Source organism: Spinacia oleracea, chromosome 5, assembly GCF_020520425.1.
Source record: "Spinacia oleracea cultivar Varoflay chromosome 5, BTI_SOV_V1, whole genome shotgun sequence".
NCBI lineage: Eukaryota > Viridiplantae > Streptophyta > Magnoliopsida > Caryophyllales > Amaranthaceae > Spinacia > Spinacia oleracea.
This window is the reverse complement of record NC_079491.1, coordinates 6716340-6786089: the sequence shown is the minus strand read 5'-3', so window position 1 is coordinate 6786089 and position 69750 is coordinate 6716340. Positions and strand designations below refer to the sequence as shown.

At 37.9% G+C, this 69750-nt stretch overlaps 7 protein-coding genes and 1 long non-coding RNA gene across 10 annotated transcripts in view; 4 read left to right on the top strand and 4 right to left on the bottom strand.

Moving 5' to 3' along the window:
• LOC110797034 (uncharacterized) overlaps positions 1-8663 on the top strand; it is a 10961-nt gene extending 2298 nt beyond the window's left edge. Inside the window, exons 1-9 of one of the 2 annotated variants that reach the window (XM_056828199.1) lie at positions 1-375; positions 5081-5411; positions 6043-6076; positions 6176-6400; positions 6539-6628; positions 7058-7123; positions 7259-7350; positions 7513-7560; positions 8178-8663. The exon at positions 1-375 is cut by the window's left edge and continues 1103 nt beyond it. In XM_056828199.1, coding sequence (XP_056684177.1) covers positions 318-375; positions 5081-5411; positions 6043-6076; positions 6176-6400; positions 6539-6628; positions 7058-7123; positions 7259-7350; positions 7513-7560; positions 8178-8295 — 1062 coding nt within the window. In that variant the 5' untranslated portion in view covers positions 1-317 and the 3' untranslated portion in view covers positions 8296-8663. The remainder of the gene's footprint in view (positions 376-5080; positions 5412-6042; positions 6077-6175; positions 6401-6538; positions 6629-7057; positions 7124-7258; positions 7351-7512; positions 7561-8177) is intronic. The other variant, XM_056828200.1, reaches the window with a different exon arrangement.
• Positions 8664-22612: 13949 nt separating this feature from the next.
• On the bottom strand, positions 22613-27156 carry LOC110797035 (uncharacterized). Its single transcript, XM_022002122.2, has 7 exons — positions 26990-27156; positions 26101-26363; positions 24457-24539; positions 24150-24236; positions 23683-23831; positions 23455-23586; positions 22613-22909 (listed from the first exon to the last, which is right to left on the bottom strand). Exons 2-7 carry the CDS (start codon positions 26345-26347, stop codon positions 22720-22722), a joined length of 888 nt encoding a protein of 295 aa, XP_021857814.1. The 5' UTR covers positions 26348-26363; positions 26990-27156; the 3' UTR covers positions 22613-22719.
• A 1942-nt stretch (positions 27157-29098) lies between these two features.
• On the bottom strand, positions 29099-38170 carry LOC110797036 (uncharacterized). Its single transcript, XM_022002123.2, has 5 exons — positions 36273-38170; positions 33189-34169; positions 32134-32359; positions 30470-30612; positions 29099-29670 (listed from the first exon to the last, which is right to left on the bottom strand). Exons 1-5 carry the CDS (start codon positions 37821-37823, stop codon positions 29395-29397), a joined length of 3177 nt encoding a protein of 1058 aa, XP_021857815.2. The 5' UTR covers positions 37824-38170; the 3' UTR covers positions 29099-29394.
• A 3676-nt stretch (positions 38171-41846) lies between these two features.
• On the top strand, positions 41847-51621 carry LOC110797037 (UDP-N-acetylglucosamine diphosphorylase 1). Of its 2 annotated transcripts, none has more exons than XM_022002124.2 (15): positions 41847-42168; positions 42344-42398; positions 42513-42664; positions 44630-44669; positions 45227-45319; positions 45394-45506; positions 45612-45686; positions 47542-47581; positions 47694-47776; positions 47866-47943; positions 48667-48810; positions 49459-49526; positions 50355-50469; positions 50544-50700; positions 51242-51621. In XM_022002124.2, exons 1-15 carry the CDS (start codon positions 41989-41991, stop codon positions 51337-51339), a joined length of 1491 nt encoding a protein of 496 aa, XP_021857816.1. In that variant the 5' UTR covers positions 41847-41988; the 3' UTR covers positions 51340-51621. The 2 variants fall into 2 exon arrangements, with proteins under 2 accessions (XP_021857816.1, XP_021857817.1); XM_022002125.2 differs by having other exon boundaries at positions 41861-42168; positions 42509-42664.
• Positions 51622-52418: 797 nt separating this feature from the next.
• Positions 52419-54183, top strand: LOC110797031 (uncharacterized). Its single transcript, XM_056828445.1, has 3 exons — positions 52419-53328; positions 53434-53499; positions 53893-54183. The coding sequence occupies exons 1-3, from the start codon at positions 52482-52484 to the stop codon at positions 53928-53930; spliced, it is 951 nt and encodes a 316-aa protein (XP_056684423.1). The 5' UTR covers positions 52419-52481; the 3' UTR covers positions 53931-54183.
• Positions 54184-61585: 7402 nt separating this feature from the next.
• LOC130460947 (uncharacterized) lies at positions 61586-62984 on the bottom strand. The gene is made up of 2 exons (XR_008921185.1): positions 62846-62984; positions 61586-62188 (listed from the first exon to the last, which is right to left on the bottom strand). It is a non-coding gene; the product is annotated as an uncharacterized lncRNA (long non-coding RNA).
• Positions 61945-65535, top strand: LOC110797038 (anthranilate phosphoribosyltransferase, chloroplastic). Its single transcript, XM_022002127.2, has 10 exons — positions 61945-62175; positions 62256-62399; positions 62885-63046; positions 63211-63294; positions 63724-63912; positions 64000-64090; positions 64198-64257; positions 64373-64491; positions 64986-65120; positions 65212-65535. Exons 1-10 carry the CDS (start codon positions 61945-61947, stop codon positions 65242-65244), a joined length of 1248 nt encoding a protein of 415 aa, XP_021857819.1. The 3' UTR covers positions 65245-65535.
• Positions 65536-66265: 730 nt separating this feature from the next.
• LOC110797026 (glutaredoxin) lies at positions 66266-69150 on the bottom strand. The gene is made up of 4 exons (XM_022002117.2): positions 68839-69150; positions 67312-67400; positions 66700-66798; positions 66266-66600 (listed from the first exon to the last, which is right to left on the bottom strand). Exons 1-4 carry the CDS (start codon positions 68946-68948, stop codon positions 66518-66520), a joined length of 381 nt encoding a protein of 126 aa, XP_021857809.1. The 5' UTR covers positions 68949-69150; the 3' UTR covers positions 66266-66517.
• Between the last annotated feature and the right edge of the window lie 600 nt (positions 69151-69750).

The window sequence follows — 69750 nt, the reverse complement described above, 5'->3', positions numbered from 1 at the left end:
AAGTCAAAGTGGCGTAAGTATTTATAGACGAATTTATAAGGAATTATGCAGCGTGCGGCGGATGTCCTATACGGCTCGGATGGGCCCGACCCCTCCATGCGAAAAATTTATAGTGTATTTTTAGTTACGGCCCTCCTATAATTTTTGTATGATAATTGTATAAATTATCATACTACTCCTATAGTCCTATATTGTTTAATTATTCTACTAATCCTCGTAAAAGTGTTCAAGATCCGTCACGGGAAGTATGTACTTAGGTACATTGGAATAAGAACATACGAAACAGTGTGGAGCCAGCAATAGCATGCAAATGTTCAATGTGGCAGTATTCGTTATTAGTAGCATTGCATGGGTTCACAATCTCTGTTATTCCAGGTAAGATTCCAGTTAAGCAACGCCAAAAATGGGTAATTAACTAATTATATATACATATATATAGTTCATTTTCGTTGTTAGTTAGAATTTGGTTCGATTTGAATAATTAGAAGTAGTAGCTTGTTAAGTAAGTTATGGGTCCTACTTATGGCGTGTAAGAGAAGCCTTACCAACCAATTAACAACTTAACATACATTACGAAAGTGACTATCTCCAAATGTACCGATAGAATAAAAGAGGTCGATTTCAAGTCAATAATCACCGACTTTATTGTGCCACATTATACATTACGTATTTCTTGCATGGGGATTAGTGGATTACACATTTAGCTAGTTTTAAGTGTAAACACCCCATGATGAGTTTCCTTGCTCCACACGCTTTTCCACTTTCTTCTAAAATGTTCATCTAGCTAGTTAACTATTAGGAGATCTCCTATTTCTAACAAATTATAGAGTAATGGAATGGTAGTTCGGTTTGACATGCTCCTATACTCTCTCCGTCCTATTTTAAGTGTCACAACTCATTAGTGGATTTTGACACGGATTTTATAAACAAAAAAGAAGATAAGAAAAATATCACTTTTTGATTTAGTTTATTTTATATTTATTGTTAGCTTAGGGAGCTCTAATTTTGTATGGGGTCTAAATGAGATTTGAGACAACTATAAATGGAAAATGAAACACTTAAAACGGGACGGAGGGAGTACTAAGTACTCCTTATTATGGAGTATCAATTAACGGAACTTGGATACTCCATATAAAAACACATTTCGACAATATGTTCAATACTTCTTGTAACTAATTAACTCAAAAATATTATTCGAGTATATATAATTGTAAAAATCCCATACTCCATATACTCCTTTTGTATTTTATTAAGAGTCATATTTACCATTTTCGACCGTATTTTATTAACAGCTACACTTCAATTTTTAGTACGGAGTACTTCGTAACTTTTTTACCCTCACATTCTAATTATTTAATATATTTAATTTTCTGTAGGGATCACCACTACAATAAACTTCATATCTACTTTTATTAAAATATTTTTCACTATCATCTTTTTCTATTTGTTTATTATTCACTCCCCAACTTGCTTTATTATTTTTATTAGATTCAACTATCCTTTATTAATACGCATGTCAGTCAACATATATAATATCTAATAAAATACAGAGAGAATTAATTAAATTTTTCAAGATTCATCACCGCTAAGCTACTCCCTCAGTCCCATAATTATCTTTCTGTTTGACAAAAAACACGGATTTTAAGAAAAGTGGAATAAAGTACAAATGATGATTGAGTTGTATGGAAAAGTGGAATAAAGTACATGTGAAATAGAATATAGTACATGGGAAAAGTGGAATATAGTACATGTGTGGGGTTTTCAATTCAATTTTAATTAATATAGTACATGAGAAAGTGGAGACCTTAATAGCCAAAATTAGAAACAGTAAGATAATTTTGGGACGCTCGTTTAGAAAATCATGAAGATAATTTTGGGACGGAGGGAGTCTTAGGCACAAAGGAAAGAACCAAAAAAAATGTAAAATTGGTAATTGGTCTGAAGACTATAGTACACAAGGCATAGGGTGTATGCCTTGTGTGAACCAGTAGGATGGCAGCTATACTTATGGTACCATTTCTTACAGTTGTCCCCTCGCAAGCCTGCCTGAACTTGCTCACATGCTATTTTCATAAAGTAAATATGCTGTCACCTTTTCTACATCACAGCCCAATCCCCACCTTTGGATCCATTTATTTACAAGAATCTCATGCATGTATTATCCAGAATCTCAATAAAATGTACTCCCCCTCATTTTTCTTTCTTGGTAGTTGTGGCATGCATGATTTGTTTATTATTATTATTGCTTTAAAAGTTGCACTCATTACACATTTATTATCAATTATTATTAATTGGCTCATTTTGATTGATGTATTTCAAGTTTTCAACCTATTTCTGCATTACATTGGGCTTTGACCATAAAATATTTATGGCCATTTGCCCAATTTTGTGAAATTTATCAATTTTGACTTAAAATTTTACTCTTATTTTGTGGTCTATAATGGTCAATAATACATAAATACTCTTATTTAAGAAAATTCTCAATCTATCAGTCGGATTAGTAGGTGCTTTTAATGATATTGCATAAAAATTGTATTCATTATACTACACATCTGACATCTTACAACAAGTACTCCGTATTACTTTGTTCGTCTCATTTTACTTGTTCCATTTGATCAATTTTTATTAGTGTTTTTGGTCAAAATAGAACAAGAAAATGAGATGAAATGAGTAATTTGATTATTTTGATTGATGTATTAACAATATTTGAATTACATTTGACCAAAAATATTTATAACAATGCCTAATATTGTTAAATCAAACAATTTTATCACGTCAAAATTCCCTAGTTACATTTTTTTTAAACTAAATTTTCAATTTACCGCCCAAATAAGCAGATATTTGCATAAAGTTTCACTCATTAGTACATATTACGCATTTTTCAACAATTATTAAATTGGGTTATTTTGATTGATGGTATTTAAAGCAATTTCTGTATGACATTTGACCAATATTTTTGTGTGAAATTTGCCCAAATTTATGAAAAATGGCAGGCTTTAACTAATTTACTTTATTGTGATGTGTGGCAAACTATATTTTTTAGGGTTATTTTAGTAATTTAAATGGTGACTGGTGAGTCAAGCATCTTCAAAGCTCTTCTTACCCACAAAATCCAAATTGAAAACAGAATTTTTGTCCCCTCCATTAGGGGCCCACACCATAACTTTCTCTCTCTAGGTAGTTTCTCTCTCTAAATTCCTCTGTTTTATCAAAGGCTGGTCATCTTAAGAAAGAAAAAGGTGACAAGACAGACGTTTATTTTTTTATTTATTTTATTTTATTTTTATTTGCATGGACTTATGAAGATTGCGACCACAGACTGTTAAATTTTTAATGCCTTTTGTTTTTAAAAATAAAAATAAGAAATAGAAATAGGAAGAAGCTTGTGGTCCAAGCATATAGCCATATAGCCATTTAGGTACCCTCTACATTAATTGTTCGAGTTTACAAATCTTAATTAGAGTAGATATTAATGTAATATTGTGTCACTAATCTGAATAGTTCATTATGGTATAAAGTTTGGATAATAGAAAGTGTATCATTTGATAACATTACGTTTTGGTTATAAGCTAGATTGAACGAGTATACACGTAATTAAAACGACTGAATATTCCGAGTAAGAAGAAAATAACTATGTTGACATTATAAAATAACTTCATATTTCATTTAAGACACTACTCGTATCACTGTATGGATTGGATTGATGGTTTAACGTCAAGAATAATGCACTTACATTGACTATAGTCTTTCCACTAGAGTAAACTTTGTATATGTTTAGATGTTCAAGAATTATAAGGGATGCAAAAGTATGGAGTATAATTTGCAAATGTAATAAACTCTGATAAGTTCAGTAAATTTTAGACAAAATACGTTTAGGAAAAAATAAGTGAATAAGCCAACAATATAGAATAACTTGGTATTATCATTTATACCAAAGTGGCTTGAGATAATAATCGTACAAATTAGATTGATGATTTTAAAGTCAACAAATAATGCACTTATTTATTGATTATATTGTCTTTTCACTAGAAATGGAGCAACCACAAGAAAGGAAAAAGCTTGTTCAATAAGCATAATACTAGCATTTTAGCACATCATCCTCCAATTCTCCTATATAAGTATTCCCTCCTTTTTATTCCCCTCTTTCACATAATCTTGTCTTCATTTTTTGTAATTTAACTCAAATTAAAAACAAAGAAGAATAAGAAGAAAGAACTCCAAGCAAAGCATCTTTGTTCCACACATAACACATGACCACCTTTGCCTCCTTGCTTTCCATCCCATGCAAGTATCTAGCCTTTCCTTTACTTACAATTTAGAACTTTTTTCATTCTCATACTATTCTTTCTTATTCATTATACACACAAATAATAATAATTTCCCAACCAAAAATCTCCCATTTTTTGTAAATCCTTGAACTTTTTGTACCCTGAAAAAATAAAAAAATAATTTCCATCTTAAAGTTTGGAATATTTGCTTTAATTTGTTTCACAATTAAACCATTGTGGGTTTTGGTTTATTGAGTCACATATATAATTAACCCACAAAAATTTTCTTGCTACCCCAAAAAAACACCAACTTTCTAGTCAAGTTTCATGATTGTTCTAGATTTCCCAATTTGAGCTTTTTTCTCTAGATTTTGTGTTTTGTTTTTTGTTTTTTTTTAATTTTTTTGTTGTTGTGGGTTTTTCAAGAGCTTTGTTATCTTCATCCTTGGTTAAGTGTGGGGGGAGTTGAATGTTTGTCTCTAATTACATGTTTCCAATTTCATGGCATTGAAAATCCCCCCATTTTCAATCCCCTGCTTTTTGTAGTCTTCTTCTCTGTTCTTGGATTTTGTTTCAAAAATTTTCCTAAAAAACTCCATTTTTTCATTTTTCCGATAGTGAATCTTTTCTGGGTTTTGCCAATTTCCCCATTACCAACACCAAAAACCCACTATAAAACCCCCAAAAATCCCCCATTTTCCCATCAAATTTCCTCCAAAAAATCATAAAAAAAGACAAAAACTTTGGATTAAATCCAGACTTCTGAAAAATGGGTGATTTAGCAAGAACACTAAGAGTAACTTGGCAACCAGTTGTGACAGGTGATACATCAAATTCACACTACTGGCTAAATTGGAGGGTGTTGCTCTGTGTAATCTGGGTATTAGTCTCCATGATTTTTGCCGCATTTCTAATATCAAAACACGAAGGCCCGAGAAAATCTTCAAAAACAAGATTGGATGCTGAAATTTCAGAAGAAAAACCAGGAATTTTGTATGCAGATGAAGTTTGGATGCCTTGTCTTAAAGGAGTTCATCCTGGTTGGCTATTAGCTTTTCGAGTTTGCGCCTTTTTTGTGCTATTGATTCTCCTCATTGTCAATGCTATTGTTGATGGTGGCTCCATTTTCTACTATTACACTCAGTAAGTTTTTTTTTTTTACTTTTAATTTTAGTTTTTGTTACATTTGCGATTTCAATTTATGACTTGGGTGTATAATGGACATTCTAATTACTTTGAGCATATGGTTAATTGGTTTTTAGTTAAATTGTGATGATGATCATGATGCTAATGGGTTTTTTTTAATTTAGTTTCATTATATGTTCGGGTGTAGCTTGTACATACATTATAATTTATACACATAAATAAGCACCAAATAATTTAATGAACAAAAAAAATGATCGCATTTGTGGGCATACTATTACTCGGGTGTATAATGGACATTATCATAAAATCGAGCATATGATTAATGGTTTTTTTTTTGTTGTTTTCGTTATATTGGCGAGTGCCATTATACATCTGGGTGTGGCGTATTGTGACTCGGGTATATAATGGACATTCTAATAACTTTGAGCATATGATAAATGGGTTTTTAGTTAAATTGTGATGATAATGATGATGATGCTAATGGGGTTATTTTGGTGTTTTTTGTTTGATTGATATGGACATTCTAATAACTTTGAGCATATGATTAATGAGTTTTTAGTTAAATTGTGATGATAATGATGATGCTAATGGGGTTATTTTGGTGTTTTTTTTTTTTTATGATCAATAGGTGGACATTTACTCTTGTTACAATATACTTTGGGGTAAATCATTATCTAAACTTACATTCAAATTTCTAATTTGATAACCCCAAATTGGAAAGTTTCCCTAATTGGTTTTTTAATTTGGATTGCTAATTGTAGTTAGGATCGGTGTTATCCATGTATGGGTGTTATGATTACCACCAAAAAATAAGTGGTGATAGAGTTCATAGTGAAGGAATAGATGCAGAAAGAGGTGGTTATTTTGCATCAATCAATGATGGAGCTCCAAATGCAATCAAAACCAGTTTTAGCCCTCAACAAGTTCTTGACCGGCAACGGGCTACTGCCGGTTTCTGGGGTTATGTTTTACAGATTATTTTTCAGGTAAACAGACTTAAATATACAAGTATTAGAAATTTGAAGTTTCTGTTTTTTTTTTGTATGTTCAATGTTAAAAAGAGCTGTTTTTGTATGAGTGAAAACTAACAAATGTTGCTTATAATATGTGTGCATTTTGAACAGATGAATGCAGGAGCTGTGATGCTTACAGATTGTGTATTTTGGTTCATCATTGTTCCGTTTCTAGCTACCAAAAACTACGATCTCAATTTCGTGAGTACCAAATTCTCTAGTTGATCAATATATTGCTTTGTTTAATCTATAATTAGACCTGTTTATCTTGAGCCTGTCCACAGGCCCGGCCCGACCCTAAAAATAACGGGTCTGGGCATATTTAGGCATGTTTGTCCGGTCCGGTCCTGTTTTTGTTTTTTGAGTGGTTTTGGGCGAATTAAAATTACAAGTTTAGTTATAAAATCGGTCCTGCCCGTAAATGGCCTGAAAGCCCGATATTGTTATGCTTGAAATGACAGGGTTTGGGCACAAAAATCCCCCTGAAATCTCACCCGATTCGACATGATGGGCTGATTTTTGGTTGTGGCCCGACCTGAACCCGTCTAGCCCGTCTTTTGTTCAAGTGTAATCCATATGCTATGAACTCATGATCATATTAACTTATTTTCTTAACCTAATTTTGGACAGTTCATTATCAACATGCACACAATCAACCTTGTATTCCTGCTTGGTGATACCGCGCTGAATAGCTTGGTAAGTTACTGGACTTTTACCAAACTGACTACTTTGACAAATTTATTTACCAAAACGACTATTCAAAAAATCTCAAGTTACTCCTCGGATCTACATTTCCGATCACTAATACGTGTGATTTTCGGGTTTTCTCAGAGATTTCCATGGTTCCGGATAGCGTATTTCATCCTTTGGACATCGTTCTACGTCGTTTTCCAATGGGTCCTTCATGCTTGTATTTCAATTTGGTAAGTTAGCTAGCTACATTTAATCTCTTTTGTAGTACTCGTATAGTCGTATCGTATGATAATAATAATAATGCTTCTTCATGAAGCAATAATGTTTCCCGGTTTCCCCCATTTGTGTCTTACTCTCTCTAATGTGTCTTTTACACAAAATATGTAAAACAGGTGGCCATATCCGTTTTTGGACTTGTCTTCTTCATTCTCCCCTTTATGGTAAGAATTTCCTATTCCTTTTACCTCCTTAGATATTTTATTTTTTAAGAAGAATGCAATTGTAAATTTGTAATTAGACAGGGGTGAGCATGGGTCGGGTATCTGAACCATTAGTATAATCGGATCGGGTAATCGATAGACTTTATAAACATTAATGTGTTATTAATCATTCAAAACTAAATACCAACATTAGCACATGATTTTGATTACATTACTACTTTTCTAGACCGAATCATCTCGAGTTTGGCCCCAAAATGACGTTCCATGCCCGTTTTCGGGCCCGACCTGATTTTAATTTTTTTGGGCGGGTTTGGGACAATTCAAAGCTTGAATTTTAGTTATAAATTGACCCGACACGAAAATTGCCTAAAAAGCCCGGAAATTTGACCCGAAATAATGGGTTTGGGCACGAAAATACCCAAAGTTTGGCCCGGCCCGAGATGATGGGCTGACCTGAACCCGTCATGGCCCGTCATATGATCATGTCCACATTTTTCTAATGTGAACGAAATTAGATTTTTTTGTTGAATTTTTGACCTAAGAGAGTGTAAAGAGGAAGCTATATTACATTTTGGACGAAATTATACGAATCTAATTAGCTCAATTTGTACGTGCAGGTATTCTTCGGTTGCAGTAATGCATCTCCCATGTTACGGCATCTTCTACTATATAATGAAACTCAAACATAATCTCTTATCAAGATATTTCCCTTTGTCGTACCAAATCTCCAAATGATAGAAACCAGAAAGTTTATTTGTCAACGATTAATCGAAGCCCGAAACCCGAAAAGATTTCATGATTTTGAACAGATTATTACAATGATTTTTTCGATCGTTTTCGAAGGTTGAAAGAGAGGTAGAAGAAATTCAGAAGCTAACTATACAGGTCAGAGGATTTATACATATACGAATTGAAGTAGTTAAAAAATGTTGGCAAGTTTTGTTTTCAGAAATGTGGTGAATTTGTCATCTTTGTAATGTTTGTAAAACCCATTCTTTTAAAAGAGGATGGAACAATTGTAATTTACCATATGTAGCTTTTGTATAAAGAAGATTGCATATACAAAAATGATGATTTTTTTACAAGTATATATACTTTTGTTCCGGTGTTGTAAAGATGGAAACAATGGGCTTCGAATGAAGGCCCTTTTGTATGTGTTGAAGATCTTGCTTGTTTGAATGAGTGGAGTCCGAATTCACCTGCACAAGAGCAAAGTCACTAGCCTCGGGGGTGTTTCCGAGGAAAGCCCCTCCGATGCCTAAGTAAGAATGATGCTCGGATTCTAGAGAGAAGTTCTCTAGAAGAGTAGTCTTAAGGCGATAAATTGGACGTACCTTGAGGTGTGAGCCTTGGCGGCCTATTTATAGTGTTTGCATAATAAATGCCCATAGGTCATTTATTGTTATTGGGCCTTGGGCCTTAATGGATGGCTGAATAGCCATTGGTAGGTTTGATGTTGTCGTTTAGAGCCATTGGGCTTTGGACTTAGTGGCCCAATTGAGAATCAATTGGGAGCCCAAACAACATGCCCCCCAGACCCGGTCCATTTAGAATTAAATGGGTGGGTTTCCAGCTGTCAGAAGTCCGAAGGTTCCCTCTCTTTTTTGAAAAGGGATGATTTGCATTGATGACAAGTGTTGGGAATTGTAATGTGTCATGGAGATCGTGGGTTTGAGGAAGTTGATGCGCCCTTTCTCTTTTCTATAAATACTGGGTGCTTTGCTTTTTTTGAACTTTTTACTCCTTATTTCAAACCCATTCTCTCTCTAAATTCCGGCGATCGCAGTGCAATTTGCTTCTTCAGATCTACGAAATTCGGCCAACTTTAGACTTCGGGAACTTGTGTTGTTCGCTTTATCGGCGAATTCCGCTTCGGAAAAAGGTAATTTGCTTCTGAGTTCTCCTTTTTTCTTCGCTCTTCCTTCTACCCCTCAATCTAAACCCTAGATCGAGATTTCGCGACCATGGCAAAGAATAGGGGCAAAAGCAAGTTCGTTGTTGGTTCCTCTAGTGAGAGAGAGAACGTGCCTTCGGGGAGGTTACCGAAATCTTCGAGGGGTCGACCTTCGGAGAGGCCGTTGGTGAAGAGTTCGATTGGTTGGGATGCTTCCGAAGATGAACGCGCAACCTCTGGTGAGAGAGCTGGCTTTTCGGGTGCTCGTCGTCGTTACTCCGAGTTTCCAGTTCATTGGACGGAAGCTGATCCGAAGGGCAAGTATGCCTCAATTTTGCATGAGACCACGCAGATCGACGGTCCGTTGGAGAAATCGGTCAGCGGTGACTGGTTGGTGGAAGCGAAGTTAGGGAATTATCATCGGAAGGCCGAGGAGCTATACGGAATTCAGCATGCCTTGGGGTACTGGTGCGAGCTTCCTGAACAAGAGCGTCCTCGGGTGACTCATCCACCGAGGGGGTTCATTTCCGTGTATACTCACCATTTGGAGAATGGTCTCCGCTTTCCTTTGGATCCGTTCGTATCCGAGCTTTTGGTGTCGTACAACATTAGTTTGGCCCAGCTCACACCCAAATCTATGAGGCACATAATCGGATTTAGATGGGTGTGTGACTTCGTCAATTTCCCTTGCTCTGTCGCTATTTTTCGGGATCTTCACGATCTGGTTCTCAACCATGCTTCCAAGGGTGATGGGTATGGTTGGTGGACCATTGTCAACAAGAAGTCCCGAAAGAGGGGGGATCCGAACTACATCACGGCGTACCCCTACCTTAGCTCTGACCACAATTGGAAGACGGAGTGGTTGCTCGTCCGTGTGCCGACGGATCCGAAGCATCCCAACTTTTATCGTCCTCCGCAGTGGTTCGTGGCTCCTGATCCTGATATGAGGGGTGTGGCAGCTCCAGATCGGAACCATCGCCACTATGTGGACCTCCTCCAGTGGTTCTTGGCTCAAGAGGATAACCATCGACTGCCGTCTAGCTGGCTCCCGAATCTCAATTACATTTTGAGGGAGGACATTCTTGCTGTTGCCGGTCTCAGCAGGATTTTTGACAGGGGTAGGTGTCTTTCGGCTGAGACCGTTTTTTCAGTGAGTTTGTCCTCTTTCCTGTTTCGTTTTGCTGACATGTTTTGTGCTTTGTTTTTGCAGAGTACGGCTTTAGCTGCATTGATCCTAAGAAGTTGGGCATTTCTTTGGATTTGAAGACTATTCACGACCCGGCTCCCGAGTACAAGTTCGGAAAAGATAACCCTCGTAATCCTCGTCTGAAGGATTACGTGTTGTCTCCTTCGGGGGTTGCTCGGATATCCGAAGTTCGAGCTGATCCGTGGGATTCCGCCTCTTCTGTTGAAGCTGTTCCTGTGAAGGTTGTGCTTCCTGAGTTGAAGACAACTTCGGACCCGGTGAGTGTTCATTTATAAGCTCGATTTTCTGTTTATCTTTTTCTTTTCGGTTGGCCGTCGGCTAACGTCTTGGTCCTGGACCATCTTTTTAGGGTCCTGGGACTGACGCTGTGCCGCGTGCCGTTCCTTCGGTTTCATCTCCGGCTCGGATAGATATCACTTTATCTAGGAACCGGGTATTTCCCGCTTTTTTCTCTATTTCTTCCTTTTTCTTCTTTTATATTCGTTGACCCTTGGTCTCCCCTTTTTAGGATCAACGCAAAAGGAAGGGTAGCACTCTTTTGAGGCCGTCCACGCATCCGAAGAAAGCGAAGGCTTCTCGGCCCTCGGAGAAGGTATTTGTTCTGACTTGGATTTTTTGTAGTTCGTTTCTCCCTTTTTCGGAAACTAATCTTTGAACGCTTGCTATGTAGGAAGCGGTTTCGGAAGTCATGCCTCCTCCTAAGAATCTTCTTCACTTCATGCCCTTGCCAGGGCAGAAGTTAAAGAGTGTGGTGGTTGCTGAACCGCCGCCCGTGGATCAGCCGCTGGTCGAGGAAGATATCATCCCTTCTCCCCTTAAACCATCTGCTGCTTTGGGGATCGAAATCCAGGATATCACCGAGGTGATGGAGGCGATTGAAGCCGATTTTGTTCCTGGTTCGGATGTCCCTGAGGTAGCTGGGGAGAAGAAGGAGTCTGCTGATCTTCCCTTCGAGAGGGAGAAGAGTCCAGACAAGGAGATGATAGATCTCTCGGGCCCCGAAGCTGCGGTCCCCGAGGTTCAGAAGGAGGTTCCCTCTGCTGGAGAGGAGGAGCAGCCCGAGCAAGGTTTGACGAGGAAGAGGCGCCACTCAACTTTGGGTTCTACTTCTACCTCGGCCCTGGATAGGCTGATCCATGCTGATCCCTGTTCGGATGTTCCGCTAAAACGGATCCCCGAAGAAGTAAGGGAGGCGATGGCTCGATATGCCAGGGCTCCGATTTTGGGAGAGGACCCCTTGGCTCACGTGGGATCCTTGGTGGGCCCCGAGGCTGCTCGGGAGAATCTGCTTCGTGCTAACCCGCAGTGGAGGGTTCCTGGGGCCGAAGAGAGGAATCCGGCTATGATGGCCCAGTACTATCTGAACGAGGTAATTTGCTAGATTTTTCTCTTTGAGTTGTGTTTTTGTTTTATGTTTTTCCTATTTTGCTCATCTTTCTCTCGTTCCCAGGCTGTTTTCTGGTCTTCGTTCGCTTTCGAGTGTAGCTCGGTTGAGGAGAAACAACTGAGGAAATATCGTGAGGCTTATGCTCGTGATATTCCCATTTTGGACCAGAAGGCTGGGCAACTCCTCTCCGAGCTTACGGAACTCAAGCAGCTGTACCTTCACTATAGTCGCGAGGCTAGAGAGTCTGCTGAGAAGATCGGGACCGAGGTTGGCCAGCTCATCTTCCGAGTTGAAGAGGATGCTGAGAAGATCGCTTCCTTTGCTGAGGAAAAGAAGGATATGGCCGCTAAGTTCGCTAGCGAACTTGAGGAAAAAGATAGACTCTTCCAGGAGATGAAGTCTAAATTTGAAGCGGCCGACAAGGAGCATAAAGAGGCGGAGTTAAGGCTCCACCATTTTGTCCAGCATCGGGAGCTGATCCAGCAGCAAGCTGATAAGGTGCCTGTCCTTCGGCTGAAGCTTCGGGAAAAGGATGACTATATTCGGAAGCTGGAGCAGGAGCGAGTCAACCTCTACACTGCTGATCAGTGTAGAGAGCAGTATTGGAACGGCATCCTGGGTGCTCGGCGCATGTTTGCGAAGCACATGCCTCACTTCCCTTGGAACGAGAAAGTTCCTCTATGGATGCAGGCCGAGGACCACTTGGTGGAATGCCAAGCTGATCGAGATGAAGCTGAAGCTGAACGCCAAGCTGCTCTTGCAGAGGCTCGGGCCCAGAAGGCAACTTCCGAAGGTGATACCACTGCTGGGGGTTCTTCGAAGGATGCTCCCCTAGGGGCCGCTCCTGAGACTCCCAAGAGTTAGGGATTCGGGCAGTCGTCTTCTTCAGAGTCGGTCGGTTCCAGTTGAGGACTTCCGAATATGTGCTTGCTTTTCCCCCTTTTGCCTCGGCGCTGCGTTGTACTCATTTCTTTTTGCTTTCTTTAGTACTTCGGTAGGCCGGTATTGTCTGTTGATGGCTGCCGATTTTAACTGTTTCATTTTGTTTTCAATTTTTGAGGTTTTCAGTGTATTTGTACTCCCCCCAAATATTGAATAAAAAATGAATGTTTGTTACTTGGCTGCTTCTTTTCAATTTGTACTTTCGCAATTTTAGGTCTTTAGATCCGTAGATTTCTCGAGCTCCTCTTTCTGTAGACTTGCTAAAAACCTTTTGATCTTGCGAGCTCTTTAAATCCGTAGATCTGTTAAGAGACTTTTTAACTTTTGCGAGTTCTTCAAATCCGTAGATCTGCTAAGAGACTCTTTGACTTTGCGAGTTCTTCAAATCCGTAGATCTGCTAAGAGACTCTTTAGTTTTGCGAGTTCTTCAAATCCGTAGATCTGCTAAGAGACTCTTTAGTTTTGCGAGTTCTTCAAATCCGTAGATCTGCTAAGAGACTCTTTAGTTTTGCGAGTTCTTCAAATCCGTAGATCTGCTAAGAGACTCTTTAGTTTCCAGACTCTTCAAATCCGTCGATCTGCTCAGAGGTTTGGATTGTTCTTCCGATCTCTTGTGGTTCGGAAACCTGGGCAAGAGATCGCTAGTCTGCCTCTTTAGTTATGCCTTCGGCGATCCGTGGATCTGAGCCGGAGTTTTATAACTTGATTCGAGCGACTGTTTGTTGCGAACAAATTTTATTAGGGTACCGCGAATCCGAGGATTCTGGACGATTCCCTGAAGTGTATGATTTGGTCATTTCTTGCATTTTATCAAGGAATGGGCAAAGTCAACCTGTTTTTAGTCTCGGATTGATCAGATCCGAGGCTGCATATATATATAAAGGGACAATAATTATAGAGATAAGTTTAATGAAACACATGGTGCCAATGGCTTTCCTCTTCTCATTAAACAACTTACTTGGTTTACAGACAGAGATCATACAAAATATTTCTTGAGAACATCGGTATTCCAATGGTTCTTCAGGATTGTTCCATCTAACTGTTTCAGCATATACGTGCCTGGCCTTTTTTCGGAATGGATGATGTATGGTCCTTCCCAAGTGGCTGAGAGTTTGCCATGGATCCGTCCTTTCTGAACCGAGGCGGCGTTTCTGAGTACTAGATCACCGACTTTTAGAGGTCTGGCGTTGACTCTTCGGTTGTAATGCTTATTGACCCTCTGCAAATAGGCTGCGTTGAGTGTCCTTGCATCGTTCCGAGCTTCGTCCAGTAGATCGAGAGCTTCGGATAGAAGTTGATTGTTGCTTTCTCCTTGGAGCCCATCATATCTGTTGTATGCCTGGATCCTCAGGCTTTCTGTTCCGATTTCCACAGGAATTACAGCTTCGGATCCGTATACAAGGTGGAACGGTGTTTGTCCGGTAGCTTCTTTTTCAGTGGTCCGAAGGGACCATAGCGTTCCGGGTAGCTCTTCTAACCATTTGTTTTTGTCATCCTCGACTCTTTTCTTGAGTGCGTTGAGGATGAGTTTGTTAGCAGCTTCGGCTTGCCCGTTGCTTTGTGGGTGACAGACTGCCGAGTACGCTAGGTGTATGCCGAACTGTTTGCACCACTTTTGCAACGGGGTGTTGTCGAACTGTTTCCCGTGGTCGAAGACCATCAGTCTTGGTATGCCGAACCTTGTGATGATGTTCTGCCATATGAACTTGCGGACCTGGGGTTCGGTGATGGAGGAGACAGCTTCGGCTTCGATCCATTTGCTAAAATAGTCGACTCCTACAATCAACCACTTCTTCTGGTTCGTCGCTGAGGGAAAGGGACCAATGATGTCTAACCCCCACTGTGCGAATGGTAAGGGATACAGTGTTGATTGTAGGGTTTGAGCTGGTTGATGGATGGCTGGTGCGAACTTTTGGCATTTCTCGCATTTCCTTGCCATCTGCTTTGCCACGGAAACCATAGTGGGCCACCAGTACCCAGCCCGAAGGGCTTTATGTGCTAATGTCCTACCTCCAATGTGGTTTCCGCATATCCCGAGGTGGATTTCCCTTAGGATGTAGTCAGCGTCTGTTGGACCCACACATTTTAGCAGCGGAGCAGAGAATGATTTCCTCATGAGCTCTCCTTCGGCGCTGATGATGAACCATCTGTTGAATCTTCTCAGTTTTCTCGCTTGCAGCTTATCTTCGGGAAGTTCTCCCCTTTCTTTGTATGCAACTACTGCGTCCATCCAGCTAGGTTCGGTACGTAAGCTGCATACTGTGGTGGGTAGCAAGTCGATGCTTCTCTTTTGGTGAACTTCCACGTGGACCGACCTGTTTAGGTCGATGAGTGTTGAGCTTGCGAGTTTGGACAGTGCGTCTGCTTGCGTGTTCTGTCCTCGGGGAATGAGGATGACTTCAAAGGATCTTAACTTTGACGTTAAGGATTTAATTTTTGCTAAATAGGCTGTCATGCTGGGCCATTTGGCCTCATACTCCCCTCGGATCTGGTTGGCTACAAGCTGGGAATCAGTTTTGAGGCGAACATGTTCGGCCTCCAGGGATAAACAAAGCTCTATCCCTGCGATTGCGGCCTCGTATTCGGCCTCGTTGTTGGTTGCTTTGAAGCCGAACTTCAATGCATACTCTATGCTTTTCCCCGTCGGGGGGATTAGTACAACTCCTGCCCCTGAGCCGTTTACTGTGGAAGATCCGTCAGTGAAGACCTCCCAAGTGCTTTTCGTATCATCCAACATTTCCTGGTATGAGCACTCGGCCAAGAAGTCTGCCAATGCTTGTGCTTTGATTGCTGTCCTCGGCTGATATTTGATGCCGAACTCTGATAGTTCGAAGGCCCAGGCAGCCAATCTTCCTGACCTCTCTATTTTGTCGAGTACTTTTTCGAGCGGTTGGTCAGTTAGCACTGTGATCTGGTGGGAGTCGAAGTATGGCCTCAGTTTTCGTGCAGCTACCACTACTGCATATGCGACTTTCTCGATGAGTGGGTACCGGGTTTCGGCTCCTGTGAGTGTTCGGCTGGTGAATTAGATTGGCTGTTGCTTCTTTTCTTCTTCCCGAAGAAGCACTGCGCTGACGGTTCCAGGGCTAACTGCGACATATAGGTACAGGGTTTCCCCCTCCTTTGGTCTGGCCAGTGTCGGCAGTTGAGCTAGGTGGGCTCTGAGTTGCTGAAAAGCTTCTTTTTGCTCCTGTTCCCATATCAGTTCGGGATCCACTTTCCTCGGGACCCCCTTTTTCTTGACTGGTTCTGCTTCTCCTCCGGGGAGGTTCTTTGGTTTCAGTGCCTTGAAGAAGGGGGCTCCCTTGTCCGAGGCTTTTGATATGAACCTTGTTAGTGCGGCTAACCTGCCGGTTAGCCTCTGCACATCTCTCTTGGTCTTCGGCTCGGGTAAATCCAATGCCGCTTGGACTTTGTCTGGGTTCGCATCAATTCCTCTTTCGCTCACCATGAATCCGAGGAACTTCCCTGACTTCACCCCGAAGACGCATTTTTTTGGGTTCAGCTTCATGCTGTATTTCCTCAGATTTCCGAAGGTCTCTGCCAAGTCTTTGACATGGTCTTCCTCCTTGATGCTTTTTACGATGGAGTCATCCACGTAGACCTCCACATTCCTCCCTTTCTGGTCGGCGAAGACGTGGTCAACTAACCTCTGGTAGGTGGCTCCGGCATTTTTCAAGCCGAAAGGCATCATTTTGTAGTTGAACACTCCTGCGCTTGTGATGAACGCTGTCTTTGCCCTGTCATCGGGGTGCATGAATACTTGGTGGTAGCCTGAAAAGGCATCCATGAAGCTGAGCAGTGCATGGCCGCTGGTGGAGTCAACCAGTTGATCTATCCTTGGCAGGGGATAGCAGTCTTTGGGGCAGGCTCGGTTCAGATCTGTGAAATCTACGCACATTCGCCATGAGCCGTTCGCTTTCTTGACCATCACCACGTTGGCCAGCCACTTCGGATACATGCATGGTTCGATGAATCCGGCCTCTTGCAACTTTTTAACCTCCTCGGCGATGGCTTTGTTTTTCTCCGAGGAGTAATTTCTCTTTTTTTGCTTGATTGGCCGAGCTTCAGCGTTGACATCCAGCTTGTGACAAATCAGCTTCGGATTTATCCCTGGCATATCTGCTGCTGACCATGCAAAGATGTCTTTGTGATCCTTGAGTAGTCGGATCAAATCGATTCGGAGCCCCGAGCTTAGGCCCTTGCCTATTCGGACGCTCCTGTCTGAATTATCTTCGAGGAAGATATCCTCCATTTCTTGATCTGGTTCGGGAGATGGGGTTTCGGGGCGGGCATCAACTTCTGCGGGAGACAAGCTGCTCGTGCTTGCTCTTCTCCTTTTTGCCTCGCTTTCCTCTCCCTTAGCTCCCTTTCCTTCCTCGGGGCCGTCCTCCAATTTGGGTTTTCGGACAGCAGTGTGGCAGGTTCTTCTCGCCACTTCTTGATCACCTCTGATTCGTTCGGCGAATCCTGCATCCGAGACGTATATCATCAGCTGGTGGTATGTGGAGGGGACTGCTTGCATCTTGTGAATCATGGTTCTCCCCATGATTACGTTGTATACGGAGTCGCAGTCCATCACCAAAAATTCGTCCCGAAGGGTTTTTGCTGCCTGGCCTTCGCCCACTGTGACTGGCAGGGTGATCTTTCCTCGAGGGATAGCTGCGGATCCGTTGAATCCGATCAGAGGATAACTGACTTTCGTCAGTGCTTCCTCTGGTTCTTCGAGGATCAGCTGCTCGAAGCAGTTTCTGAAGATGATGTTGACGGCACTTCCTCCGTCGACTAACACTCGATGTACGTTGTGGTTGTTGAGGTCCATGGAAATGACCAGAGGATCGTCATGTTTGTACTGGACTCCGAAGCAATCATCAGCAGTGAAGGTCATGTTCGGGGGGTGTGGTTGGTTGTCTCCCACCGCGCTGAAGTTGACCCGATGGGAGAGGGCTCTTAGGTGTTTTTTGCTGGCCTGGCCAGACTTCTGTCCCCCGAACACCACTAGGATGTCATTTTTCTTGTGCCCTGTTGCTTCGTAGACCCTTTTCTGGGGTTGCTCGTGTTGTTTGCCGCTTGCGGCCTTTTCTTTTTCCTCCCTTCGGTCTAACAAGTATTGTTTCAGGTAGCCTCGGCGAACGAGGTCCTCAATGTTGTCTTTCAGCGAGTTGCATTCTTCGGTATGGTGACCGAAGTCATCATGGAACTCGCACCATTTGTTCTTGTTTCTCCGAGCTGGGTTGGACTTGAGCTTCCCAGGTAGTTTCCACTTTTCGTCATTTCTATTGAGGCTGAATATCTCCTTTCGGGGCAGAGCTAGTGGAGTGTAGTTGGTGTACTTGGGTTGAAGTTCACCCCTTCTCCCGTCTTTCTTCGGGCTCATCTCTCTAGCTCCTACTTTCTCTTTCCCCTTCCTTGAGCCGCCCTCGGGCTTGCTCTGAGTATTCTTTGTGTCTCTCGGATCCGACGATCCTTTCAATCTTGCAGCGGCCTTGTTGAACTCTTCGGTTCTGATGAACGCATCAGCCATTTGGAGCACGTCAGCTATTCTGGAGGGGTTCTTCATTGAGAGTTCGTCACGGAACTTCCCTTCCTGGAGCGCGTGCTTCAAGGCGAAGATGGCCACGTCTGGCTGCAAGTTTGGTATGTTTGTTGATTCCTTCATGAATCTGGCCATGAATTCTCTCAGACTTTCGTCTCTTTCTTGTTGGATTGAGGTCAGTTCTGCTGTGGTTCGCTCGGGGCGATTGTTGCTCACGAACTGTGTGCAGAATCTCTTTTTCAGCTTTTTCCAACTCTTGATCGATCCCTTCGGCAGCGATCTAAACCACTCTCCCGCCACTCCGGTTAGCGTGGTTGGGAAGTATTTACACCAGCATGCTTCGGAGTAGGGACTCAAGAACATCTGCTGCTCGTAGGAGATGACATGATCCCTCGGATCTGTGATTCCGCTGTAGGTTAGGTGAGCTGGCAGCCTTACCTTCGGTATTTCTTCCATGATCAGCTCGTCCGAGAAAGGGGATGACGTAGGAGTCATGATTCTTTTCCCGAGTCTAGCCCTGATGCCTTCGTTTGCCGAGGCTCTGTGATTAGAACGTTCGGGCGTACGATGGGGGCTAGGGGTTCGATCATGCCTCCCGTCTCTTCTTCTTTCTCGGCTACTGACCTCGGGTCGCTCGCCAGATCTACTCGACTCACCTACCCCGAGTCTCGTATGGATCGAAGGTCTTAACCTTGAGTGGACCGAGGGCCTCAACCTGCTGAGTACCGAGCTTCGGATCCGAGGATTACGAGTAGTTGATTCGCTTTGGAGAGCTGTTGGAGTAGGCGATGGTCTCGCAAACCAATCTGGTTGCTGTTGTGCCCTTTTTTGGGTGTCCCACGTGCTTTCCATCCACCTCGACGTCAAGTGTGTACCTGTCAAGGGAAGGAGTTCTCGTTCGGGTCTGGACACTTCCACACTGGGTGGCTCGTTCAGCCTTCGCCTGGTCCTCCTCTCTTCTCTGCGGTCATTTGCCAGTCCTTGCTGCTTCTCATTGAAGAGGAAGTTTTGCATGATGGTCATGGCCGCAGTGAGCTCTTCCCTAGTTGGAATCGGAGGTCCTGCATTTGTGGCGGTCGTAGCTCTGCTTGGCTGTGACCTCGCCATCGATTGAGGGTGCCCCTCTTGGTCAGATTCTGAATCTGACCGCACCATCATATCGTCGTCATTGTTGTTAACAACATCGTTCACCATTTTCGCGGAAAGAGGTGATTGATGTCTTTCAAAGGCTTTGAAGTGTTCTTCCCCACAGACGGCGCCAAATTGTTCCGGTGTTGTAAAGATGGAAACAATGGGCTTCGAATGAAGGCCCTTTTGTATGTGTTGAAGATCTTGCTTGTTTGAATGAGTGGAGTCCGAATTCACCTGCACAAGAGCAAAGTCACTAGCCTCGGGGGTGTTTCCGAGGAAAGCCCCTCCGATGCCTAAGTAAGAATGATGCTCGGATTCTAGAGAGAAGTTCTCTAGAAGAGTAGTCTTAAGGCGATAAATTGGACGTACCTTGAGGTGTGAGCCTTGGCGGCCTATTTATAGTGTTTGCATAATAAATGCCCATAGGTCATTTATTGTTATTGGGCCTTGGGCCTTAATGGATGGCTGAATAGCCATTGGTAGGTTTGATGTTGTCGTTTAGAGCCATTGGGCTTTGGACTTAGTGGCCCAATTGAGAATCAATTGGGAGCCCAAACAACTTTTATTCTCAATTTGGATACACATTTTATTAAAAGTTCTTGCATTTGAGTAGTGAGAAGTGTTTTTGACAGAGTTTTTCGTACTCTACTTACATGGAGGTGTGTTAAAACCTGGTTATAGACCTTATTAACTATAGCCCGATCCCCGTTCGATCTGAAAAGCCTACACCAAAATTTTGGGTTTGGCAGGAAGCCCGGCCCGGCCCGGCCCGGCCCAAATATCGATCACCTCTACCATGTTACTCCGTACTAAAGTAGCACATACGTAGACGCGTAGTAGTTAGGTGTTTTTGGCGCGTCAAATTTTGTGAAACTGTACTTTTGAATATAGCATGAAACTTTATTAGATTATTGGAACTTGGAATATAATTATTGTTTAGCAAAAGTTGATAAGATAAAGAAGAATCAGATTCTATTACTGGTAAATCCTGTAAATATAAAGGGTTAAAGAGGTAAGTACCAAGTAGGGTGAAATTAGTCATTAATTCTAATGATGCCTCCAACTAAAATTAACAGATCAAGATTCTCATCATTTCAACTTCTGTTCAACTGAAAACCAAGAAGATCTTGTTTAAACTTAAAACATCTGGTGGGGTGGTTGAAAAGGCACATTTGGCTTGGGCTTGAAGAAGTAAAGGCCAATCAAATTTCCTAAATAGTGCTTAAAATGTTTCTTGTATGTCTTTCACCTTTAAAATATAATTCCTCTTATACTATCCACGTAAAATGAGATACACGGATTATTTTGTTGTCTTCTTACATAACTAACACCGAGTAATTAGTACTGATATGAGCAGTTTACTCATCGTGCATGATATTAGTGGTTTGTAGAAATCACACTCCTAAACCGACGTGTGGGGATTATATTCCGATTTTTTTGGGAAATTTTAATCCCGTCTCAATCTTAAATAGTTCTTAAAGATTGCTTGTAACTTTTAGAAACAATTCCCGCTACACTATCCACGTAAGATGAGATATATGGATAGGCGGTTCATCGCCCATGAGATATATGGACCAGCTGTTCATCGTCGTGCATGACTTTCGTGGTTTTTGAAAATAGTTGCCTAAACCGACATGTAGGGATTATATTTCGGATATATTTTTTGGGAATTAAAGCATGTGGGAATTATGTTTAGTGGTAGCTTTATTTAGATATTTGAAAATCCCCCCTTATATATTAATTTGAAATTTTGATGAATAAATGTTAGTGTGTTAGTGAGTAACCAAAGCAAATCACTTTGGTTAAGTGATGGAAAATGGGCCATATCAGTGTCATTTTGTCTATAATTTGTGCTTTACAAGAATAAATATTGGTGCTGGAATTAAAAGATAGTCCAAAGTCTAAAAGATGATGGAGAGTTTTGAGCTATATAAAGTTTTAGAAAAAGCATACAAATATCCATGTTACTGTACTCTGAATTTCCAACACCGACAGCTTTTTATGCATTTTACATTTCTACATACGATATACGAAAGTTGTTTTTATCTTCAGAGGTAATACACTATCCCTGTACGGATGTACCTTGTTGGTTAGAATCATTCTAAAGGTTTACCGAGGTCAGAGGTGAAACATAAAACGAAATGCTATCTTAGCTATATGCATGGATACAACTCATACAAAGACTAATGAGTAATGACTATTTGATTTTTTTATTTTATTTTTTTGGTGAAACTATATGAATATTATGAATGACTCCATACTCATATACGGGTGTAAGGTCTTAGTTGATTAAATTTTGATGGGGTGATTAAAAACGTGAGATCTTATCTCGTCTACATCAAAAAAGAAATTTAATAATTCTTAAATGGACCTGGTCGACACTAAATTTATTGTGGATGTCTTAAAACAAAAGTTAACAACTTGATTCTAATTTATATTGACGTGCTTATTAGAATGATTATGAAAAAAAATATCAAATTAGTGTCATTAGTACATGTGTGACTGAATAATGAGATTTTAAGTCATAATTCTCTTTTAAAAATACATGGTTACTTTGATTCAAAATATGATTACTATATCTAATTTAGTTTATTATAGTTACTACGTGAAAAATAAAGGTCACTATATAATTGAAAGCGATGGTAGAGTAAATTGTTTGCTTATTGTGGACCACGTTCACATAATCACATCCATCTAATTTTCGTCTTTAACGAAAAAGTGAATGCAATGTAAATGCGATAATTATAGTGATCATGGTTGGGTCTGGTTCAAGCTTTAATCAGGCCCATGGGCTTGGCAACATCAAATCTCATACTCTGTACATCAGTCGAAGGGCCAATCCCAAAAACATTATCCAATCAGAACTCACTCTTAACTACCAAAGTTAAATGTTGAGGGCAGTTTCATGTTTATAAGAACAAGCTAAGCAAAAATAAATGAATGAGACAAGTGAAATAATCAAGTTCCTACGTCTCTTTTAATTTGATATCATCTTACATCAGTTCTACAACAAAAACAACATTTGATAAAGTTAAGAAAAAACAAAGATGAAAAAAAAGACATCAAGGTTTTACATGCTCCCTGATGAACTCCTCAACCTGCGAGATATCGCCTGTGATCCCTGAGGCTTCACCAAAGGTTACTCTGTTATGACACTGAGTGAATGCAAATGGTTGCCCAGATTCGCCCAGGGTGAATTCACTGGTAATATCAGCATCCGACATCACCGTTCTCGAAGTCCGCAATTTCTCACTGTGAGTTTAAGAAAGCCATGATTAATAGACATCGTATAGAATGCTTATCTTTTCTGATAGGAACGAGGAGGGGGGAAAATCAAATGCATATATGCTTATACATCACGATATATCATATATGCTTATAAATCAAATGCATATATGCTTGTAGAATAGAGGAAACATAAATACCACTTGAAAGAGATCACCAAAATTCCAAGAACAAAATAAGGAGACATGACATAAAACAACAAATTGAGAGTTCCTACTTTCATATTAAGTAATAGAATGGTGCACACTAGATACTCTGAAAGAATTGAAATAGTAATAAATGATGCCTTTTAAAGAGTGATTTGAGTAAAAGTACGAAGCATTTCCATGTTAGACTATGTAACTTTAGCATGAAATAAAAATTTGCAGCATTATGGCCTGAGGTGATTGGTAGACAAAACTCTACAAAGTGGCAAACCAGCTACAAGTACTTAGTAACTTCGAATACGTCTAGCAGGGGGGGGCAAATCAAAAAAATTGTAACATAAAAAGGCAAAAGAAATGAAGTCTCACATTTCTTTCTCCAGCTGCTTGCGAATAAAATCCTTGGAATGTGCAGTCACTTTCTCAGTTTTGTTGCAAACAATTAGTAAAGGAATTCTCTTCTTTACAACACTGGCCTTGGTTAGGATATCGTACAAGTACCTTAAAATAAATCAGATATAAAGTCAGACTTCAGAATCATTACAAGTGTGCAGTGAAAGGAACGGGAAGCGAAAGGATTGGAGGGAAAAAAATTACTCAGCGGCTGCCCGGCAGTTGGGCAAAAACTCCAAAGAATCAACAACAAAAACAACACCAGCCGCCTGGGGCATATACTCATCAAGCTTAGGCCGAAGACGTGAGTGTCCAGGAACATCAACTAAATGCACAGGCTTGATTTTACCCTTCTGTCCATGTAAAAAAAGTGGAAGTTTAGTTGCAATTTTCATTATGAAGTTTATGACCAAAGTAAATAACAGGGGAAAGGGGTACTACTGTACTAGGATAGAATTCAAATTTATGAGCATAAATGAGAGCAGTTGTCGAATAATTGTGAGCCGGCCTAGCAAATTATTTTAAATCAGTGCTCGAAAGCAATAGAACCTCAACACCTAACTAATTAAATTTCAAACGAACTCAAATACAGTTGGTGAATATAAATCTACAGAAAACTGCATCCTTTTGTCCAACTTCAATGCAGTTAATTCATTAAATTAGTATAGTACCTTAGTGACCTCAGAGTGCAGCACAAAGGTACCCTCATTTGGGTCCATTGACGTCACAGTTCCTTGATGTGAAGAACCATCTCGAAGCTGACAAACAAGAGAAGACAGTATTTTCATTCATACACAAAAGTTGAACACTGAGTGAATTGACCAATAGGTCTTAATGACTAAACCAAAAAACTGAACCAGCAAGTCAAAAAGAAAGGTCATACACAAACTTCTCCAACATGACGGCTCAAGAAACTAGAGTAAAAAACAAAGGCCTAACGACAGAATTAACAATGTATGCAAGACGGAGGTTGCTCACCTGGTAGAAAAGAACAGTTTTCCCACTCCCGGTCAGTCCAGCAAGCACAACGGTGTTAGACTTCTTGCGCTTGAACAAACTCACTGTTTTTCAGGAAAAAAGGTTAACAAATAGGCATCATTTCACTCTTCCTATAAATTAATCAAAGTGGCAACTTGACACCTAACAAGTCAAAGATATTCCGAGGGTGTAAGAAACTGGCAGCAACGAACCATAAAATCCAGATCAAAAACCTTTCAGGGTGACACAATCACTAGATATAAATTTATTAAGCATCAAAAGCTTAAAAAACAAATATTGAATCTGCACTTGTATTAACAAGTAACTTCATACATATCCACTCATTCAGGAGACACTCTCTACGGGAGAAGTGTGCAAAATAGAGGTACATTGTCAAAAGTTATTAAGTCACGAGCAAAAAGTTGTGTCAAACAATTGAAAGAAAATGAATACTTGAGACAGACCTTAAATTTTATCTTTGTTTATCTCGGGGGTATGGTATTTACGTGTCTTCATTTATCTGAATATGCAGGCATTCTCAGGGTTGTACTCAAGACCAACTTCTTTATCGGAGATAGGAGAAAAGGTACCAAATATCTAGAATAATTACAAGACCATCAGCCTTTGTCTCCACATGGATCATTCATATCTATTATCAAGCCTCATAAGTTCAGACAATCCAATTCTACACCAAAAATCAGTGAAAAAAAATTCACCCCTCCCCCCATCCTCTCCCCCCTCCCTCCCTCCCCTCTTTCTTTCCACTTTCTATTGCCATTTACACCATTTGAGGGTGATAGGGGAGCCAGCATTCAGAATGCTAAACCACCTTTGTCAAAAGTCACAACCTTTTGTCATCTATAAGAGCAAAAAGGGAAAAATTAGATGGAGAAAGCCGCATCTTGTAGGAACTAAGATGAAGTTAATTCCATGCATTAAGGTCATTACAACCTCCAGCCCCTGTAGGGGACAGGGTAGGGTGACAGACTTTCAGAGTAAGACCTAATACCCTTCTCCCATATAAAACAAATCATAGTTCTACCACACCAGGATATCCTCGGAAATGCACCCCTTCATCAGAAACTTCATAAAAACCCTCTACTATCTCTTTTCAGTGAAAGTAACACTCCATTTCCACCATATCATGCCCCAACAACAACAATAAAGTTTGATAATTGTGTGTCTCTTGCCTCCCCTTGGGTATCAGTGGCATTAGGTCAGGCCATCACAAAAGCTGAAGGTTAAAACTTACATCATCGCTTGGCAGTGCAATCTTTAAGTTACTTTCATAGATAAGAGAAACACAATTCAACCCCAAAACTGGTCAAAAGGTGTTATAACCATCCAGCCATCGTCATTCTACCTCGTTCTTTGATGGAAGCCATAGTATAATTGTATCTAAATCGCGAAGTATAGCCTGCCAAACTACAACTACAATTTCACCAACTGTATGGTCTAGAAGAACTCAATAACATCATTAATTACCCTTTCAAATCATATGGTTTTTTATCTCCCTTACTGTACAAGTTCCACACTTTTAAGTGCTTTAAACACAACAAGAAAAAAAAAGGATAAAGTAAAAGCAATCATAGAAATTAAGAGCATATACAGTGCAACAAAAGCAAGATAGAGTTGAGAGCTTACATATCAGAGACAAAAATATTGTTAGGACTACAACAGAAGCTGCAATATACAGTTGGATTTCCGGTGTCTCTTTAATCTTCTGCTTTATTTCCGGCATCTCATCAAATTTCTGCTTTGCTTGGACAATACCTTCTTGCACTATAACCTTCCCCTGCTCGAACACAGGGATAAGACTTTCCTGCACTACACCCTTCCCCTGCTCGAGCATATCGAACAGTTTGGCCTTCCATTGCTCCACGTTGTCCATTTCGAAATCCAACCAACTACACAATGATAAGATTAAAAGAACATAAATATGATGACAAAGTGAGTTGTTCTATTTCGAAATCCAACCAATTACTACCCACAACCTCTGATTAATTCGAATATAATTGACCTGTAACCGACATTGGCCACCCAACCCACCAGTTAACTATCCAGGGCATCACCAATTCACCAACATATTAAACTAAGAATCTAATGTAACAGCATGACGATATACCAACCTAATCCGAATTTTTTATCACAAAAATTCACTCATTTACTCATTTTATAATCCGATACTCAAATCAGTAGATATAATCATATAAAAGCGCATGCTTTCAATATCGAGGAGCCTACAAACTCGAATACGAAAATTGAGCTATCACCAACTTGAAAAACTATCAGAAATCAAATTCCGGCCAATTATTCGGTATAATTTGTGATTATGGGAGCCAACATTCAACAATAGCGACGGTGAAGGTTGAATTCAATTTTTTGAAACCCTAATTCCCGATTTTTAAGAAAAACAACGAATCAACAAAATAGCACAGATGCATGTACAAATAATTAGGGTTTTCACAATTAGCATGAATAATTGGTTGTGAAGATATAAAATTCAAGGAAAAACAAGAAGATTGAATGAAACCTGGTGAGGAAGATGAGCGGGAATGGAGGAGAGAGAAAACGAGACCGAAGCTTCGAGAAGTTGAACCTTCGGGTTGCACCAGTCCTGTCTGTGACACTCCCTCTTTCTCGTTTGACTTTTCTATGGGCTTGAAAGACGCTCTTATTTATTTTATTTTACTTTTCCGATTGTAAGACGCAAAGTGTAATGGATGATGTAAAAGAGAGACGCAAAGTGTAATAGGAATATCAATTTGGTGTTTGGTTTGGATTCGGGCTGAAATTTTGAAACGTTAAGTCCAATCTGATTTAAATATTTACAAAATTTATTCGAATTAACATTTTGTATTAAACCAATTCTTAAATGGATTTGGTCCACACTAAATTTATTGTGGACCATGTCTTAATATTAAGTCAATAACTTGTTCCTAATTTACTTTGGCATTTTATTATGATTATCATGAAAAAAAATACGAGTATCAAATTAGTGTCGTTGATATATGTTGTGTTTGAATAATGTGATTTTAAGTCACAATTTGCTTTTAAAAACATAGGGTTACTATGCTTCAAAAATGGTTACTATGTCTAAGAATGTTGGTGTTTAATTTATTATACTTACTATATGAACAAAGGTCACTATGAGTGTAAAACAGGTGCTATAGAAAACTATTGATTTTGGGTCCACACTAATATTAATGTGGATCAAGTCCATGCAAGAATAATTTTTGGTACTTTATTTTTTTTTGTGAAGAACATTTGGTATTTTTAAATTGAGACAAGACTCTTTCAGAGCCACGAATTGTCTGGTTCGAAATAAAATACGGTTTTTATACATTTTTGTTTTAATAATGAAATACAATAATAAAATTACAATTGACCCTATTGACCCATAATCTAGAAATGTCTTGAAATATACACATAGTCTTGATGATTAGAAAAAATAGTACGACACCAACGGTTCAACATATATTTCATGACAAAAAAGTGACATTAAAAGAAGGAGAATGTAGTTTTAAAATGTTCTTTATTAGGGTTAGACTTATGAAACCATACATCAAGCAAGGACTTGTATCTTTTTTTGGATATGCTCAATCCGAAAGTTGACGTGATTGTTAAGATCATGTGCATCATTGACCTTTGATCAAGTGAAAAATAATTTCTCTCTCAACCTTTTCCTTCTTCCACCTCATATTCCACTAACTTGACATATCACTTACTTAAATCTCTCCTTTTGCTTCTACAATCTTGACTCAAGGTCATTAATTTCTCTTACCTACTTTTTTATTTTTACATATACTCCACTTAAAATTTACCTTCAAACACAATTATTAATTTTAACAAACGAAAAAATATGAAATTAAATTAACATTACATATAAATAAAAAATGTAACGTATAATCTTAAACATACATATATAGCACAATGAAGTAAAATTGATACATAACTGGATTGTTATCATGCAAAATAAAAAAAACAAAAAAAAATTAATTATGCTTGCATGCGTGGCAGGTTCACATGAGCCCAACAACTTGAAATATTTGTTGCATGCATACAGTAATGTAATCACGGTACAAATTGCATTAAATATTTGCATGCAAACAGCCGATGCAACTGCAAGTGGAGCTGAAGTCGGTCCCACCTTCAATTTTAACGCACTTGACCTTGGGTCACATATGCGACCCGGGTCAAGTTAATTAAATTTTGACCCTTGTACACTGTCAACATTGTAGTCATTTTGTCATGTCAATTATCACTTGACCCAAGCTACATGTCAAGGTTGTATGTGCTCTAAGTAGGTGTACTAGAAGCTCTAGCTTTCGCATAAACGTGTGAAAAAACAAGGATTTCTTGACAAAATTCTTGTATAGCTTTGAGCTCAAAAGACTAAGGCCCTATTGAAGATTGATGGGACCTTATTACTTATTTCAGAAAACAGTGTCCCTTTCTTTCAAATAGAAAAGGCTCTTCCACCTTTGAGCATCTATTGTCAAACCAAATAACATAAAATGATTGAAAAATGAAAAAAAATCTTATTCCAAGAAAACGTTACACACAAACCAAATAGAGCCTAAACTACTCTCTATTTATCACGAATTCAAAGCTACAAGGGATTCACCCATAAGCTTCAAAATATACAGAGGATCCAATCTCTAATCTTCACTATTCTGCACAACCAAAATAAGAAGAAATCATCTGTACTTACAAGTTACAACATAACCCTACTTCTAAAATCACACTAAGGAACGAAATTCACGGTGTTGAGTACCGATATAATTTAAACAGTTCTCTTCATTTTCTAGTTCCCTACTTATTACAACCACAATTTCTATACAAAAGAATGGCCAAAACTTTTTGAATGTCATCTACAAAATCAGTGAATTACAATACAATTATACACAGTTGCTGATATGTTACGGTTACAAGGGATCAGAGTGAGGTGCTCGGCAAAGATCCCATCAAGATCACGTTATCATTATTATCCTTATGTCTCTTCTCGTGTCTTGAAACTGGGAACAGACGTGAAAGGAACCCCGAAGGTGACTTTGGGTCGGATTTCTTCACCGACAAAGACAAAAATCCAGCAGCACTTGCGGTTTTTACAGGCTCTTTGAGGACTGCTCCACATGGGCACTCCAGGAGTTTGTTGAAGCAATGCTTATGAAAAACTGATTTACAAGACTTGCACCTCTGAATCTCCTCCTCCTACAATACAATTTATAGATTTACTAGCAGCAAAAAGAACACACCAATTCTTAAATGGATGAGGTCCATACTAAATTTATTGTGGACCATGTCTAAAAAATATCAACAATTTGTTACTAATTTATTTTGGCATGTTTATTAGGATTATTATGAAAATCAATTTCAAATCGATGTTTGATACATGTTGTGCTTTAATAATGTGATTTTAAGTCACAATTCACTTAAAAACATAGGGCTACTATGATTAAAAAAATGGTTTGTATATCTAAGAAATTTGGTGTTTAATTTTTTTACAGTCACTATATGAAAAATAAAGGTCCCAATGTACGTAAAAAGGATGCTGGAGAAAATCATTGGTTTTGGGTCTACACTAATAATTTTGTGGACCAGGTCCACGCAAGAGAATAATCCAGTGTATCTCAAAAATAATACGCTACAACAGGAATAAAATGGCAGTCATTTCAGTTTCCTGATGTAATTAGACACGTCAAAGACAGAAATCTGCTGACAGCTCCATTAAATTCTTTGTTCAAGTAGATAATACTGCTAGATCCCAGTTTTCTTTCATCAAGCCTTAAATAAGTGTTACTAAGCCATGTACTGATGTAAGGCAGAAATTCAGTCGAAAAGCAATATTCAGATTGGAGTATATAAAGTTAAAAGAGCAAAGGAAAATCAGCTGTCATGTTCCTCTTTTAGTTTCCCCTTTTTTTCTTGGTAGAGTGAGAATTCAGGTGTTGGAGCTAAGTTATTGTTGGGAAATTGCTTGGAATAATCAAAGTGTGACAAATATTTATACCTGAAAAGGAAAAATAAGAGAGGATAGGTTATCACAAGCCTGTCGAGCACCACAAGAAACACCAAGGTCGCAGCACTCAAGGCATAACTCTGTGATGTGCTCCTGGATTTTCTTCAATACAGCTTCTAGAATCGCCGGAAGTGCTACATAAGTGCAAAGTCAAATATCAACTCTTTTTAAAAAAAATCTAATCAGCAATTGTAAGACTATCTATCCTTCACACATTTAAACTAACCAAAGAGAGAAATTTAAAAAAAAATAAAAACAGGCAATCATCCACCATGTCAACTTTTCCGTAATCTCTGATAGGTGTCATCTAAAATCTAAAAATCACAGCTATGGTCCATATGTTGGAAATACCATAGGTTTGGTACTTTGTAATCTTCCAGAATGTGTTGCTCAACGAAATCCCTATCAACAGTGGATGAATTGGAACATGAAGCAGCTTAGCTAGATCTAAAGATGAATTAAGTTCAATCCAAAGCTTATATCAGATAAATCATAAACCATATCCTGTAGGTCGTAACTACATGACATAGCTAGCTCATTTCAGAAGTTTAGATCTACGTTCAATAATATGGCAAAGTCATTAAGATTGTGTATCACATGTTTATCGGAAAGAGATGCAAAACCTTAATCAGAACTTCACATGAAGGTAAGATTTATCTAACCCTCAAATGTAAAGTAAAATGATAACTTTTACAAATCAAAAGAGCATGAACCAAAAAAGCAGGGATGAAACAGTAAATACGCTAGACACTTACACTTTGTTTGGATAGCAAGATAGAAGGGAAAGGAAGGGGAGGGAAAGAGGAGGAAGGGGAGGGGGAAGGTGGACCTCCATTTCCCATCCAAATCTCTCCAATTTTTGGGGGATGGTGTTTATTTAGGGAAACTGAATCCCTCCTCCTCCCTCCCCTTCCTCCCCCCATCTCATCCAAACAAGGGAACTTGTACCCCTCCCTTTCCCTTCCCTCCCTTTCTCCTCATTTCCTCTTATCCAAACAAAGTGTTATACAACTAAACTCATGTGAGATGGGGAGTCTTGGGAGCTTTCATTCATATTTTAACTCCAAAATTAAATGCATGACCTGAAACCAGAATCTCTAATTCCTGTTAATTAACCAGGCAAGTGTGATGGTGTCAAGTCAAACTAAGAGAAAACATAAAAATTATCAGTCTCCCACTTTCCCAGGATTACATTCCAAAGGGAATAATACATGTTACCTAAGCAAGGCTGATGTTACCATTCAGAGTGTCGAACAAAAATAGACACTTCAAGATGTCTAATACGAAGTACAATTTTCCATAACCAAGATGCTAAACTTTCCTGCAAATCTAATCTTGATTTATATACGCAACAAATTTAGTATACCAAGCCTCACAGTTGATACCATTAATCCATCTTATTCGTACAATCAGATTATCAGATGTAGAGAATTCAGGAAGGGGGAGAGCTAAACAAAGAATTTATAGAAGGATGCAGAAGAAGGGGGTTTTGCTTGGAGTGTCCATGGCCACGCCAAATGAAAAATGCAAGTTAAACAACTTAAAAAGCAACATATAACTTTGAACATTTTGCAATTTCACATGTAGCCTTTTTTTTGGGTTGTTTTGACGGGAGAGGGGGGGGGGGGGACTCGGGGGAGAGAAGGTGGAAATACCTGCAAATGCTCCTTTGGAAAGATCAACAAGATCCCTTAATGCAAAAAAGTCATTACTTTCAAGAAGATATTTCCGATATCCAAGTCTTCTATAGATAGACCTATGAAAAGAGCAGCGGATGTACGGAAGCATAGCGCCAATTTTCCTCCTAGTACCCACAACATGGAGCAGTGCAGGAACACGAGAATAAAGGAAAGGATTTGCTGCGCTTACACAGAGCATAGGCTGCCAAATGAAGAAGAAAAATATCAAGCCCAAATCACAATATGGTAATACACAAGTTGCATATAATTGCAAGCTGGCAGCAGACCCCAAGCAATATGACAACAAATGCAAACACGTGCCTGAGCTTTATTTCAAGTTCTATGTCAACCTATAGCAAGGAAGTTAGCAGAGAAATTTCAATATTTTTAACAAGCAGATACAAGTTGAGTAATAGCAAAGGGTGGAAGGAGGAGAGAGTTAATGGAAGCAATATATAGAAACTGCTATAGAATAGGATACATCGGCCATATAAACAGAAAAGTAGAATTTCAACAAGGGAGTCTTTGGTCAAGTGTAAAATGTTTTTAAAATGAAAGCACTACTAGTATAAACTTGATATTGCTAGAAGAAAACGCATTATAATCCGAAGACTTCTGCAGTGAATTACAGAACTATTCTCAGTCCATAATTTTGAAGATCAAAACTCATGGAAGATATCTAACTTGACATGCCTTTCAATGGGAGGAAAACACGACAAGAACCAAAAAAGGAAAAGTAAAGGAGAACAGAGAGAAGGAAAGAATGAAACAACAGAAACCACAAATTGGTGTAGGGAATACTATTACCCGATGTCTTTAATAAGGCTCCCACCTAGTTTTTTTTTAAATTTTTTTAATGTTTTCTTTTGGGTGGAGCTCTTCTGAACATTACTCTGATGACAAAAAGGATGTATTATCCACCCTACCACCCGACCACCTTGACAAAAGCGGGAGCCACTTCATAAGTTTAGGGTAATACTGATGATGTTGAGTGATATTGATGTTGAAATGTATTACAAGTCTCAACTAACCTTGTCAATAATTGAATCCAGGAATGACTTGGCCATTTGAGAAACCGGATATGGAGTAAAATCCCAGTTATGTAGAACTCTGGCAGGCAGAACTGCAGTTTCGTTTGTATGACATGAAGAACAGAATAGCTGCCCAGTATATTCACAAAATCGTGGTTTACCCCAACCAAAGGTCTGTGCAATTTCTAGCATACGAGTCTTACCATTGTCAAAATGTATACGGCACCCAGCACATGTATAATGTTGTATATCCAGAAGCTCCTTTACAGACTGGTGGGATCTGATATCAACTATCAGTGATATTGTCTTCCCTAAACTAGGAACTCTTTCAGTACGTGCACCCCCATTAGATTGTCGCATCACAGCATCTGACTGAAAAGAACTCAGAAGAGCTTCTGGCGGAGAGAGAAACCAAATCAGAGCATTTGGAGGACTGGAACAATACCTGGATTGGAGAATGGAACATAAACATTCTTGGATAAGAGTACTTCTCTCTGCAATGACATTTGGAGAAGTGTTACCAAAGAATTTTCTGGATTCTTTGTCTACTGAAGACCAAACGGGCGGAAGAGCCCATTCTTGAGAAGAAAAAGATGTTTTGAACTGAATATAAAGTGCATAAAAATCACGATATCGGCGCTCAACCTCCCACTGATCCTTGCCAATCCAAACCCGTATTATGTATACCGTGTATTCCTTCACCCCAACCAGTCGTTCACTAAGTGAGATATCTCCCTTTATCTGCTTTGCACCCACTACTTCAATCCCATCAATCCTAAGTGGATGATTAAACAAGGGGTTGCTATCATCGAAACCAGAAGTACAAGCAATGTGTTCACCGTCTCCTAAAGGCGACGAGTGGTCAGATTGGAGCCCAGTATTCCTTTCCTTAAATCTCCTCACAGGGGATTCACATGATTCTAACAAAATCTCTTCCATTTCATGTACAAAATCATCATAAAATGCATTCATCTCTTTTCCCTACAAAACAATATCATTTGAAGTCTTAAAATTCAGAGGTCCAAAAGAAGTAGGGCAAACACGTTCTGTGTGTTAGATAAAAGAATAAAAGATAATTGTTGCTTAAGCTCAGATTATTCCATAAAGCACACCGATCTTTAGATGAATACAAAATAAAATGAAAATCAGATCACCCCTAAGACCAACAAATCCTTAACTAGCAAGCAGTGAACAGGGAAGGCAACTTGTTCGGGTATGTAATCGCTTAAGCGAAGCTTTTGGTTAGGAAACAGAAAAACTTGCTATCACACAAGAGCCTTAGCTCAAACTTTTGAGCCTTAGCTCTCTCATCTGGTAAAACATTAGGGCAAAGCTTGGCTAAGTCATTAAATTTGTCAGCATATTCTTACAAACCTCCCTGGTTAAGCCTATTAAATTCGTTAAACTTTTGCCTCCTAAATCCTAATGCTCTCGAATTATAGGTCCTTCATTTTCCCACCAAGTGTCAGCATTCTCACGCAAGTAAAAGGTAGCTTGGTCACCTTTTGAGGCTCGGGTATACCAGCAACAGTGGAAATCTTATCAAAATCTCAGAACCAATTCTTAACTATCATGGGATCTTCTTGCGGGTCATCACCAACAATGTTGTTAGCTAGCTAGTCTAGGAGGACTAACCCAAAGTTTTGAGCTAATTGTTAAAGTGCTCTCAATCTTGTAGCAACTTGTTCGGGTGTTTCATCCATTTCTTCTACTTGACCTCGTATAAACGTTATAGCTTTGCATGTGCGTCGTGCACACAATATTGTTACCACCATAACACATCTAGAACGCAATTATAGCGTTACAACTATACTGCACATCTTCATCCGTTTATAAACAATATTGAATAGTTCTTTGTTCTTTATAAACATATGAAAATGTGCAGTATAGTTGTGACGCTATAATTGCGTTCTAGATGTGTTATGGTGGTAACATTTATTGTTTGTGCAACACGCGCATGCAAAGCTATAACGTTTATATGAAGTCACGTGGAAGAAACGAACGAATGGATGAAACACCCGTACAAGTTGCTGCAAGATTGAGAGCACTTTAACAATTAGCTCAAAAATATGGGTTAGTCCTCCTAAACCACCTAGCTAACAACATTGTTGGTATCACCCGCAAGCTGCCATGGCTAAGAAAACTACTGCATTGAAACCTCCCCTATTTGTAGGGAAAGGAGATCTCGTGATTGTTGAGAATTGGGTCCGAGATTTTGATAATATTTTCCTTGTTGCTGGTTAAGCCTGCTAAACTCGTTAAACTTTTGCCTCCTAATGCTCTCGAATTATAGGTCCAAGGAGGTTTGCAAGAATATGATGACAAATTCAATGACTTAGCCAAGCTTTGCCCTAATGTTGGATCAAATGAGAGAGCTAAGGGTCAAAAGTTTGAGATGGATTAGCATTTAGGATTCAAAAGTGATTAGAAGGAGGCACCTCCACTACTTTTGCGGAAGCTTATGCAAGGGCTTCCAATATGGTGAGGATCCTGAAGTGTGAAGAATAGTCATTGTAAGAATTTCCTTAAAACCATTCTACTTGGTGAAGTCTATACCTTCGCTCATGAAAGGTCTGCACTATAAGATGTTAGCAAAGAGCTAATTCAATCAAACCAGAAAGAGTAATTCAATCAAACCACATATGTAATGAACAAACCTAAGGGGTGGGTAGTGTAGGCAATGCATGATTAGTAGTTAGAATCAGCTTGAAGAAGAAGAAGGAAGTCAGTCACCACTTAGAAATACTATATAAAGTCAGTTAAGAACTTAAGACTTAGACATGCTATAAAAAGTGGGGATCAGTGAGACAAAAGGCATGAACAATGTTATTGAGAGTTTTCTTTGATTTTGTTTACACTTCGAGAGAGAACAAGCCTCTCAAAAGCTTTTACTACCTTTTATTTCCAGCTTTTAAGGCAAATTTTCATCTTCTTCCTTTAAATTTCTGCACAGTTTTCCAATATATAACACAACAATGCAATCAGAACGACTGGGTTACTTAGTATTCACCGAATAAACAACAATAACAAGCCAAAGCAAAGTTAAAATTAAAAGCAGTTGTATCTCATCCAAAGTTGACATACCTTGCTACCTGTGATCTGACCTCCACTTAGATTTAAGTCACCCTGAGTCCTCCCCTCTTCAGTCTTAAGCCATGTTGAAGCTGATTTAGATTCCTTCTGGGCACCTTGAAGGACATCCAACGATTCCAACCTATGATCTTTGTGAACATCAACTAAAGGAAAAGACGTTTCACCCCCAATATCACGCAGAGGAACCAAGCATTGTTGTGGAACTGGGTGGTCATCATGGCCACTTGCTCCGTCAATAATTATATCGAGGTTCTTCCTCTCTTTCTCGTCTGCCATGGATCCAATCTCTGCCACAGCATACGCTGAAGTACATGGCTTTTGGAATACATCGTATCCAGAACAATTCTCAAGATACTCATCCAATTCATCGTTACTGTTGATCTGTTTGAATCTTCTTGAAATGTCCCCGCAGCCCTCCGTTGCCCCTGCTTCCATAACCTTCGAGGAATGAGTATTGACAGTCGAACAACTAAGAGAACACTCTGATGATTTATCAACTTCTAGGAGATCATCCCTTGCATTCCTTTCTTCCTCATGGCAATGAAAATTTTCCTTAGAAGTTGACCTCGTCAAAGTCAAATCTAGAGAAGTGGTTTCATTTTCAGCTGATTGATGCCGCAACCAAAAATTATCAGGAAGCTGCATTTTATTTTCCATTCCATCTAACTCAAAGTCTTCCCAGTCATTAGATCCAAAAGCCACAGACGGGTTCATAAGCACCGAATTCTCACATCCTGCATCTTCATCACGGTAATCCCCTACATTTCTCACATAATATGCAGCATTACGCTGAGATTCATCATCTGAACCATAGTTAAACATAGAATCCTCACCCTCCGAATGATCATACCTCGAAGAAGTCTCATCCTGTTCTCTGCATCTATCGTCCTCCATTTCATCCGCATGATTACTATCCAACAAGTTCTCAGCTGCACTTCTAGCAGCAACAACTCCTTGCAATAACACATCCTCCACATTTTTCAAAAGTACAGCCAAATTTTCCTTCTTTCCAACATCCCCATCAAACGCCGCCTTAGCCCCTTTAAGCCCGGTTTTGTTCCCTAACACTCCACAACTAGACGAAGAACTCCCTCCTTTATCCAAAACTTCCATCTTTCCTTTATCAAAAACTTCCATCTTCCCATCAACCCTACTCAACACAGGACTCAATTCTTCCTCCTCATTTTGCAGCTCGCAAACACGATTCCCTAACCCGGGTTCCCTAGATAATAATGAATATGTGCTCCCCTCAAGCTTTCTAGGAACCCTCTCACCACCTAAACTAAAACCCTCCAAACTCTTGAATGAACCAAAATCAGAATCCAAAGTATCATGATAAAACCCCATTGAACTACACACACTAGGGGTCCCCATAGCAGAATTCGCGCTACAATACCGATCAAACTCAGATTCCTCACATGAAGAGTACTGTGAAGAAACTGGAGATAACCCATCCCCGATTTCCCCACCATCAGATATCTGAAACCCACCATCCAATTGATCTGGAGAGGTGACTTCCTCACTTGTAAGCCCCCTCTCCATTAAATCTTCAAGTTCAATTCACCAAAAATTAACAGAGACCCAGCATATACAGAATTCCAGAAATTCAAACTATGCCCTAATTTTAAACAAAATTGGTGATTGGTGGCTTCTTGTTTCTACTCATGCAGTCTAAATCACGAATAGTTAAGCAAAATAATTGAATTCAGAAGGTGGGTTTTGTGGTATTACCTGAAATATTGAGACAGAAAGATAACCTGGATATGCAATCGAGTGATCGACAAAATTGGAATTAGAGGGAGTGACGGCAGAATTTGGTTAAACTGTTGGTTTGATTTTTGGTATGTGATAAAATTGAAGTTTCTTTTGTTGACCGCGGAGGGAAAACAGCAATTGTGCCTAATTTGCATTAGCATATAATATACTTCGTATGGTTTTGGATCCTCTAGAGTTCTAAAATACTCCCTCCGTCCCTTAATACTCGCACTGATTTGACCGGTGCGGAGTTTTAAGACATTTGAATTGACTTATTAATTTAACGGTGTTAGTTGATAGTGGGGTACTGTATTTTTTTAATATTGTTAGTGGAAATGTGTAAGAGGTGGGGAGTTGTGAGTGGAGGATGTGAATTTTTAGATATTTTTTTGTAAAGAATAAGGGGTGTAGGTGGGGTAGTAGGTAAGTGTGAGAAATAATATAATATTGATAAAATTTTCCTTTTATAGAAGCGGTGCAAGTATTAAGGGACGACCCGAAAAGGAAAGCGGTGCGAGTATTAAGGGACGGAGGGAGTAACTCTACAACGTAGAGTTTGAGCATATCAACTATTGAATTTTTGTGTTAGTCAAATTTAGCCAATTAGGTATGCGGTTTGATTTTGTTTAATACACATTTCTAAAATAAATTTTAAAATTTTGACTTTTCACTCTAAAAAATATGTACTCCCTCCGTCTCATATTCATAATATCTTTTGACTAAAAATACGGGTTTTAAGAAAAATGGAATATAGTACATAGAAAAGTGAAATAAAATAATGATTGAGTTGCATTGAAAAGTGGAATAAAGTACATGGGAAAGAGAATATAGTACATAGGAAAGTGGAATATAGTACATGAGTGGGGTTTTCAATGCATTTTTAATTAATATAGTACATGATAAAGTGGAGATCTTAATAGCCAAAATTAGAAACATAACAATAATTTTGGAACGCTCGATTTGAAACATAGGAATATAATTTTGGTACGGGGGGAGTATAAGGGAAAAACGTGTACCGTGCACCCAAAGGTACTTTTATGCCTAGTGTTGGTCTCACTTGCATTTTCTCCTAACATGATATGTATATATAAGGGGAAAATGTGGGAAGATGTGCGGGTATACCTTAGACGTGTTAGTCAAACTTAGGTATGCGGTTTGATTTTGCCCAATTCACATTTCTAAAATAAATTTTCGAAATTTATTTTTTCTCTCTAAGAAATATGTAGTATTGTAGATTAATTACCTACATGTGTATATCATTTCCTACATATTTGTTTTTTTTTTACTTTTTATATTCTGTCAGATTTTTGTTTTAGGTTCCCTCAAAAAAAAGATATTTGTTTTAGGTTTATTTTGGAAATTATATTATTTTTTTTCCCTATTGTTGATAATTTTAGGCTTATTTCGGAAACTTTGACCTTAATTAAGTTAGACTGTAACTATTTAATTTTTTATCCTTATTTTCTTGCTTGATTGGTGTGTGATTAAATGGTTGCCTTTTGAATGGGTTGACGTGGCATATGACATGGCATAGCTGAGAAGAGAGTATTGGGGGTTTGCTCACCTCTCATAGTCCACCACTTTGCTTTAATTATACTAGTCTTATATGCACGCGATGCGTGCGAATATAAGAAACAGATTTGTGTTATTACATTTAAACCTGAATAACATGTAAAAATATAATACAAATGTGATGCGTGCGAATATAAGAAACATATAAGTTAGATAGAGCTGAACGCATATAAACAGATTGATTAAAATGGTAAGAATTTATTTAATGGGCTAGATTGATTAAAATGGTTCTTTGGGCTTTTCCTATTGGATAGGTTGTCATTATATTCTCTATTCTATAAGTGTGGAAGATATTTTAGTAATCCAATGGGGTACACCAAAAGTGGATCTACTAAAATAACCTCACATCTTCACTTATATAATAGAGATGCATTTGCACTATGACAAGCAAGTTCTAATTTTCTTTAGTATAGCCCTCTGTGGCCGTGCAACTTTGTTTATGGTTTACCTACGAAATCTTTCTTACAATTGTTACAAGCTACAAACAAGTAACTATGCCTGGCTATTGGGCGGGCCGGGTCAGTGAGGGTCACTAGAGCTTGAATATTAGAAAAAATTTCAAGTGTTTCGAGTCAAGTGCTTGAGTTTTAGAAAAACGCAAGCACTTGATAACACCTAATTTTATTTTAAAGAAATATTTCACAAGTGCTTGGTTTTCCTATTCACCCAAGCAATTGATTGCAAATTTTTATTTTACTATTTACCTCAAGCACTTGGACCTTCTTATTAGGTTAATTTGATTTTCAGTGATATGTCCCTTTGAAAAATTACAGTTAAACTTCCCTTTGAAACATTTCACTGAAAGTAAACCTCGCACTTGACTATCAAGTGCTGGGGTATTTTAAAAACTCAAGGACTTGAATGGTTGTCAAGTTCTAGGGCTCCATGTGCTTGGGACCAAATTACCACAACTTGTGGGCATTTTCATTCATGCACTTGGCCGTCTTTCTATGAACTAGTGAGTTGAGAGGATTGCTAACGTACTAAGAATTGCTAATTATTACTCCGTAAAAGCTTAAAAAAATTACTGCCTTCTTTTCAAAATGATTTTTACACTTTTTATTTTAATCTATTTCATAATGTTCTTAGACTTTGTTTTATTCTATTTTTAGACATGAAAATTTACTACCTTACCCTTCTTACCGTACAATATTTACAACTAGTTAGCTCTCGTGCAACGCAAAATTTTCAATAAATTTTCTTGAGCATTCAATTTATTTCTAAGTGGACCTAATTAATAATTATTAATTAAAAAGGTTGATTTTCAATTAAAATAATTTTAAAAATGAGTTGCATTTAGATGCAACTAGTCTTATATGCACGCGATGCGGGCGAATATAAGAAACAAATTTGTGTTATTACATTTAAACCTAAAATAACATGTTAAAAATATCGAAGTTGGTTTAAGCAGGGTTACTAAGCATAGTGTGCCCGTGTTTGATTCATGGCCCACGTAATATTTTAGTTTTTTTTTTAAATTTTGCTGACTTGTTTTTGTTTTGAAGTCTTCATTTATCTTTATCTTTTTATTTTATTTTGCTGACTTGTTTTTCGTTGTTGTTTTAAAGTATTCATTAATTTTTTGTTTCTTTTTTTTATGGTGAAAATATTTTGTTCATTTTTTTAATCTCTGTTCTTAACAGTTCATTAGTAGTATGATGTATTGTTCTTGATTGAATTATAACCTTTTTTTTTTGTTGATAAGCATTTTTTTCTTCTAATTAGGTGGTTTTCTTAGTCTCTTTAAATCACTAAGATAATTAATTCTTGATATTTTAGTGTATTTTATGCTATGGGGAAACAATTTTGGATAATTTTATTTCTATTCTTATAAATATTTTGGTTTTACACTCTATTTAAAACTATAAATGTATTTGAGCTTTAAAATAAAGGAAATGTAACATCTACGAGGGCCCTAATCTTATTTTTCACCCCGGGCCCATAAAAATTCAGGACCGGGCCTGGCAGGCTTGAGCCCGAGTCGATCATTCATGTGCTATTTAGATGTACAGAGGCGAAATCCGTTTGGTTGAACAACAAATATTCGAGCATTATGGATGAAGCTCCCGTATCCTCTTTCACGACAAAGTGGGATACTCGGATAGTAATGAACTCTTTTCCCCAAAGTATCTCTATTTAACGGAACTTGATTTACAATAATATTCTCAGACTAACTTTTCCCTTTAAAAAAAAACATCTTTGATTTTTGAACTTCGTTTTCAAAGCGCGACAATCTAACTCACTCACCCACGAGTCACCTACATTTCTGTTACATTGACACGACAAATAAACGCACTTGATTCCTTTCGTCTCTATTTACTCTTTCCTCCGTTACTACCACCACACCCACACACCGACACTCATTCAGAGAAATCAAGAGATGAGCGAACCACCACCACCACCAATGACGACGGAAAACAACCTCATCGCCGCCGCGGCACCACCAGCACCTCCTCAAGCTCTGCTTGAACGGCTCAAGGATTATGGCCAAGAAGACACTTTCGCATTTTGGAACGAGCTTTCAACTCATGAACGTCACCTCCTTATCAAAGACATCGAGGTCTCTCTTTCCTGTTCTCTTTTGTCGAACTTTTATTAATTGATACGATGAATTACCTCATCATTTCGGGATTACGGCTCGGCATTGTTAATTTGTTATTGTTTACGGAGTGTGATCTTATTGCGCGCGATTTTTAATATTTTGAATTAATTTAATTTTAAATGAAATTGTTCAGAGTTTGGATCTTCCTAGGATCGATCGGATCATCCGGTGCTCATTGCGGTCTCAAGGTAGGTTAGTAGTTAAGAATTTAAGATTGATATACTAATGAAATAGTATCAATTAGTTTGGGATTTTTTTTTTTGAAATGAGTTTTGAACTGCTGCAAAATTTTGGGTAGAAAGGATTGCCAGTGGCTGCGATTGAACCGGTGGCGGAGAATATCGTGTCGACGGTGGAGAAGAGAACAATTGAGGAGAGAGAAAGGTGGTGGAAGATGGGATTGAAGGCCATCCATGGCGGCAAGTTGGCTGTCCTCCTTTTGTCCGGTGGCCAGGTATATTTTCGTTATCGATTTTGGTGATCGTTGTTTATGCGACCTAGATGTGACGGACTTATTATAACTTACGGTAAAATATGATACATTTTTTGGGCCAGATATTTTCGTCATACAAGATCATGTATTAAGTTATTTGGAGAAATTAAATATTGTCAGTTAGCAATAGTAATCAGATCACCAAGAATTGGTTGTAGGATTACTTTCTAATTAGTTGTTTGGTGTTGCCAAATATTGTCACTTTATCATTGCAAGAGAAATCGGATCACCAGTCATATATTATAGGATTACTTTTAAAGTGTAATCATGCTTAAATTAGACATTGTTGTTCCTCCTTTGTGTCGGTTGTAACTTGTAAGTTGCCTTTTTGAGGTGCAATCATGATAATCAGCTTATAAAATTAGTATGTTAATCTGATTTACTTTGAAAGCAAGCTTTGATTAATGTTGCATATTAAAAAGGCATTTTTAATTTGTAATTGGTATCATATTTCCCAAAGGGGTGCGCCTCTTGCAACTTTAAAATATATATTATTTCAGATGCTGAGGATATGATTATTGAAGGACCTCTACCCAACTTTATTAAATTTGCTGGGTCCTATTGTGCATTTGTGCTGGTGGTATTTTCTGTTATTAGCCATAAAATTAGTTGTGGATGCTGAATATTTGTCAAAGTTCAGAAAAAGCTTTACTAGAAGAGTCTATGACTGTGGAGGTCGATTCAATATAAATTCATATACACGTTGATGGAGGGAGTATGTGTTTGTTTTCTTTGGGGAAACACCTTGCTAAAGAAAAGAAAAGAAAAATCAGTCTGTAACTGGAATCAAGAAACTTGACCGTTGGAAACTCGAGTCATAAAACTTTATACTGAGCTCAAGTGTTTTCTTTTCTAAAAGAAGATGAGTTCAGTTCCCCTATCCCCTTTCCTTCTTATGGAAAGCAGGAATGTTATGAGTAAAAGAGACGACTGATAATTCCAAGTTTACGGATTTGTGGATGATGTATATTTGCAGATAAGTAGCTCAGTTTTCATATCCCCTTTCCTGCTTATTACTAGCAGAAATGTTACAGAACTCATGAAGTAACAACAAATAGTTCCAAGTATACGGGATCCTGGATGGTGAAATAAGTACTCCGTAATAACTTAGATTTTTCTAATGACCTTCACTCAGTTAGAAATCCCCAGGATTCTAACTCGTGACTATGCAATACGTTCAGAACACAAATCAATACTACCATCTTCCCTCCTCATATCCCTAAAGATAAATTGCCACCAAATCTCTCACACACCAAGACAAATCAACTCATCAATGATGCAGCATCATGACATAAGCTAACTAAGCAATGAGATAGAGTTAGAAATAAGCCCAAAATGAGCTAGAAATATCCAAAGTCCAAACAAGAACCAAATACCAATACCACCACCCCTCATATACCTCAAGTCAGAGTTGCACCCATGCCGAACAAGAAGATCCATAATCAGCCATGATGATGAGTATGTAGTGTTTAGTGACTGTATCTGGTTTTGATCTTGTGGTGACTACTTCCAATTTGTCGAGAATTGATTATACAGTTTGCTATTGAAGTGTGAGTGTGTGACTGAATCTGTCTTATGGAAAAGATGACTGTATTTCCTACTTTTGGTTTGCATATCCTTTGCACACCAGATGTTGCCTGATGGGATGTATTTTGAACTTGACGAGGAGATTAGTTTTTACCACACCTCATGCAATGGTGAAACTGCTATTGACTTTTGTGTGAAGAATGAAATTTGTCAACCTGAAATGGAATTTGCCAAAGCCATCTTTCCAAGTATAACCCCCCCCCCCCCCCCCTCTTATTTTTGTTTATAATCTGTGTATTGCATCTTTCAGCTTGCACAGTGCTAGTTTTACACTGCTTGAGATCAGTTAATAACAAATTATCCGACATACCTTAATAATTCCCTATAATGTTAATGCAGGGAACTCGGCTTGGAAGCTCAGATCCTAAGGGTTGCTTTAGTAAGTGACAGTGCCATTTGGCATCTACTTGTTGCATTGAACTCTTACTCTAGGCCAAAACTTTCCTCTTAATTGAATCCTGCACCTGGATTTTTGTTTGCTCATTTCATTATTCGTGGACAGTCTGATTTTTTAACTAAAACTAATATGAACCAATGTCACACCATTTTACATGCAAATAATGATGTATGTTGATACGGGAAAAAGTAAATGCTGTTTTACTGTCTGCAGTGGCTACTGCAGATATGTCTATCATGTGAAATCTCAGCAAAAAAATCGGTACAGTATAATCTACCCTACTGAGTGTGATCTTGAAAGATAATGCATTCCAGGACTCAGGACAGACAGAGTTCCTTTCTTCTTTTCTCTTTTGAAGTTAGTTGAAACTGAGGACTCAGACTACCTTCATTGGCTTTTTGTTTCAGTCACTGGTTGAGGAAACATCTTATAAACCTCTAGAGTATTAGTTTCTGCAATGGTTTTTTTATTCATAAACCGTGGTCCTTATTTTGGTCAATTTTCTGATGTAGTGTGGGTTACATCTTAATTTGTTTCAGATATTGGACTTCCTTCTGGAAAGTCACTTTTCCAACTTCAGGCTGAGCGAATCATGTGTATTCAAAAATTAGCAGCTCAATTTATGAGTGAAGGTAAGATACTTTGTGATTACATAAGTGCGTATGGTTCAAAGTATCCTGATTGTCTTTCAATCTGCAATGTTCAGGCTCTGCAGGTGTCATACCTATCCATTGGTACATAATGACTAGCCCCTTCACAGACGAAGCCACACGCAAATTCTTTGAAAGTCATAAATATTTTGGCCTCGAAGCTGATCAAGTATGGTTTATCTTTATCATCTTGCTTCTGTTAGACCAATCTTATTGTATAATTGCTTATTTGATTTTTAGTTTCGCTAATATGAGGTATATATCATCAATGTAGGTGACCTTCTTCCAGCAGGGCACAATACCATGTATTTCAACAGATGGTAGATTCATCATGGAGACTCCATATAAGGTGCGTTCAGTTTTCATCTTGATGCCTCAGTTAAGTTTGATACCTGTCATGTTGTGTATGTTTAGCATCAGTGATGATGTTGATCCAAAAGAACCTCACCATATAGATGCTGATTAATTTATTGTTTTTGTTTAAATTTTTGTGGGTAAGAAAATGGGATGTGACTTTAGTCTCTAAGTGACAAAGTAAAGAGGGTTACATTTAGGAATATGGAGTTATGGACTTTGATCACGAAAATAGTACCAAGTGAATCACAATAAGAATTAAGTTGAATAATCTAGCACAAAGCAATCGAGTTAATATATAGTTTTGGTTTCTGATTAGAGGATAACTTATCTTCTCTTTACTCTTTCTTTCAGCTCTTTAATTAAAAAAAATCTTACTCCATATTAAAAATATTTAAGCACAAAGCAGAATGGACGTGCCCTCAAATTTGACAGCGGTTTCTTGTAAACTGACAGTTTTAAGTCACTAACATAGGCTGTTTCCCTCAAAAAAAAATTAAAAAATACATAAGCTGTTCATGCATGTATATGGCTCCTGAAGTCCTGATGACAGGAAACAGAAGGCTCATCTGGTAGGAAAAGTTCCAAATAACCTCTTCATCAAATCTAGATACAGAGTTACATGGTCTGTCAATTGACCCTAGAACTTTTTAAATTTTGTTTCTTCCCTCGCCGGCAATCCTGAACATTTTGGGTACCGATCCTCTTTCTTTGCGCTGTTAGTGCGTTCCTGAACATTTTCTGTCCAAGAATCAGTCTGTCAAGGTACAAAATTTTCCCCAAATAGATCAGAGTAAAAGAAAAATCGAGAAAAAGCTCAGTAGACTTATTATGAATTAAGGGAATGCAAGCTGGGGAAAACTGAATTCATTTCAGGTTAGTCTACCAACAGTGAGGACTGAGGAGCCTACCATACACACGTTGGTTGACCCAATCAGCAGATGAAGATATATGTATATTGAGGATTTGGATTTGTATGCCTTTAAAATGAACTTAAGCTGTATGTATAGAAGCCTAGAGGAACAGTTCTGATTGGCTAGGTTATAGAATAGAAATGAAGATGAGGTTGTATATAAGGGCGGAAGTTAGCTCCAGCTATATTTGGTTGACCCAAATTAAAACACACTGCAGAGTTGCTGAGCTTCTTACTGCTACTGAAATCTGTAAGTCTCATAGGCAACAGCGTAACTATGCAGTTTGGACTTTCCAGCCATGACAAGATTGTCTCACCCTACAGCCTGCATGAAGACCAACATGTCTACGCCAGTACACAGATAGAATGTGTACCGTGTACGGATCTGAAGTGTTCCTCTCAACTCCAGTTCAGCTTACAGGCCTTCTTCAGCAAGCTTTGTCTTTCTCTATCGGGTTTGCCTTCAATATCACCTTATTCCATGTACCCACTACCCAGGGTGTCTAAATGGGGCAATTGACCCAAATAGGATCCTTTCCCTTTAACTTTATACACCAAGACATATGATTCGATTACTCATCGATCACCAACAGTAGGAGAGAAATATACCTCCAAGGAAACACCCACATCACATGTTACTATGGTTTTTACATGGAAATCTATGAGTATCTACATGATTTTGGTTGAAGTAAAAGCTCCATTATGTCAAGTCAATAAGTTTTTCAGATATCATCAATCACACTGATGTTAGAAACTGAAAAAGAAGATGGTCAAGGTTCTAACTGCATTTATGCTGGACCTCTCTTGAGAGTTCTTTTTCAATTTTTTTTTTGCTGAAGCGTGAACTTCTATGCTCTTGCTTCCTGTGCAAGGTTGACATTTTGATTTGTTGATTGTGAATTATTTTGTTTTAATTGTCTCAAGTGTCTAAACTCAGGTGGCTAAGGCTCCTGATGGGAATGGAGGAGTTTATATAGGTGTGTCACTCTCTGCATCTCCACAGTTATTATGATGTACTGGATAAGTGGATTGCTTATATCCTAAACTAAAGCCTACAAGTTGAATTGACTAGTTTTGTCCTATGGCCAGCCCTGAAGTCCTCAAGACTTTTAGAAGATATGGCTACACGGGGAATCAAATATATTGATTGCTATGGTGTGGACAATGCCCTTGTAAGTTCTCCTTTCTGCCCTCTGCTCTTCTCCTTTCCTCTTCATTTGTGTTAGTAACCTTGTAAGTTATTTCTTTGTATTGGTAATAGGTTAGGGTTGCTGATCCCACTTTCTTGGGTTATTTCATTGATAAAGGTGTTGCAGCTGCTGCAAAAGTTGTAAAGAAGGTAATTTGAAGTTGTTTTTTTTTTTCAATGAAATGCGAAGTATATAACTTTTAGCTGTCTTCTTCAATGCTTCATGTACATGAGCTTGCGGCAGAACTGAATCAGGAGAGACAAAAGCCACAACCTCAAATTACTTCAAAAACAAAAGTTAGCAACAACTTAAAATTGCAGGACCAGATTTTTTTAGTTTAGTAGCAGCCTCCAGATTCAGACAAATATTTCTTAGATTTCTTGATTCACAAAAGGAGTCCTATCTTCAGGAGCAGACATTTAAAGATGGAAATTAGAAAATTTATTTCTCGTAAATAAATATGTGCCTCAATGCGGACAGCAGAACGTCCTTTTATCCTGCTATGACTCAAATATCCTGTTAATGTTTGAAAAATCTCTCTAGTGTTGATCATGCTGGTTCAGGAAGTAAGCAAACATATAGCCTGGGAAAATTATTAAATGCTCCTGATATTGAATTATTGAAAAATTTAAAATTTATTGACATCTTTACTCGAGAGTTGGCATGATCCATTATTCAACTTGATGTCCCCTGCATCTTCAGTTAAGAGGACCATATTGCTTGCGACATCAGCATTCACCATTCAAAATTCAACTGTTACATGGGAAAGTAATGACTGATGTCATCTTGCTTTCCATGTATCATAAGATATTTAAATGTTAACGGTCAATACATATGTCTTCAAATTTATTTGCTGTTTATCTGATTAACAGGCCTATCCACAAGAGAAAGTTGGTGTCTTTGTACAACGAGGAAAGGGTGGCCCACTTGATGTGGTTGAATACAGTGAGCTAGATCCTTCACTGGCTAGTGCAATTAATCAGGAAGCTGGACGTCTACGCTTTTGCTGGAGTAATGTATAATTAGCTTCTTCCTCATGCCTGTTTCTTTTAGCATAGTGCTCTAGCATTATGTGCTTCATGAGATATGATCATCGCAACAAAATATGAAGCTATGAATCCAATTGATGCATTTAATAGCTTGAAATCCTTTATATATATCTCGTATGAAAGTAAATCTTTTGCCATTTTCTTGGAAAAATCCTTGGAAACAATACTCATGAAGTCATCCTGCCAATATAGCAAAGTTGGTAAAGGACAAGTCACCCTTGGCTCTAAGGGCTGCTTGGTTGATGGACGCCATTTCTGCTTAGGTTGGCATGGTGACCTCCTTTTCTTATCTCTATCTCCTGTCTAGACATTACAGGACTTGCTGAGGGGGCTCTCCTAGTCCTAGTGCTTGCAGAACAAAAAAAATAAAATTACTGCCATCGCTTATGAGTGGCTGTAATTTTCCAAATTGTTCTACAAGGAGGCATGACAATTTGGATGTAATTATTGGCCATTAACCAGAGTATTTCATGGTGCTATTTATGATGCAATTTTGGACCCCAAATCTTCATAATCAATCTTGTCCTCTTCAGATTATGCTTTCAGTGTTAAACCTTACCTGGTAAATTTGTAATCAGCTGATGTTCTGACAGGTTATTTTCAAATGACTTTCAGGTTTGCTTGCATATGTTCACCTTGGATTTTTTGAATTCTGTGGCCAATGGACTAGAGAATGATAGCATGTAAGTAACTCGATCTGTGGTGTGCTTTCTTTCTTCTGAACTTCAGATTCGTTTCATTTTCTGGCTAGGAAATTGATTAATTTGTGTGCTTTTCTGATAGGAATATTGAATCTTCTTGTCTAATTTTTAATTATCAAATACCAAATATATGGACTCCCCTATCTATTTTGTTGGCTTGAACTAAATTAGACCCCCCCCCCCCCCCCTTTGATCAAACATTGTGACTAGTTGATTTTCTGGAGGAAAAAAATGCAGCCTTGAATGAATCTGGGGTGAATTCATGTTAAATTAATAAAGAAACACAAAGGGGTTATGAGTAGAAATTGTTCTCAATTAGACAACTTGAACTTGTTTTACTGGAGTTGCTTTCACTAAAATATGCTAAACAAGCGCCACAAAACACCAAAATTTGGACATATCTTTTGGCTCACTAGGAAACCGATAATGATAGTTTGAAATTATAATTAATCACAAAGCTTCGAACTACAACAACTTTAGCAGCCCGTATACAGAGCCCTCACACATTCAGTACTGCTATCAAGAAGTACTAACTCTACATTACATAATAGTTGTCCAAAAATAAGTCCTAGTCCTAAACCTAATTAAGCACCTAAGCCTACTGTCCTGCACCTTTTATTTGAAGAATATATCAGAAACTAAGATACTGACTAATAAATCCCAAATAATAGGAAAACAAACTTGTATTCTTTTGTACTTTATCTTATGAATCACGGTTTGAGTCATGGTTAGCTGTTCCCATTATCCTAATTCCTAACCCAGTTGAGGTTGAGGTTGCTGGTTGAATCGTTATCCTTAATTCGACTGCAGCTATCATTTGGCAGAGAAGAAAATACCATCAGCTAATGGATATACTATGGGACTGAAACTGGAACAGTTCATATTTGATGCTTTCACATACTCTCCTGCTACTGCACTCTTTGAGGTACGTGACCCTTATTCACCTGCTTCCTTATTTCTGCTATGAATGCGAATATGATATCCATTCATTAATCTCAGGTTTTACGAGAAGAAGAATTTGCCCCAGTTAAAAACGCAAATGGGGCAAATTTTGACACACCTGATAGTGCCAGACTGCTTGTTCTCCGGCTTCATGCTCGGTGGGTGATTGCTGCTGGTGGCTTCCTAACCCATTCTGTACCTATATATTCTACTGGTAAATACACTTCCTCCAATCCCTTTACAAAATCAAACAATTACTCAAGTTAATGTTAGAGGGAAATTTCCGGAAATTTACACTTTGCAACATCATATTATCCTCTTGCATTATTACCAATGTATCATTTTTCATAATCAGCTCTTGTTAACAGAGTAGGTCTCCTATGATAACACCATATGCGTAAAACCGCTGATGTTACCCGCCTGATCTAGAGCTCCAGGCCCCTGCAGGAGGGATCCGTGTTCGATTCCCACGAATGGCACCTGCAGGGGTTGCGGGGTCTTCACGTAGGCCGGGGTTTGCTTCCACGCAAGTGGGAGGTTCCCCGTCATAAAAAAAAATGCTAATGTCAATGTTAAAAAAAGATAACTATTTGATTAGAAAGTATAACTATTTGATTAGAAAGTATAACTGTTTGATTGCGGAGTAGTAATAGTTGAACATAACTATTTGGTAAGAAGTTGGTCTTATACATAAGACCGTCATAAGTATAGGTTTTCGTAAACTTGTTAATGTTCTGCCTCTTGCATAAACTCAGGTGTTGAAGTTTCTCCACTATGCTCTTATATGGGGGAAAATCTTGAAGCTATTTGTCGTGGAAGAACTTTCCATGCACCTTGTGAGATCACATTTTGAAATTTGATTTGTAAATCAAGCATGTCATTATTTGTAATATGATTAGAGGAGTTGTAATTATATATACTCGGCTTTATATGTATGTTTGAATCACTTCCAAAAGTTTGTGTTCAGCAGCATTATCGGCTCAACACATTAAGGGCTAGGCACACGGAATGGACCATGGTTTGAATGTTAATGATGTTGTATCCTATTGTATAAAACAACGATCCATTTACAAAAAACAAGGCAAAAGTTTGTACACTTGAATTTTGAATAAAACTCATTTACCATTTCTTTAAAGACTTTTCTCTTCTTGAATCCTTTTGAATCCTGTAGATGGTGATGCTCTGAAATGTTTAAGCCAGAAGATTAAAACACGAATATTTGACCGTACAAATTCTGCAACAACAACAACAAAACATGTTTTGTTTTATTCATCAACAAAACCTGAAGGCCATCTAAGGTATCGTTTGGTTGACCATAGGAAGTAAACGCTCATGGAAAGAAGATTTTCTCATTTATTGACATTTCCTAGGAAATAGAAAATGTTATTTGGTTGAACATGGAAAGTTTCACTTACTTCCTTCATTTCGTGGGAACTGAAACTTTTTAGGGAGTGTCACTTACCCTGTTTTTGTAAACCAAGTAACAGTACAATATTTCACTTTCTAAGAAGTAATATTTCCCATTGTTTTTCATGGCAACCAAACAATACCTAACCTTGTTAGCCTACGAGCAACATTAACCTACAAGATTATGATATTGCCTCTGTTTCTTTTTGTTCTTCCTAGGTTTGATCTTTCGCCAAGATTCAACATAGGAAGGGCGAAACAAAATGGATGGACTATAATATTGCATCATACTCTACTTTTCGCTCTTTTGCATTTTGTTCAAAAGTGTCAAAAGACAGAGAGAAAATTGGACAGTCAAGAAGCTAAAGAAAAAGCTCCCTTAGTAACACTACTAACAATTTGTTTATAGCCTTTATTAAAGACCAAATTAAGATTCCTTGACAAATGGAATAAAGTCATTACCTTAATCCTTAACTACTACTCAAGCAAAGTATATATCTATCACCTTAACTTAATTCTATTGCCTTACACTCAATATCATCTTCATTTTTCTATCTCCAAAATCCAACATTTCCCAACCAAATAACCATGCCTCATATATTGTCTATCACACTCTTTGCACTATTAGTCCCTTCATTGTTAGTCCCTCTATGTTCAAGTTATAACCATAGTAACACGTGTAGATCGTATTGTGGCAACGTATCTATCGACTACCCGTTTGGTCTCAAATACGGGTGTGGACACCCGGGTTACCGGGATCTACTATATTGCATCAACGGTGTCCTCATGCTCCATGTAGCTTCCGGGTCATACCGGGTTTTAGACATTGATTATACCTTCCAAGCCCTTACGTTGCATGACCCCCACTTGTCGACATGCAACTCGATAGTGCTTGGGTCCCGCGGTAACGGGTTTGTGGTCGAGCCATGGCGGGCCCCGTTCTTGACTCCGGTACCCGATAACGCCTTTTTGTTGATCGGGTGCTCGGTTAAATCCTCACTCTTTCAAGGAATACCATCCAAGCACTTAGCTTGTAGGAATGTTTCGGGTTTGGGTTGTGAAGACTACTATAGGTGTCCGGCTTGGGGGTTTATTGGGCCAACAAATGTGGGCCTTGTATATGGGTCAGGCCCACCAGAATGTTGCACGGTGGCTTATGACGATCTTGGGGCGGGTCAAGGTGTAAATCTTACCAAGTTGGACTGCCAAGGGTATAGTAGTGCTTATAGCTTGGCACCTCTAAGAATTGATGGGCCACACGAGTGGTCTTATGGCATACGTGTGAAGTACTCACTCCAAGGACATGATGCATTTTGTAAAACGTGTGAGGCTACTCGTGGCACGTGTGGGTATACTGGTGATCATGGTAGTGAAATTACAGAAGTGTGCTTTTGTGAGACTCATAACTCTACATCAAATTGTGACTCAACTTCAGGTGAGCAAAACAATTTCAGTTTTGCAAGTCAAAAATACATTTGAAACTTTGTTTTGATGGATTTGTGACAATTTTCAAATATTTTTTTTTTTGTTTTTGTTGCAGTTGAATCAATGATAGCTGAAGCCGTCGTTTTAAGGACCTCGTCAACCTACGCCATAATATTAATAGGTGAGTTACTTTCAAAGTTATTTATCACTATATCTACTCAAAATTAATTCGTACTAGACTTGATTATCTATAGCTGGTCTTCTGGCCCGACCCGTCCCGACCCGAAAAATATGGATTTGGATAGCACAAAATGTGCATTTTTAGACCAAAGTCCAAGCCCGATCCGAAAAAGCACGTTCAGGCACGTAATGCCCGCACCAAATTTATGGGTTTGGGCATGCTTTTTGGCGTTAAAGCCTGCCCCGACCCGAATTTTGACCACCTCTAATTCGTACAAAATATGGAGTACGAAGTATGGATTACATAATGTAGTGATTTTTGGGTTCATATTTTATTACGTTTTCATTTCTATATTTTAACTAATTGAGCAATACATCTCCCATATTTATGCAGGATTTCTAGTTTCTATGGTTTTATGGAATAAAGACTGAAGTCAAGTGCAAATTCAAGTTGTCACATTAATGTTTATTATATCTACACATGAACGTGCTCATGTGTAAGGCTTGAACAATATAGAGCAAGCTAAGAGAACATTGCAATAGTTGCAATTTTTAGGGTATAGAAAAATTAAAGTTGCCCCCTAATGCAACTTCTACAAATGGTTTGTAAAAAAATTTGGCTAGGAAGATGAAATTTTGTTGATTGTTGAAACCATTTGTTTGAATTACTCAAGAGCTACTCGTCTCCTCCCAATTGTTGTTGCGGGGGATCGAATACGAGTCCTCCCTACTAAGTTCTGCCCAATCACCACTGAAGCAACGGACAATTGATAGTTAATATCTCTCTAAAAATCTAAATAATAGAATAGTCACGCAAAACAATAATAATAGGAGAACATTTATAGTTTTCTCTGGAAAAGAAAATGAAAAAATTCGAATCTAAAATAAAATGATTTCAAATCATACCGGTCCACCAGGCCGACGGGTCCAACTCAAATACCCTACAAATACATTATTATTTAATATGCTTGTGTTACCCATTGGTCCATTATCCATTACCAATCTTCTATACCTTAAATTATTTAAATTCAATTATTTTCCAAATGAAATCTTCCAAATAATTCTAGACTACACGTTTTTTGCCACATGTGAAATAAATTGGGCCTAGATTATGGACCCAGCTTGAAAATGAACCCGTAGGCCCGCTGTAGCAAGAAACTTTCACCTTGTTGTAGTAGCAAACCTTAAAACACACTCCCAAATAAGATGAAACCAACATGATAGAATGACGAATGATGAAGGAAGGTTTTACGGGTTTTTCCTTTATTTTCACTTATTTTAGATCTAATAAGTTTGAGAAGATTTTATTCCCGATGTTATTCTCAAGTTAATTTTCCACGGAAGTAACCGAGGAACTTAAAACAATTCCAATGCCGATAGTTGCTCCCACTTAAGCAATTGCAACAACTAGACACCCGTTGATTTTTCATTTTCTAAAATTAATAGAGTAGGCTAATAAGTTAGTATATATTCAGATAAGATAAGTTCATGGCTAATATGTAAGGCTTTGTTCGACAACACCTTTCAGTCCCCTTTTATTTTCACATATTTCACGCCAAACAAAATAAGTTCAAATGACTTCAGATAAATTAAGAGCAAATAGTTCGAATAAGATAAGTTTCGTGGAAAAAAAATCATCCTAAATAAGATCAGAGATAATGTTCTTTTCACCTTATTTTTACATGAATAAAATTATTTTTAAAAATTTTAATTACTTTAAAAAACGTATTTTCTAGAAAAATTATATAGGAAATACTTCCTTATTCTATTTTTATTATTATTTTAAGTTATCAGTTGGTTAGAAAGTGGTTACAATTCAGTTACAATTTTAGCTGATGTGGCACAATTACGTTGTATAATATTCTGTTTGCGTTGTATATTTGTATTGTACATAAGCTGATGATTAGCCTCTCAGCATGGTGTGAGCTCATAATACAATATTGGAATCAGTTGATTTCCTCTAAATTCTCTCAAATTGATTTGAGTTTCTACATGGTATCAGAGCAATAATCTCTGATTTGAGATTAAGGTTTGCTCATTCTGAGATAAATTCGATCTGTTTTTCAAATCAAAGCTGAGAGTATCTGTTTTACAGAAATTTTATTGCGAAATTTTCTTGCAATTCACAAGTGTGATTGCGAAATTTCTTGCGATAGTTGAGATCTTCTTCGACGATTGTTCAAAATTCTTTGTTTGTTCGAGTGATTTGATCATCAGAGATGGCATTTCAAGATTCTGAAAGCAATAATTCACATAACAACAACAACAATGGAGGTAACACTGATAATTGTGATCCGTTTTTCATTGCTAATTCAGATAATCCTACTTCTTCCTTAGTTGCTGCTGTGTTTACTGGTACAAATTTTATGAGATGGAGTAGAAATGTTAAACGTGCTTTAGTAGCTAAGAACAAAGAAGGATTTGTCAGTGGGGAGATAACAAAACCTGCTGTAAATCATAAAGATTACATGAAATGGAAACGTGCTGATTTCATGGTGGTTAGCTGGATTTTAAGTTCCATGAATCATGAACTAGCAGATGATTTTGGTTACATTGACACTGCTGCTGATTTGTGGAGAGAATTAAATGAGAGGTTTGGTCAGTCCAATGGCCCTCTGATTTATCAATTGAAGAAAGAAATTGAAAGTTTAACTCAGCAAAACATGACAATTGTTACTTACTATGGGAAACTCAAGAAACTGTGGGATGAAATGCAAAATTTGAGAGCATTTCCTAGCTGCACATGTGGTGTTATGATGCAATGCAGCTGTCAATTTCTGAAGAAGATTGCTGAGTTTGAAGAAGAAGATAAAATGATGAAGTTTCTTCTTGGACTGAATGGTGGATTTGATAGCACTGTAACTAATGTCCTTTCCATGGATCCCTTACCTAGCATTAATAGAGTATTCTCAATTACTGAACAAATAGAAAAACAGAAAGAATTAAGTGAAGCAGCTGTGGAATCCAATGGTATGACCAGTAGTGCTATGGCTACTCAAGCTTATAGAGGAGGACAAAATCAATCTCAGAAATATGCTGCTGGATCAGGAAAGAAAGACTGGAAAGAAATCAAGAAGGAGAAACTGAATAGGTTCTGTAACCATTGCAAAGGCAAAGGTCATACTGCTGATCAGTGTTTCAAGCTTATTGGCTATCCTGATTGGTATAATTCAATCAAGGGTTCGAAGGGTACTGGAAATAGGCTTGCAGCAAATGTTGGCTACACTGCTGATGATGTTGATGAACCTTTGGGAAATACTGACAATGACAATGACAGGGTGAACAATGAAATGCTGAATGCTATCTGTCAATAAGTTATGAAAGTGATGAAAGGCAAACAATCTCAAGTGACTGAAACCAGTGGTTCTCATTCTTCTTTTGCAAGTTATGCAGGTATAATCTCCCATTCTTTCAACTGTGCTGTAACTAAACTGCATGATGCTTGCTTATGGATAATTGACTCAGGAGCTTGTGATCATATGACCTATGATGAAACCATCTTGACCAATATCAGAACTCTGTCCAACCCTATTAAAGTTGGTCTACCAGATGGTTCTCAACTGACAGTAGATACCATTGGTGATACTTCTTTGACCAACAAATTGGTGTTACACAATGTTCTGTTGGTCAAGGGTTTCAAACATAATTTGTTATCTGTTGGTAGGCTGATTGAACACACTGGTTTACAAGTCTTATTCAATGGCACTGGATATGTTTTCCAGGACCCTACTAATTCTGAATTGCTTGGTGCTAGAAAAAGAACAAATGGTTTGTATTACTATGTGCTGCCTTCCCTTGCTGGTTCCATCAAAGGTATTGATTCACACAATTCCAGTTGCAATAATATAGATGCTGTGCCTGATGACAATGTTGATATTCTACCAAATAAGACTGCTACCAGTGCTTCTCAAGTTAAGAGTTCTGTAGGGAATAAAATACATTTGTTTCATGCTAGACTAGGTCATCCTTCCTTGTCTAAGATGAAATGTATTGATGCTGAAAGTTGTAAAGGTTTTACTGAATACAATTGTGTTGTTTGTTACAAAGCTAAACATCACAAAATGCCCTTTGATGTCAGTATTAGTAAAGTTGTGGCTTGTTTTGATCTGATTCATTTGGATTTGTGGGGACCATATAAAGTCAAGAGTTTAGATGGTGCATCCTACTTCCTGACTATTCTGGATGATCACAGTAGAACCACCTGGACTTATCTACTTCATAATAAACTGCAAGTTGCCAAAGTTATTTCTGAATTCCTAGCAATGGTTGAAACACAATTTCATACCAAAGTCAAAAGAATAAGATCTGACAATGGCACTGAAATTGTGAAAGAATCTTGCAGACTTCTATTTGCTGACAAAGGCATTATTCATGAGAAAAGTACACCTTACACTCCTCAACAGAATGGCAGGGTTGAAAGAAAACACAGAAGCTTACTTGAAATTGCTAGATCTTTGAGATTTCATGCTAATCTGCCCAAGAAGTTCTGGGGGGAATGTGTCTTAACTGCCACTCATCTACTTAACAAAATTCCAACTAAAGTGTTGAACTGGAAGACTCCATTTGAGGTTTTATTTCATCATCCACCTGTCTATGATAACCTAAGAGTCTTTGGTTCTCTGTGTTTTGCTCACAATAATCAGATTCACAGGGATAAATTTGACTCTAGAACAAGAAGGTGTGTGTTTATTGGATACCCTGCTGGTTACAAAGCTTTCAAGCTGTATGATCTGGATTCTCACTCTGTGTTTGTTTCTAGACATGTAACTTTCTTTGAAACCATTTTTCCCTACAATCTATCTTCTCCTTCAATCACAAACTCTACTGTCTCACCTACTCTTGTTCAATTTGGTATTGACCCTGATGTGATTGTTAATCAATCTGACAACAGTCTTGATAATGACTCTTTTACCTCTCATCATTCTCCTATACTCACATCTTCTCTTCCATCTTATTCTTCTTCTCCACATTTCACTCACTCTCCTGTTACTCATATCTCTTCTTCTACCCATGATCTTTCTCTTGATCATAATGATCTTTCCCCACCTCAGAATTCTCCTGTTGTTTCTCTACCTGTTGTGAGAAAATCTACCAGAATTATTAAACCACCTGCTGTTCTCAAGGATTTTGTTGGTAGTTATATTCCTCACAGAGATATTCCTCCTCACCTTACTGATAGTGAATCTCTTTCTTTCTCTGTTGGTTCTATTTTGGATGATTCACATGAATATGACTATTCTGATATAGCTTGGTTGCTTAACCTCTCCTTGCATGAGTTTGATACTTGGGAATCCCTTGCTTTCTCTGTGTTTGCTTCTCCTACTGATCCCAAACATTACAATCAAGCTAAGCACAGTGATCATTGGATCAAGGCCATGGATACAGAAATTCTTGCTCTTGAGAGCAATGACACTTGGGATCTTACTACTTTGCCCAAGGGAAAGACAGCAATCAATTCTAAATGGATCTATAGAACCAAACTCAATCCTGATTATTCTATTGATAAATATAAAGCTAGGCTTGTAGCTGTTGGGTACCAACAGGTTGAGGGAAGGGATTTTAATCAAACCTTTTCTCCAGTTGCCAAATTAGCTACTGTGAGAATTGTGATTGCCTTGGCAGCCATGAAAGGTTGGATTCTGTGCCAACTTGATGTCAACAATACCTTCCTACATGGCTTTCTTGATGAAGAAGTTTACATGAAACCTCCTGCTGGATACACTAAAGCTAAACCAGGAGAGGTATGCAAATTGAAAAGATCACTTTATGGTTTGAAACAAGCTTCTAGACAATGGAACAAGGAACTGAACAAGTTCCTCAAAACTCTACAGTTTCAACAATCCACACAGGATTACTCTTTGTTTACCAGAACTCTTAATGGTGAGTTTTTGGTGTTACTGGTGTATGTAGATGACATTTTACTCACAGGCACTTCTGCCTCTCAAATTGAGGGTGTTAAACTGGCTCTAGATCAGGCATTCACCATCAAAGATCTTGGTCCCTTGGCTTATTTTCTGGGTATTGAAGTACAGAAAAATGGCAATGGGATATTTCTTTCTCAGAAGAAATATGTGCAGGATATCTTGATTGATGCTGGTATGGACAATTGTGATCCTGTTTCTGCACCTTTATCATGTGGTCTCAAGTTATCAACTGATATTGGTGACTTACTTGATACACCAGATGTCTACAGAAGACTCATTGGAAGATTGCTTTATTTAGGCATCACTAGGCCTGACTTATCCTACAGTGTACAACACTTGAGTCAATTTGTGCACTCACCTAGGGTACCACACTTGCGTGCAGCTTTACATGTGTTGAAATACCTCAAGGGTACTTTAGATAAGGGACTCTGGTACTCTGCAGGAATCAATTTTGCTCTTTCTGCTTATAGTGATGCTGACTGGAGCTCATGTCAGTTCAGTAGTAGATCATTAAGTGCATATGCTGTGTTTCTTGGTTCCAATCTCATCTCTTGGAAAACCAAAAAGCAACGAAGTGTCAGTAAATCCTCAGCAGAAGCAGAATACAGGAGTATGTCTGCTGCTGCAAGTGAACTGGTTTGGATTCAAGGTTTACTTGAAGATCTTCAAGTTGTGATCCCTTTACCTGTTAAATTATTCTGTGACAACATGTCTGCTGAACATTTGGCAAAAAATCCTGTTTTCCATGATAAAACAAAGCATTTGAAGAGAGATATGCATTATGTAAGGGAGCAAGTGGAGGCTGGTTTTATACAGACTGCTCATGTTTCCAGCAATCAGCAACTTGCAGACATCCTTACTAAACCATTGGCTTCATCTCAACACCAGTCACTTTCTTCCAAGCTTGGACTTATTTCCAAGGTCCAGCTTGAAGGGGGAGTATAGGAAATACTTCCTTATTCTATTTTTATTATCATTTTAAGTTATCAGTTGGTTAGAAAGTGGTTACAATTCAGTTACAATTTTAGCTGATGTGGCACAATTACGTTGTATAATATTCTGTTTGCGTTGTATATTTGTATTGTATATAAGCTGATGATTAGCTCTCAGCATGGTGTGAGCTCATAATACAATATTGGAATCAGTTGATTTCCTCTAAATTCTCTCAAATTGATTTGAGTTTCTACAAATTATCATATCCTTATTCATGATAGAAATATCATGTTCTTTTTATCTTCTTTTTACAAACTTAATTACTTTAACTAAAATAAAACTTATTTTCAAGAAAAATTATCGTATCCTTATTTAATGGGGAAAATATTATATTCTTTTCACCTTATTTTTACAGAAATAGAATTATTTTTAGAGCGATTTCCGTCAATAATGCTCAAAGATACATTAATTTCCAAAATACACCACATTATAACTTATTTCCCACTCTACCGTCCACGTCAACATTTGAAAGAGAAAAGTAATTTTTTTTCCCGGTTCAATTCTAAACCGCCATTTCAATTGACGGTTTAAATTTAAACAAAACCGCCAATTGAATTGGCGGTATATGTCACAAAACCGCTCGATTTTAAGATTACTACGGCAGTTTAAGATTACTATGTAGAAGTTTATACTTAAATGAACCACCATCTCAATTGGCGGTTCATTTAATTGTAAACCGCCATCTCAAATGGCGGTTTACCTGTACTAACCGCTATTTGAGTTGGGATGGCGGTTTACCTGTACTAATCGCTATTTGAGTTGACGATTTTACGGTGATCGATTAAAAAATATTAGACTGCTTTTCTTGCGGACGTGGACGGTAGAGTGAGAAATAACTAATTTACGAGCAATATTGAAGGAAATCGCTCTTATTTTTACAAACTTAAATTCACTTAAAAAAAAAAAAAAGTTCAGAAAGATTGTCGTATCCTTATTTTAGGAAGGGTCGGAATCACGTAATAACTCCTACTACCTCCGTTCCTAAATGATCTTTACGGTTACTATTTGCACGGTAATTAAGGAATTTTGGTGAACATGTGATGGTGGAGTAACAAATGGAAAATGAGTGGCTATAAATTGTCCAACAATGTGAGTGGGTGGAAACTAATATTAAAGTATTGTGAGTGAGTAAGTTATGGTGGGCCAAATAAGAGTAAAAATGGAATAAAGTAGGAGTGTAAAGAACTTTCAGGAACGGACTAAAACGGAAAGCGTAAAGAACTTTTAGGAACGGAGGTAGTAATAGAAATGATTTGACGAGCATGTAATTTGTCCACCACCCATATAAAATTATAAACTAATTTTGTCCAACTTTAATTTGGTACGAAATAAACCCTCAAAAGGAGTTGACAACTTTACATACTCCGTAATTCGACCGGGTCCGTAACCCGTTTATAGATTTTTGCCAACGTTACTCCCAGCTTGACTGCTTCCATACATATACGGAGAGAGTTCTTCTTTTATCCCAATTCTCGCTCCTCATTTCACAATCCAAATTCTTTTTCAGACAACATCCAACAACAACAACGATGAATGCATCAACAATGGCGTTATTCCACAGCCAACCTTCTTCAATTTCACTTTCTCTCTCCTCCAATTCGACCTCAAAAACACCTGAATTTCCATCCCAAGCTCAGGTTCGGTTTCTCGCCCCCAAATCCGTTGAAACGGCGCCGTATGGTTCGAAACTGCTCAATCGACCTCAATTTGCTATTCAATCGATCAGTAAATCGTCTTCTTCTTCCTCCTCCTTCAGCGAGGTTTGTTGAGTTCCTACATTGTATTGGATTCAATTTATATGGATTTTAAATGATGATTAATGGTTAAATCAATTTTGCAGGTGATTGAGGGTTTGATTAGTGGAGTTGATTTGTCGGAATCAGAAGCTGAAGCGTCGTTGGATTTCTTGCTTAATGATCCTAATGAACCCTTAATTAGCGCTTTTCTTGTTTTGTTGAGGGCCAAAGGCGAAACATATGAAGAAGTAAGTCACAGTCTTATCAGTTTTGCAATTAATATGTAAACCTCCAAAGTAATGATGGGGTTTTAATTTTGTGATTACGAGGAAAATTTATTAGTTTTTTTTTGTTGTTATTAATAATAGGAAAAAGAATAAATGGGGTTGGCTGTATGAACCAAGAATTTATGAAGTTCTAGACTTCTAGGTTTTGATTCATGAGATATTGAGATTGGGCTAAGACAAAAGGTTTGGGTTTTTGACATTTGGTAGATTTTCTCATATTTCAAACAAATGGAAATCAGAATTTCAATTGGATTGTGACTGACTTTGAGATTGATGAAATTATACATGTTTTTTACATGTGTCAACATTGTGTTGAATTGCATATAGTTTTGATGGAATTCCAGAATTTCAATTGGACTCTGACTTTAAAAATGTCATCACTGATTTTGAGATTGATGAAAGTATACCTGTTTTTTAACATGTGACTACTTTATGTGTATTTGCAGATAGTTGGACTGGCAAATGCAATGATGAAACACTGCAAGAGTGTGGACGGATTGGAGGGTGTTGTTGACATTGTCGGTACCGGTGGCGATGGCGCAAACACTGTAAATATCTCTACCGGCGCCTCTATATTGGCCGCCGCTTGTGGTGCCAAAGTAGCCAAGGTTGTATCTCATTATTTGCTTCTCTCTCAATTGGTGTGTTTTGGGGGGGAGGGGTTCATGTCAAAGTGTGAAAGAGTGGTACAAATTGAGTCTGAATATCTGCGTGTGTATAAATATGCTGGATTTACTAATGATGGGTTGTGTTTTTTGGGATTTTGTTGCAGCAAGGGAACAGATCAAGCTCTTCAGCTTGTGGGAGTGCAGATGTTTTGGAGGAATTGGGGGTTGCCATAGATTTAGAGCCTGAGGTTTGTCTTTGATATATATACTAGTTGTGGATTGAATATTTGTTTTTGTGCCATCTGCTAAGTGCCTAAGTGTTAACTCTTCATTGGACCTCCATGGCTCCATAAATGCTATCATGGAATCATTTATGAGTTTTTCGGTTGGTGTTAGTTTTGGTTTGCTGCTACTTTATAAGCATTATTTAACTGTAAAAGCTACATGCTGTTTGGCTGTAAATTTCCCAGCTTTTGGTGTCTTTTAATGCTGCTGAATAAGTGGGGACTAGATTTTAAGATCTACTATCTCTGACATTGGTTAAACCTATCTGCATTGGCAGGTTGAAATACTGGATTTCAACTATATCTACCTCCTTTTGTGTTGTAAAAAATTGATATTTGGTATGTTTACTGATTATCTAAGCTGTTAATTTTCTTGCTCTCTTTGTTTATTAGGGAATAAGAAGATGCTTAACAGAAGCTGGGATTGGTTTCATGATGTCGCCGACTTACCATCCTGCCATGAAGGTTGTAAGACCGATAAGGAAGCAGCTTAAAGTTAAAACAGTGTTTAACATCTTAGGTCCAATGTTAAATCCAGCTCGAGTACCTTATGCAGTGGTTGGGGTTTATTCTGAAGATATTGTAAGTTTCTTTCCAACTTCAAAAGTCAAAAAAATTGTTTTTCTTTGTTGATAGGATTTATTATTATTGTTTTCTTCTCTCCTCTAGGTAGCTAAAATGGCCAAGGCTTTGCAAAGATTTGGCATGAAGAGGGCATTGGTAGTGCATTCAGAAGGACTAGATGAAATGAGCCCTATGGGTGATGTTCTTAGACTTCTTTTCAGATATCTTTTTCCAAGGTCTATTGTTAATCTGTGTTTCTGTAAAGCTTGAAAATCAACTAAATGTTATGTTCGGAAATTGCAGGCCCTGGAATGATTCTTGATGTGACTCCCGATAAAATTGAGAAGTTCTCTTTTGATCCATGTAAGAAATCTGCTAAAATCATTTTCTTTACCTTTCCCTTATATATCTTGATTCAATTTGGCTTGGGATTGTTAATCACATCTCATAATTATGCCATATGTATGTAATATGTCAGTGGACTTTGGGATTCCTCGTTGCACTGTGAAAGATTTACGAGGAGGTGGACCGGAGTACAATGCAGAGGTTTTGAAGCGTGTACTAGGAGGAGAGACGGGATCTATAGCAGATGCATTTGTGAGTTCAACCTTTTATCCTTTGCTTATTATTGTTTGTACTGATGTGTGACTTTAGAATAGGCTTTTGCTGCTTCCACTGCTTTTACAATAACCACGAAAAGTTGGAATCCAGATGAATCTGTCTATAGTCAATGATTGAAAAAGTTGGACTGAGTTCAACATGTTCTCTGTTTTTTAAAGGAACAATCAATTGTTAAATAAGCTTGCTTCATTGCTTATTGCAAATGCAACAATACTGTTTAAGAGCATGATGTTGCTCCTTGTCATCAAAAACCTTAAATAAGCAGAACTTTGTTCTTCTACAATCTTTTATATAAGGCGGTCATATAAGTTAAAGCACTAGAACGAATTAGTTAAGCACTGGAACTAATTAGTTAAGCAATAGAACCAATTGGTTAAGCAATAGAACCGATTAGTTAAACAGTCAAAGTGGTCTTTTCGGTACGACAGTCTTACACAAAAGTTACCGTTTTTCTTCTGTTACAAAATCAGGTCTTAAATGCGGCTGCTGCTCTCTTGGTTAGTGGAAAAGTTAGTACCCTTGGTGATGGAGTAGCCCTTGCTCGTGAAACGCAGCAATCTGGCAAAGCCCTTAAGACATTGCAATCATGGATAGATATATCTAATGTAAGAATAGTTCTTAATATGATTATGGAACCCATTTTTAAAAAGTCCATCTACTTCATTTTCTAATAACTTGTTGATTCTTATGTTTCAGAAACTAAAAGAAGCTACTGCAGTTGCTGCTTAATCCTCCAAGGAAGCATCAAGCATGTTGTAGATTACTATTAATATATAGAGTTGCGTTATATACTCGTATCTACACTTTTGCAATGAGCATGATCTATACCGCACCACACCTATAATACTGGAAAGCGCTCTTTTTTTGTGTATGTTATTGTTGAAGTTGTACAGTTAAATATTTACAGAGATATTCTTTCATTGTTGTACTCCCTAGATAATCTGAAGTCTGAATCTAACTGTTTTTATACATTTGAAGTTAAAATTTGGTGATTATGTGCGTGGTTACATGATCTTTACACGTCTGACAATCTTACATTCATCGCATTATTGAATAATCTTGTATTATTGTATTGATGTCCATAAAATGTTCCCTAATTTGGCTTCTGAACATTAAAATGTTGGCGCAATGCGGAATCAGTTTTAGAAAAACGTATCCGTTTTATTATTACTTGAGCTCGGCTGAGTTGAATTGAGTTGGTAACAAGTTTCGTTAACCCTTTGGAATTAATGTGAGTTTTTTTTTGGTGCAAATGAGCCACAAGGGCGGGGATGAGAATCGATCCCAGAATCACCTGGAACCGGGATAAAAGCTCTAACCAACTGAGCTATCCATCACTCTCATATTTTTTGTGATATTATCCGTGTTATTGTTGACTATGTTAATATCCGATATTGATCAATCCCATTAACCATTTGTCGTGTTACACTGGTTGTCATTTTTAAGGAGCACTCCTTAAAAATGTGTGCTCCTCAATACGTCCTCATCGATAACACGAATAATATCACAATTAACATGAATTTGCCAAATTGAACATTGAATAATGCACGTCTATGAGTTTATAGAATGTTTTCACCTTTTACGCGAATCATGTATTCTTTTTGACTGATTTTGATGATTTATCTAAACATAGTCGATCTTGTTAGATTCATTTTAATTTATATTTTCACAATATCAACTTTTTTTATAACTTATCCTTATGCACAATCATAGATATTAATGGTCAGTTATGTTCATCGACAAACAAACGTGAAAGTCAAAACGTTGCAACTAAAAGAGAACAGAAAAAGTACAACTCGTTTACTCTTTACACCATTTATTCTTTGTTTATTGAACTCCAAAGTCCAAAGAAACTTGACCATACTCTTTCTCCTACCAGACAATCTTTCATGTCACATTCTAAAGAGAGGTTTCAGACTGTTATACTACCCTTTTACATAGATTACAAAGCTTAAAAATACAGCATATCCGTCTTTCCGAGCTTTTGCACTTTAAGGAATGCTTACGCGGTCTGCTCGGCAGCAATTGCTTTAACATCCACAAGCATGGGCACAAGCTGCCCTTGCTGGTGTTTTGCTGTCACCGCTGCAATCGAAGAAATTTAACGCGTTTTAAGGGACTGAAAATCGAACAAAAAGTAGGAGAAAAAGAGAGAATTGTAGGGAATTAGGTTTATATACATACCATCACAACCGCCTATGTGCTTTCCACCTATAAAAACATTCGGTACAGTTCTCTGTCCAGTCCACTCCAGAAGTGCTGCTTGGATTGCGTCTCCGTCCTCTGCAAAGCCAACAAAAAAAAATGAATCATTTCATTTTACAGGTTTAGAATTATCATAGAATATTAGAATGTAATGTAATGAACTTCAAGAAGCAAGTTTCTCGACTCCTTGTGAGTTCAGACAAAGGGGCACTTTCCTCAACTGAGATACTCTTTGTAGTCTTATATCTACTTAACATTGATTGTGTCCACAATTAAGGGCTACCCTAAGTTTAATTCACAACTAAATTAACTTTGGAATAAGTTGAGACAAGTTCCTAGGGAAAATATTATATGATAAGTTTTCAGATTAAAGGTTTTCAAGTGAAAAGAATGAAGCCTCAACATTGATGCTGAAATAATCACTTCGGGATCATACTATATACGTAATACTAATGCAACAAAATCATTGCTTCTCATGATTAACACTGTTTGTCAAGGTTCAACGTCGTGTTTGACAATAGAATGAAACAGCATATGCAACCATAAAATTAAATTAAGAGTAAATAGATGTGACCAGAATATAGTACTCACGTTCTTGGTCCAATTCCATGACCTCGAAAGCAGCACCAATCTGTTTGAGCAGATTCTTGACCCTATTGCAGTATCCACAGTATGTTTTACTGAAAATCCAGATGTGCAAATACAGATTAATTCAAGGTAACTATCATTATCACCAAAAAAAAGGTAGAATTTCAAACTAAGATAAGTTAAAACGAAGTCATTATAGTATCAGAAAGTGCTTTAATTTAGGCGAATTTTGTGCACGGAAGGATAAGGAACGGGTAAGAAGAGAGATTCCATCTGTGTGATATCAAAGAAAGGATTCTGCAACCACCAATTCAGTCACAACTCACAACACCTATAAAGTTACCCTTTTCTGTATTCTATATAATTACTAAAGAAGTTACAAAATCCTGATTAAAAATGAATCAAATGGTCGGAACACCACGTCTTGTCGAGTTGTCGATATGGAAGAATATGTTCTTCTAAAAGCTAGATACAGAGCATTTACAACTTTATAAGAGCAACTGGCTTCAACTTTTGTTTGACATAGTAGGAGAGATGATAACTTCATCTTAGAAATGTACCAAAAGAATCCAACAGTAAGGTTTATAGTTATACCAAATTACCAATACAGTAGTACGGATTAGTATTCTTTCTATTACTTGTATCATTTTTATTCATTATGAGGAGCTCGGAGTTGGATGAACCTCTTAAACCTACGTTCATAATTAGTAGACCTACTAGTATAATACTAGTTCTAAACCTCTAATCACACTACACTATTATAACATTCTAGATGTAGGGGGGGATATATGAGTATATATCATACTCCCACAATTCTATATTGATTTTCCTAGTCGGATTACCGGGTGTGCTATGCATTAAAAATGATGTAGGGGATATATCATACTACCATTTTATATTCATGTTCCTAATCAGATTGACTCGATTAAAGGACCAAGACTTCAACAATGAGTATTTCGGAAACTGATTTTGGCACATTTCTTTGTGAGTCTCACATTAGGTGAGACTAGAATCTATGTTTGGGTATGGCCAAAATCATTTCACATACTCCCTTAGGTATAAGAAAATTAAGTAAAATCATACTTTCAAAATGTTAAGTTCCATACTTGTTTAACGGAATTGATGTTCAAAGATGTCCATTGAAAACCATAAAAAATAAAACAGTGATAATTTCCTTGTGAACCAAACAAATCATACATGCAAAATGTCAAATCACATGATATCAGTTGAAAACTTGGGCAAAATCTAGTTTGAGACGATCGACATACTTTTTAATGTTTCGCGATAAGTTAATACTCATCAACAGATATTCACGGATTAGTAAAGAAAACCAGGCGGACAATCGAAACATCAAATGGACTATGAACCTAATAAATTTCCGATAAAATAACCTAATAACAATAATCAGAATGATATAAACTGAGAAATATAACCCCCAAAAAAAAGTCAAAATTGAAAGGTCATGAAGAGTTGACCTAAAATTGATCATAAAAAAATCAAATTGCAAGCAAAAAAAGAGAGGAAATAAACCTGAAGACGAAGACGGGGGTGGAAGAAACGAGGTGTTTCGCCTTCTCTAACGCCATTTTAATGTCTTCTTCGCTGTTGGTTTTGCTGGTTGAACTGAAAAATCCTCCCATTTTTATGGTAAATACTTGAATGAATTAATACAGAAAAATAGGAGAGAGAAAGAGAGGTGGCAACGTTGAACAAGTGTTGATGTTCTGCTTCTGGCGCGTGTTTTCTTCTCTCTCTAATTTCTGAACAACCAAAATGTGGTAATCAGAAAATAGCAAACGGCAGAAGGAAATCAGGAACCTTTGTTCTAAATAACGGTAATGGGTTTATTTTGTACCCATATGTTGAAGTTTTCATTTTCGGCCCATTTTCTTTTTTCGAGAACTAACCTAACTCGTCTTTTCGGATGGATGATAGTTTATAAAAAAATCATTATCAAAGTTAATCTTATAACACATGGAGAGCTATTGGGAGACTATGGTCTTATTTTATTGTTTTATTTCTTTAGATAAGTTAGGACATAGTCTTGAGATAAGACTATCTTAATTTTTGTATACTTATCCTTATTAAAAAAAATAATAATAAAAATAAATTGGGAGACTTCGGTCATAATGAGTTATTTACTAGTTATCCATTAAATACGCTGGTCGGTTTGCATCCCAATTCCCAAAAGCCGTTGTGAAAAGAGATTGACTCGAAATTAGGAAGACTCTTCTCCGTATCGGCATATCGGTAATAATTTTAAAATTGTGCAAATATGTTTTCGGAAAATTGATCATAAATGACCTTTTATTGTATTAATTTTTTGGTGAGAAAATATATTTTTTTTCAAAAAGTTACAACAAAGAAACCATAAATAAAATGCAAACAAGGACCCGTAGTCCCTTACTCCCTTAGGAGGAAACTCGGGTTTGACTCTGATCC

Excerpts from the sequence above, each read along its gene's own strand:
- LOC110797035 (XM_022002122.2), bottom strand. The coding sequence starts at position 26,347 with ATGGACAACGTGGAGCAATGGAAGGCCAAACTGTTCGATATGCTCGAG. Across the intron at positions 24,540-26,100 it reads AATATTTTTGTCTCTGATAT|TGAGTTTGTTCAAGCGCAAG; the intron begins GTAAGCTCTCAA and ends CCTGAAAAACAG. Across the intron at positions 23,832-24,149 it reads TGCACTCTGAGGTCACTAAG|AAGGGTAAAATCAAGCCTGT; the intron begins GTACTATACTAA and ends TTACATGGACAG.
- LOC110797036 (XM_022002123.2), bottom strand. The coding sequence starts at position 37,823 with ATGGAGAGGGGGCTTACAAGTGAGGAAGTCACCTCTCCAGATCAATTG. Across the intron at positions 34,170-36,272 it reads GTCAGATCACAGGTAGCAAG|GGAAAAGAGATGAATGCATT; the intron begins GTATGTCAACTT and ends ATTGTTTTGTAG. Across the intron at positions 30,613-32,133 it reads TTCCAAAGGAGCATTTGCAG|CACTTCCGGCGATTCTAGAA; the intron begins GTATTTCCACCT and ends GCACTTATGTAG.
- LOC110797037 (XM_022002124.2), top strand. The coding sequence starts at position 41,989 with ATGAGCGAACCACCACCACCACCAATGACGACGGAAAACAACCTCATC. Across the intron at positions 42,169-42,343 it reads TCCTTATCAAAGACATCGAG|AGTTTGGATCTTCCTAGGAT; the intron begins GTCTCTCTTTCC and ends GAAATTGTTCAG. Across the intron at positions 45,320-45,393 it reads AGCTCAATTTATGAGTGAAG|GCTCTGCAGGTGTCATACCT; the intron begins GTAAGATACTTT and ends TGCAATGTTCAG.
- LOC110797031 (XM_056828445.1), top strand. The coding sequence starts at position 52,482 with ATGCCTCATATATTGTCTATCACACTCTTTGCACTATTAGTCCCTTCA. Across the intron at positions 53,329-53,433 it reads AAATTGTGACTCAACTTCAG|TTGAATCAATGATAGCTGAA; the intron begins GTGAGCAAAACA and ends TTTTTGTTGCAG. Across the intron at positions 53,500-53,892 it reads CTACGCCATAATATTAATAG|GATTTCTAGTTTCTATGGTT; the intron begins GTGAGTTACTTT and ends ATATTTATGCAG.
- LOC110797038 (XM_022002127.2), top strand. The coding sequence starts at position 61,945 with ATGAATGCATCAACAATGGCGTTATTCCACAGCCAACCTTCTTCAATT. Across the intron at positions 64,258-64,372 it reads GAAGTTCTCTTTTGATCCAT|TGGACTTTGGGATTCCTCGT; the intron begins GTAAGAAATCTG and ends GTAATATGTCAG. Across the intron at positions 65,121-65,211 it reads CATGGATAGATATATCTAAT|AAACTAAAAGAAGCTACTGC; the intron begins GTAAGAATAGTT and ends CTTATGTTTCAG.
- LOC110797026 (XM_022002117.2), bottom strand. The coding sequence starts at position 68,948 with ATGGGAGGATTTTTCAGTTCAACCAGCAAAACCAACAGCGAAGAAGAC. Across the intron at positions 67,401-68,838 it reads ACCCCCGTCTTCGTCTTCAG|TAAAACATACTGTGGATACT; the intron begins GTTTATTTCCTC and ends CTGGATTTTCAG. Across the intron at positions 66,601-66,699 it reads GCACATAGGCGGTTGTGATG|CGGTGACAGCAAAACACCAG; the intron begins GTATGTATATAA and ends CTTCGATTGCAG.